The sequence below is a fragment of the Cynocephalus volans genome, chromosome X, assembly GCF_027409185.1.
Source record: "Cynocephalus volans isolate mCynVol1 chromosome X, mCynVol1.pri, whole genome shotgun sequence".
Taxonomy (NCBI): domain Eukaryota; kingdom Metazoa; phylum Chordata; class Mammalia; order Dermoptera; family Cynocephalidae; genus Cynocephalus; species Cynocephalus volans.
Genome location: NC_084478.1, coordinates 147,685,055 through 147,757,143, shown reverse-complemented (window position 1 = coordinate 147,757,143; position 72,089 = coordinate 147,685,055). Strand labels below are relative to the sequence as shown.

Sequence of the window (72,089 nt, the reverse complement as noted above, 5' to 3'; positions counted from 1 at the left end):
GGCGTATAGTTGTTTATAGTAGTCTCGAATGATTCCTTGTATTTCAGATGAATCAGTTGTAATATCGCCTTTTTCATTTCTAATTTTTGTTATTTGAGTCTTCTCTCTTCTTTTTTTTGTTAGCCATGCTAATGGTTTGTCAATTTTATTTATCTTTTCAAAAAACCAACTTTTTGATTCGTTGATCTTTTGAATTGTTTTTTGGTTTTCAATTTCATTCAGTTCTGCTCTGATCTTAATGATTTCTTTCCGTCTGCTAACTTTAGGTTTGGATAGTTCTTGTTTTTCTAGTTCTTTAAGGTGAAGTGTTAGGTTGTTGAATTGCCATCTTTCTATTCTTTTGAAGTGAGCGTTTAATGCAATAAATTTTCCCCTCAATACTGCTTTTGCAGTATCCCACAGGTTTTGGTATGACGTATCATTGTTTTTATTAGTTTCAATAAATTTTTTGATTTCCTGCTTGATTTCTTCCTGGTCCCATATGTCATTAAGTAGAATGCTGTTTAATTTCCATGTGTTTGTATAGTTTCCAGAGTTTCGTTTGTTATTAATTTCTAGTTTTAATCCATTGTGGTCTGAGAAGATACATGGGATAATTCCAATTTTTTTGAATTTATTGAGACTTGATTTGTGACCTAATATGTGATCTATCCTGGAGAGTGATCCATGTGCTGATGAGAAGAATGAATATTTTGAGGTTGTTGGGTGGAATGTTCTGTAGATATCTGCCAATTCCAATTGGTCTAGAGTCTTGTTTAGATCTTGTGTTTCTCTACTGATTCTTTGCCTAGATGATCTGTCTAATATTGACAGTGGGGTGTTCAGGTCCCCTGCTATAATGGTATTAGTGTCTAATTCCTTCTTTAGGTCTAATAGAGTTTGTTTTATAAATCTGGCTGCTCCAACATTGGGTGCGAACATATTTATGATTGTTATGTCTTCTTGATGGATCAGTCCTTTTATCATTAAGTAGTGTCCCTCATTGTCTCTTTTTATGGTTTTTAGTTTAAAGTCTATTTTGTCAGATATAAGAATAGCTACTCCAGCTCGTTTTTCTTTTCTGTTTGCATGGTAAATCTTTTTCCATCCTTTCACTCTTAGTCTGTGTGAATCTTTATGGGTGAGGTGGGTCTCTTGTAGGCAGCATATAGTTGGGTGCTGCTTTTTGATCCAGTCAGCCAGTCTGTGTCTTTTAATTGGGGAATTTAAGCCTTTTACATTAAGAGTTGTTATTGAAAGGTGTTGATTTATTCCTAGCATTTTATTGGTTGTTTGGTTGTCTTAGGTGTCTTTTGTTCCTTGCTTTCTGATTTACTGTTTGGTTTCTTTGTTTGTTGGTGCCTTAGGTTGTCGACAGTGTTTTCATTTGCTTGTTTTCTCTTCATGAATGCCATTTTTATTATACTACTGGGTATTGATTTTTCTTGGGTTTTTATGGCAGTGGTAGTTATTTTTCAGGAACCAAACCCAGTACTCCCTTGAGGATTTCTTTTAAGGGTGGTCATGTGGTAGTGAACTCCCGCAGTTTTTGTTTGTCTGAGAAGTATACTATTTGCCCCTCATTTCGGAAGGATAGCCTTGCAGGGTAGAGTATTCTTGGCTGGCAATCTTTGTCTTTTAGTATTTTGAAAATATCAACCCATTCCTTTCTAGCTTTTAGGGTTTGTGATGAAAAGTCTGATGTTAACCTGATTGGGCTCCCTTATAGGTGATTTGATGCTTCTCTCTTGCAGCTTTTAAGATTCTCTCTTTGTCTCTGAGTTTTGCCAATTTGACTATGACATGTCTTGGAGAAGGTCTTTTTGGGCTGAATACATTTGGAGATCATTGAGCTTCCTGGATCTGAAGAACTGTGATTTTTCCTTTAACTGGGAAGTTTTCTGCCACTATTTTGTTGAATATGTTTTCAATGGAATCTCCATTTTCCTCCCCTTCTGGAATACCCATGACTCGGATATTTGATCGCTTAAGGTTGTCTGATATCTCTCTCAGATTTTCTTCAATGTCCTTGATTCTTTTTTCTTTCTTTTAGTCTGCTTGTGTTATTTCAAACAGCCCATCTTCAAGTTCAGAGGTTCTCTCTTCAACTTCGACAAGCCTGCTGGTTAAACTCTCCGTTGTGTTTTTTATTTCGCTGAATAACTTTTTCAGTTCAGCAAGTTCTGCTACATTTTTTTTCAGGACATTGATTTCCTTGTACATTTCCTCTTTCAGATCCTGTATACTTTTCCTCATTTCATCATGATGTCTAGCTGAGTTTTCTTGTATCTCATTCAGTTTGCTTAGAATTATCACTCGAAATTCCTTGTCAGTTATTTCAAGGGCTTCTTGTTCTATAGGATCTAGAGTTTGAGATTTATTAACTTTTGGTGGTGTACTTTCTTGATTTGTATTTCTGGTATCTTTGTTTTGGTGTTTATTCATTGTGGCAGGGGGTTTCACAGTCCACCGGTTTGAGACTAATGACTAACTAAGATGTTGCTGTGGTTGCCAATTTCGTATGGCTCCTTCCGTGACTGCTCAGTTGGCCTCTAGTGCCTTGTGTGTGTGGTTGCCTCAGGTCTTGGGATTATCTGGGGAGCCACCTTTCTGGTCAGCTTGGACTCTGCTGGGCTGGTGGATCACGTACCACAGGGTGTGTGATCTCTGTTGAGCTTTCACTTCCTGTGCAGGACTTCTCCCCGTTCCGTGTGCTCTGGCCCAGGCTGTTAGATGGTGCAGTGGCGACCCCACCGGGTGCGTGGTTTCTGTCGAGTCTCCGCCTCCCTGGCCGCACGTCTCCCCACTCTGTGCGCACTGTGCTGGGCTGGGGCATGTCTTCTGCACCCTTCGTCTATCAGCTGGGCCTTCAAGACCCTGCTCGGCACCGCCTCGCCCAGGAAGTCTACCAGCTTTCTGCTAGGCACAGACGACCGGTCTCTCTGGGTGCCTTTGTAGCACTATGTAGATCTTTCTTGGGTCTTGTTCACCTTTGTATCCCCCTGGTATAAACCGAGTCTAGCGCCCACCTGCAGCCTGCTCTCCGGCAGGTTCAAGCGGACCTGGGAACTCTCCTACCACACTATTCCCAACCAGAAATTCATTCGGCTTTTTTCCAAACTGGTGGCCGCAGAGATGGTATCTGCCTCCCAGTAACAGGAAGTTTACCGGGGGCCGGAGTCCAGGGTGTGGTGGAGTGACAGTTGGCCCGCCCGTACTTTCTTGCCCTCTCGACACTGGCCAGAGATGCCCCCCGCCACCAGCCCCGCCAGAGAACCGCGGAGGGAGTGGGAGGGGAGGCTGGCCCGCAGGCTCCGGAAAGCCCCGCGCCGGGCCAAGCAAGTGGGAAGGGTCAGTGTTGGAGGAGCCAGGCAGAGCTGCCTGCATCTGGGAAAATGGAGGCAGCACCAGGGCGGTGAGTGGCCTGGTGGTGCAGGCGGGAGCCGGGTGGGCATCCGCCCCCGGAACAGAGCTGGACCAGGGGTCACAGTGCTGTGCCAGGTCGGGTGCTCGCTCTCTGTCTCTGCTTTGTTGCCTTCCCCGTTCTCGGCCGCTGCCGCTTCGGGCTGTTCAGTCGCGGCGTGGCTTGGGCGCTCCCAGGAATCTTCTTTAATGCCGGCCTGAAACCTCGAATCCTGAATAGGGCAGCTGGCCACCTTAAGCGCGACCCCAGCCTCCGGGATCCTGTCTGCATCCACAGCAGCCCTGGCACCGTGTTCCCTGTTTAGAGACTCGCTTTTGCAGCTAAGAAACAGTTCTTTTCCTGCTCCACACTTCAAAGCTGTTGCCTGTAAGTGAGGCAGCCTCTCCTGCCAAGGGCAAAGTGGCGGTCATCCACCACGACTGGCCAGCAGCTGCAGTCCTCCCTTAAGAGATGGCGAGAGGAAAGTCCACAAGTTTCCCGGCTGCCTGAGGCCCAGTGGCTGCCTTTCCACCTCAGCTACTCCGCGGCAGCCGCCGCAGCCACCGCCATCTTGAAAAAACCTATTGAACCTTTTAATAACTAATTTGGAAAGTCAGGGCAATATACAAATGCAAGAGTACTTCAGAAAATTCATGGAAGTATTTGTATTATCTTTTAATTCCATTTTTCCACGAACTTTTCAAAGTACCCTTGTATTGCTTAGAACATTTGTGGTATTCAAGGTCTGGAATTGGCTTTTGAACCAATATATAGGCAGTACAAGAAAATTAGTTATTTTGTGGCAAGGTATTTGACATTTTTAAAGAAATGTGGTATTGCCACAATTGGTCACCCACATGTTAATTAAATGGGTTTTAAATGATATTTGGTTGATTCTAAAAATGAAATTCACTCTCAGAGGATGGAAATTGGACCTACTGTTGACATTCAAAAATCAAAAGTACTATAGTCATGGAGAGAAATACTCTAGACAAATTTTCCAAGTAATTTGAAAGTTAGGGGAGATATCTATGCTGTTTAACTTACAAAGCTGTAAAACTGTTAAGGCATCAACTTGCGTACAATATGCAATTTCTTACATATGCCTGTTTGTGGAAGCACAGACAAAATGTAAATAAAATGAGTCCAAAAGTGGTAGGAAAAGGGATAGGTTTACAATTCAATTTTAAGTCTGAAGCACAAATGAGAATAAGACTTAGGAGCAAACAAGCAAACATTTAATGAGTGGCAGAATCAGGACAAGAAAACCCTTATCTGCTTGCTTTCTGTATAGAATCTTTTCTACTATCTCATAAATCCTTAAGAAATTTTTTTTTCAATCGAATTTCATGAAGAATTTGGACAGTGAAAACTTGGATTAAGTTACAAGAGTAAGACTCTACCCAGGTTATCCTCAGCTCCTTTCAGTAGGTGGGCCTGAGAATTTAGATTCCCCCCACCCCCATGTTTTCACTGGTTGTAATGACCAGTTCTAGGCTTTTTTGCATTTGAAGAAAAAATTGCTTTTTCGATCTTAGTAGAGTCTTCAAAACAAATCTGGTAGAAACTTTATTTGGTAGCACTCCGTATTATATTTATTACATTCACCCTAGGTCCTAAGATTTTATTCTTCTCCAATAGTTCAGATTAGTACACTTTTACTATACACTTCTAAGAATTTAGAGAGAGAGAACATTCTAACATGTGAGACTTTCTTTTGAGCATATCTTTCCGAGGAAGTGGTTGATATGGGCACTGATTTTCAGAATCACACAGGTGCTACGTCTCTACATCTTTTAAACCTAAGTAAAACAAGTATGAATAGAAGGGTCATTTTCTTAGGAGTTCTGTTGACTTTTTAAAAAACTTTTAAAATTCCCCTTGTTATTTTCTGTTAGTGAGTCCAGGAAACCCCTGGAATTACTGTGTAGTTATTATAAGCCTTTGTCTCTGTATCACAATAATGCTCTCTAGGGAAATAGTTCTCAACAGATGGCTCAGATTCTCCAAAAGGATTTGGTAATCTCGACATGACTCTTTCTGAAAGATTCTGAGATTTGGCAGTGACAAAGTAAACGGGATAAGTGGGGAACAAGAAATGAAAAATGGTCTGAAAAGTCTTAACATCCATTTTAAATAAAAGTAAGAGCACAATAAAAGTGCTATTGTGGCTTCCTTGCTATTTTGTTTCCATTTTTCTGTTAATTTATCCTGGAGATAATGGAGATGAACTGTGTATTAGTCCGTTTCTGTTGCTTGTAATGAAACACTTGAAACAGGGTGATTTATAAAGAAAAACGAAATTTATTGCTTACAGTTTCTGAGGCTGGCAAGTCCAAAGTCCTTCTGGTGGTGGCACCAGTGACCAAGGAGTCTCACGTGGCAAGATGGTGGAAGAAGAGAGAAAAAGAAAGAGAGAGAAAGACAGACTCTCTTCTTCTAAAGCCCTCAGAACCATGCCCCTGACCACCATTGTTAGTCCATTCACTACTGCACGATCCTACAATCCAGTCACCTCCCCGAGGCCACACCTTTCAGTTCTCATAGTAGGATTCCCCACCTTTTGAACAGTCACAGTGGGGGCTAAGTTTCTAATATATGAAACTTGGGGGGTGCAATTCAGGCTTCAGTGAGTTTTGGGAGGACATAATTCAATCCCCTGTGACCTAGAAGCCATTTTTCTATTTAATAACTTCTAGCTTCAATGTGTAAGACTGTGGGCAATTTTCTAAAAAATGATCATCATTATCCTGCATTTGGTCATTCCAGATGTTTCTCTCTCTTCCCAAGTTCCAAGTCACCCATACCAAATCTCAAGCTAAAGGACTTGAGAGAGAATGAAGGATTCAACTTCATAAGTCACTACAGTGAAAATGAACTTTGTTTAAGTGTATGTGTTCACAAAGTGCTGCCCTTGAATAGCTTGTACATTTACCTAATGGGGTTTCACATTACAATGGCTTCATAAATGTTGAATCGAATCTGTAGTCAGTAAGAAAAAGTGATCTGATGCTCAACCAGATGTTCCTGCCTGAATTGACAGACAAATAAAGGTCACCAATATTCTTTAAGTCAAATAAGAGGACTATTAATAGAAGGATTTTACTGATGGTAATTTAGCGACATCTTGTGATCCTTCAACAAGGCTCAGTTTCAAGTTTCCAGTCCATGAAAAATAATATACTGTTTAACTTTACCTCTTCAGTACCCCCATCACCAATTCACCAGACATTATTGACAATCAACTTGTTATTAAGCGGATTTATTATGAGTTATTATGCTATATATTTTTTCATATAAGCCTTTTTCCTTCTCATCATACAGATCATAATCCTTTTGACCTTGCTGACTAAAGATCAGTCCAAACTGACCTATAGGAGATCTAAAAATCTTCTGTCTTCGTGCATTCAGGCTGCCATAACAAAATACCATAAACTGGGTAACTCAAAACAACAGAAATTTATTTCTCAAATTTCGGAAGACTGGGAAGTACAAGATCAAGGTGCTGGCAGATTCAGTATCTGGTGAGGTAATGCTTCCTAGTTCTTAGATGACTGTCTTTTCACTGTGTCCTCGTGTTGGGAGGGGCGAGGGTCATCTCTAAGGTCTCCTTTGTTTATAAAGGGCACTAACCCCATTCATGAAGACACTTCCTCGAGACCTAATCACCTCTTAAATCCCCCACGATGCAATACCCTCACATTGGACTTTCCCTTATGTTTTCTTCTAACAGTTTTATAGTTTTAGCTCTTATGCTTTGATCTTTCATCTATTTTGTGTTAATTTTTATATGGGTTAAAGTAAGGGTCCAACTTCGTTCTTTTGCATGTGGATACCCAGTTTTCCTGGCACTGTTTATTGCAGAGACTATCCTTTCTCCCATTGCATGGTCTTGACACTCTTGTGGGATGTAATTTCACCGTAAGGGTTCATTATTTGGCAGTTTATTCGATTCCGTTGGTCTAGATGTCTGTCTTGATGCCTGTACTAAGCTCTAAGGAATAAGCACTTATGGAAATGAGTGAATAAATTAATAAATTACCTAGAGAAGTGAAGTATTATAAGCAAAAGATAGCACAAAGAATGGAAAGGAGAATCAGACTTATCAGACTTCAGATGTTGAAATTATCAGGCGTAAAATATTTTAAAGGACTGGGGATATCAAATGTGAAGAGTAAGAGACAGAGGTTTTAAATAGCCAAATATAGCTCTTAAAAATGAAAATAGTAATAAGTGAAATTAAAACTCAATGGACTAACAGCAGCTTAGACCCAGCAGGAGAGAGAATCAGTGAACTAGACATTAGATGAAAAGTATGATATTTAGGTATGAACAATATGAATGAGGAGTTAAGAAATATGAAGAGTGAAGGTAGAGTTTTGAACATAGGTAATTAGAAGTTCTATATTAAGGAAATAGAACAATGCCACAACAATATTTAAAGATAAAGTTGATGAGAATTGCGTATAACCATTGATTCTATACCAGTCCTTACAACATCATGATAAAAATGGAAAACACCAGAGACAAAGAGAAGATGTTTAAAGCTGCTAGAGAAGAATACTATCCATAAATAAATGATATTTAGATTGAAGGTGATTTCTTAAGCAGAGCAGTGGATGGCAGTAGGTAGTGGAATAATTTCTTCAGACTGCTAAGAGAACATTGCAGTCAATCTAGAATTATAAACCCAGCAAAATTTAACATGACAAAGCATGTCTACTAAAAAAGTAAATTAAATTAGAAAAGATTTAGAGCATTTCTTTTAAAGTCAGGGACAAGCCTAAGACATCTGCCATTATCAGTTATACTTGACATTATACTAAGCACAAGAAATAAATGGTATAAGAACTAGAAAGGAAGAAACCAAACTGTGAAGTCATTATTATACTGCCCTTCATTATTCATGGCAGATATGGTTGTTTATGAAGACAAATTATTAGAATTTTTTCGTAAGAGCTTAACAAGGTTGCTGGGCAGTCAATATATAGAAATCAGTTTCACTGGAAATCAGTTTGCCTAGTGGTTGAGTTGCTCACTGTGGTGCCACACTGTCTGGTTTTGAATTCCACATTCAGCACTTGTCAGCTATGTGTCCTTCGGAGTATTATTTAACTTCCCTGCACATCTGTTTTCTAACTGAAAATAAGCGTATCTCACAAGGATATTTTGAGCATTAAATGAAACAATATATATCTAAAGCACTTAGACATGTGTCTGGTACCTTCCATAAAATTGTTGTGTGAATGTGTTAACCGTTTTTATCATCAACATCAATTTAAAAAGATTCCATTTTAATGTAATAATTAGGAAGTACCTTAGAATAAATACTTTAAAAGATCTGTAAAATCCTCATGGAAAAAAAATATGACTTGAAAAAGCAGAGAAATGTATCATGTTCACAGATAGGAAGACTAATATAACTGTGTTATTTTTCCCCAAATCGATCACTAATTTCAGTGAAATTTCAATTAAAACCAGAACAAGATTCCTTATTAGATGAGTGCAATATAAAAATGTATATGGAAGCATAAAAATGCTATGGAAGAACAAAGATTTTTTTTTTCTTTTCTTTTGGTTTTACCCAAGCGTATATTGAGGTTTATTATAGTATGGGTGGTGGTGCGGGGATGCAGAAAGACACGAGTGAAACAGAACAGAGAGCCCATGTATTTCATGCATGTATGAAAAATAGATTTATGTCAGAGATGGCATTACACATAAATAGGAACAGGAAATGTTAAAATAACAGCTAGTGCTGTTTTATATTCGTATGGAAAAATTGAGCCTTTGTTTCTTACCTTAGACAAAAAATGAATTTCAGGAAGAGTAAAGACTTAAAGGTGAAAGGCAAAACAATAAAAATATTAAATGAGAATGTGTGGAATTATCTTTCTGGCAGGGAAAAGTATTTCTAAAAGTTGATCAAAAGCAAAAATGAAAAGAAAATAGAAAGGAAAAAATTTATAATTTTGACTACATTGAAGTTAAAATTTCTGTTTAAAAATTTAAAAGACAGGTTCAAACGTGGAGGAAATTATTTGCAACAAGTATAATTGGTGAAGAGATAGTAATATTTCATATAAAGATTTCTTGCAGATACATAAACAACCTGATAGATAAGTGGGTAAAAAAAACTTGAATGGGCATTTTATAGATGTAAAAACACAGATGACCAGTAAATATACTCAGTACGGGGTCAGTCTCATCAAAAATTGGGGAAATGCAAACTAACTACAGTGAGATATCACTTGCATCTATCAGGTTGACAAAAAGTAAAGTCAGCTGACATCACATGGTGAGAATATGAAGCAACTGGAATTCATACACTGCTTGTGACAGTGTATAATAAAGATTCAGAAGTTAGAAAAACTTTAATTTTTGTGTAGTCTATGGGAGGAAGATGCTATAAAATTAAAAGGCAAAAATATTGCAATACACATCTGTAGATGGAGTCTTTACAAATCATTAACTGAAAGACCATCTTCCCTCCCTGAAGGAAAAAAAGTGGAGAAAAAGAGGAACAGGCGATTCACAGAAAAAAATAAAATAGCTCAACCTCACTGTTGATGAAAGAAGTGCAAGTTGGAACCACAGGTTCTATTTTTATTTATCAAGTTTGCAAAAGTTTCAAGTATTAAAAAATAAAATTTTTAAGAGAATATTTTTTTCTTATAAGTAAAAATTAATTAAAACAGTAATAAAGGCTAGATAAAGATGAGTTACTAAGAGACTAAGAAAGCACCACCTGAGTAGCAGCTGTAAAATCAGGATTATGAAGTCAGAGAAGTCTGGCAAAGAGTGTATTATTTCAAGAACAGTTTGCTGAAGAGAATCAAAAGTAGAGAGGCCAAGTAAGCTGTGGGCCAGAAATGTGCTTATGGGAGTAAGAGATGGATGCTGAAATCAGTGATGATTCTGAAGATTGCTGTTTCGGTAGAGTAATGTAGGTGGAAATCAAAGTAGTTTGAGGAGGGGGTCGGGGGTGAGCTAGACAAAGACCAATATGACCCCGGTAAGTTTTAAAATCAAGTTCAAGCCTGTTTAAATGCTGTTGGGTAGAAGTCAGAGAAGCAAAGTGGGCAAGGATGAAATTCACAATATGCTAGAGATGACTGAGACATGAAGTGTAAGAGAAGGCTCTGAAATGGAGATGATGAGACCTAGTTTATATTTAGTCCCACCTGTTTGATACGTAAGTTGCTTCATCTGTAACAGGGTCAGCAAACTTTTTCTATGAATAGCTGCGTAGTAAATATTTTAATCTTTGTGGGCCATAGGGCCTGTGCCACACTTAATCAACTATACTGTTTCTTTTTGTTTTGTTTTGTTGGTTGGTTAGCTGGCTAGTCAAAGGATCTCAACCCTTGACCTTGGTGTTATAACACCACGCTCCGACCAACTGAGCTAACCGGCCAGCCTCAGCTATGCTCTTCTAATAGGAAAAGTAGCCAAAGGCAATAGGTAAATGAATGGGTGTGGCTGTGTTCCAGCAAAACTTACAAGGGACACTGAAATTTAATTTTTTTATAATTATTTATGTGACATGAAAATTACTTGACTCTTTTCAATCATTTAAAAACGTAAAAACCATTCTTAGCTTGTAGACCCTACAAAAATAAGTAGTGGGCTGGATATGGCCCACAGGCTATAGTTTGCCAACTTCAGATGTATAAAATGAAAAGTCGGACAAAAGTATATTTTATCTCTACATTGTATAGTCTTAACTAAGGAATTCATCTTGAATTAATCTGACTAAGTATATATGTAGTTGATCATATCTATGATTTATCTTTTTTTTTTTTATTTTGTGCAGCTGGGTGGTACAGGGATCAAACCTTGCACCTTGGTGTGTTATCAGCACCATGTTCTAACCATCTGAGCCAACCAGCCAGCCACTTGATTTGATTTAACCTTATGCTTATCAGAAGTAATTCTGTGTCTCAACCATTTAGAACTCTGCAGAAGAACTCAGAATTTATGTGTTTGTGACTGAAATTCCAAGAATATTATTTATTCATCAGGAATTCTTTCCCAGGGAAATTACAGGGATCATTTTTGCCATGCCTGCATATCATCATTATAATACTTTAATATTTTAAAATCGAATTTTTTTACTAAAGTATATTTTGAGATGGAAAATCAGTATTTGTCACCAAAAAAAGGTAATTGTAAAAATAAGTGAAACAGAACAGTGCTATTTGCGAGAAGACCTTGAAGCTGATGCAATAATTTCTTTTTGTTAAAAAGGGATATTAACAAGGTTCTAGAGATGTTAAAGGTGAACTAACAAGATGCCTTACGTGAAAGTTTGAAAGAGAACAGTAAAAAACCTTTCTCACTAATGCTTTGTTATGTCTACCTTGAGTTGCCTCATATTAAGAAACTTTTTCATGACTGATAGCATTTGAGTCTTATTAAGGGAAATCTAGGACTCTCTAAGTTGTTCACTTGAAACACCAAATTCTGTTATTAAAGACTCTTAGATAGTAATCAGGTAAAAGATTTTGCAGGCTTTTTGTGTGTTTGTTTGTTTTTGATTTTTAAGTAATCCCTTATATGTAACCAGTGGTCTCAATTCAGTTAGTACTGAAGTTTCTAACTTTTAATAATAGTCTTAGGAAACCCAGTATAAATGTTCTCTTAAACAGACCTTGGGAGGATTAAGTCTTTACACTGGCTATTTGAAATAAGGGGTTTATTTCCTTTGCCACTAACTTGTCTTTGAAAGACGTATTACCCTTCCTAATGCACGCAGAGGAAATGCACTGTGGAGGAAAGTAGTGACTTGCCCAAGGTTCCATTGTTGGTTAATTTTAGAGCTAGAATTAGAACCAAAATCAGTTGGCTTGTAACCTATTGATCTTTACAATACTGTGCTTCTTGACACACTCTATAAAGTTGGTTCCATAGCACAGGCTTCAGGATTACATTAACAGGTAATTGTTTGCGGTTGTTGTGTACCAGGTTATGCAACTATATGACATGTAGATATTATTATTACCCTCAGAGAAGTTAGTCATTTTACCCATATTAGCATTGTTAATTCATGGCAGAAGCTAAATTTGACCCATTATGACATATTGCCTTTCAAAATAACATCCGTTTTCAATCGGTCTAGTATTAGGGTCTAGGCTTCCTTTTAGGAACTGAGACTCACTCTCATTGATTCTTAGATATTCCCAAGCCCAAAGAACCCAGTTTCCCTGTTAGATTTTAGCTCCTTTATATCTTTTGTTTCTTGTCTTCTGACCTGATGAGCACGTGCAGTACACTGTTAAAAGGAAAATGTGATAGAGGGTATCCTTATTTTATTCTTAATGTTAAGAGAGTACTTCTGACATTGACCAATTTGATGTAAATGTTCAGTTATGAGTGTTTCTGTCTATTCCCATTTGGTACGATGTTTTTTCATGTTTACATTTATTTTACATTTATTTGTACATATTTGTGGAGTACAGTGTGTTTCAATACATTCATATGCTGTACATTGGTGCACTTAGGGTAGATAGCACAGTTTCATACCCATTAATCCACTACTTCCCTGCTCCCCGCCAACCCCCTAACCTCTGGTAACCATTATTGTGCTCTCTACTTCTATGAGAACCACTTTTTTTTGTTGTTTTTCAGATTCCTCATATGAGTGATATCTTATGCAGTATTTTTCTTTCTGTGCCTGCCTTCACTTACCGTGATGATCTCCAGTTCCATCCATGTTGCTGCAAATGGCAGGATTCCATTCTTTTTTTACAGCTGAATAGTATTCTATTCTGTATATATGCCTTAGTTTTGTAATCCATTCATTTGCTGATGGGCATTTAGGTTGATTCCAACTCTTGGTAATTGTGAATAGTGTTGAAATGAACATGGAGTGTAGATGTCTCTTTGATATATTGTTTTCATTTCCTTTGGGTATGCACCCAGTAATGGGATGGCTGGGTCGTAAAGTAGATATATGTGTAGTTCTCTGAGGAACCTCTATACTATTTCCACAATGGCTGTATCAGTTTACATTCCCACCAGCAATATAGGAGAGTTCCCTTTTTCTCTGCATCCTCACCAGCATTTGTGTTTTCTGTCTTTTTGATAATAGCCACTCTAACCGGAGTGAGATGATCTCTCATTGTGGTTTTAATTTGCATTTCCCTGATAATTAGATGAGCATATTTTTGTGTGTGGATATTAGCCCCTTGTCTGATGTGTAGTTTGCAAATACTTTCTCCCATTCTATAGGTTGTCTCTTCACTTTCTGATTGTATCATGTGCTGTGCAGAAGCTTTTTTTTCTTTGATGAAGTCCCAATTGTCTATTTTTGCTTTAGTTGTCAGTGTCTTGTTCAGAAAAGTGCTGCCCACTCCCATTTCGTGTAACATTTCCCCTGTGTTTTCTTCTAGTAGTTTCATAGTTTAAGGTCTTAGATTTAGGTCTTTACTCTATTTTGAGTTGACTTTTGTATATGGTGAGAGATGGGACTCTTGTTTCAGTCTTCTGCATGTGGATATCTAGTTTTCCTAACACCATTTTTTGAAGAGTCTGTCTTTTTCCCAGTGTATATTTGTGGCACCTTTGTCAAAAATCAGTTGTCTGTAAATGTGCGGGTTTATTTCTGGGCTCTCTGTTCTATTCCATTAGTCAGATTGTCTGTTCTGTTTTTATGCCAGTACAATGCTGTTTTGGTTACTAGAGCTTTATAGTACATTTTGAAGTTAGGTAGTGTGATGCCTCCTACTTTGTTCCTTTGTCTAAGCTTGTGCTTAGTATACCACGTCTTTAGTAGTTCCATGCAGATTTTAAGTTTTTTTCTATTATTGTAAAGAATGCCATCAGTATTTTGATAGGGATTGCACTGAATGTGTAGACAGTGGATAATTTGGACATGTTGATTATATTAATTCTTCCAAACGAACAGGGAATGTCTTTCCATTTATTTGTGTCATCTTCAATTCTTTCACCAAAGTTTTATAGTTTTCTTTGTAGAGGTCTTTCACCTCATTGGATAAATTTACCCCAAGGTATTTCTTTTTTTTTTAGCTGTTGTGAATTGGATTAATTTCTTGCTTTTCTTAGATATATCATCATTGGCATATAGAAACACTATTGACTTTTGTGTGTTGATTTTGTATCTTGCTACTTTATTGAATTCACTAGTAACTTTTTGGTGGAATCTTTAGGGATTTCTATGTATATGATTTTATCATCTATGAATAGCTATAGTTTGACTTCCTCCTTTCCTACCTGGATGCCATTTATTTCTTGTTCTTGCCTTATTGCACTGGCTAGGACTTCCAGTACTATGTTGAATAACAGTGGGGAATGTGGGCATCCTTGTCTTGTTCCAAATCTTAGAGGAAAAGCCTTCAATTTGGGGCCATTCAATATGATATTAACAGTGGGTTTGTCATATATGGCTTTTATTGTGTTGAGGTACATTCTTTCCATACGTAATTTGTGGAGTGTTTTTGTTCTGAAGTGGAGTTGGAGTCTATCTAATGCTTTTTCTACATCTATTGAAATGATCATACAGTTTTTTTCTTCATTTTGTTGATGTGGTATTGATTTGTGTTTGTTGAACCATCCTTGCATCCCTGGGATGAATCCCACTTGATCACGATGAATGATCTTTTTAATGTGTTTTTCATTCACTAGAATTTTGTTGAGTATTTTTGCATCTGTGTTCATTAGGTATATTGGTCTGTAGCTATCTTTTTTTGTTGTATCTTTTTCTGGTTTTGGCATAAAGGTAATTCTGGCCATGTAGAATGACTTTGGAAGTACTCCCTTATCTTCAGTTTTTCCAAAGAGTTTGAGAGCAATTGGTATTAGTTCTTCTTTAAATGTCTGGCAGAATTTGACAGTAAAGCCGTGTGGTCCCTGGGTTTTCTTTGTTGGGAGTATTTTTATTACTATTTCTGTCTCATTCATAATTGGTCTGTTTATGTTTTCAAATGCATCATGATTCAACCTTGGTAAGTTGTGTGTGTCCAGGACTTTATCCATTTCTCTCAGGTTTTCCAGTTTGTTCACATATAGTTGTTTGTAATCATCTCTTAGGATCTTTGTATTTCTGTGGTATCAGTTGTAATGGTTTCTTTTTGATTTCTGGTTTTGTCTGTCTTCTCTTTTTCTTCATTATCCTAACTAAAGGTTTGTTGATTTTGTTTATCTTTCCAAAAATCAATTCTGTTTTTCTTTTTTGACTGCTGGCCAGTTCAACGATTTGAAACATTGACCTTGGTGTTATCAGCACAGTGCTCTACCAAGTGAGCAAACCAGCCAACTCCAAAAAACCAGTTCTTGCTAAGACCTTTTTAATATTCACGAATGAATTTTGAATTCAACTATAGATGCTTTTTCCTGATCTATAGAGATAATCACTTGATTTTTCTCCTTTAATCAAGTTAGGTAGTAAATGAAATGTACATATTTCCTATTGGACAGTCACTCTTGCATTTCCGAGGTGAACGCAGCGTATTTGTGATATGTTATCTTTATTTTCTTTTAGAATCAATTTGTAGCTACCGATTTAGTGTCTTCTTAATAATAATAGGAATATTCATACTTTTTATTTATTCTAAGTTATATTTTTCCAAGAATTTATTATTTTCTGTAAACTTTAAATATATAGGTATGAAATTCTTCACTTTCATAATACACACTCTTAAAACCTATATACATAGATGTTTTAATTATTGCAAAATCCTTCTGTTTTTGATTCGTTAGTTTTTTAGTTCATCGTTTCTTTTGAGTATCTGTTTAGGACCTCCTGGGTGCATTGCACTGCACATTAACAGTTCCTAATTTTTTTAGGAATTTTTTGGTCTACTCTCTATGGCTCACATAGAATAGCCTTGCCATGAATCCCTCGGATTCAAACTTTCTGATTTTATTTCTACATAGATATAAATAAACAATATATGTAAACATGTATGTAATGGCTGATAAGACAATTATAATATAAAACATGACACATTTTGCATATGTATGTAAAAGTAAATAATATAAATGTAATGGTTATGGGTATGTGATATGTGAGCATAAAGAAATGTATGAATTTGTTATCACTTTAGCATGTGTGATTTGTTTGGGTTGAAGTTAAAGGCATATTATTCAATGTTGGAAAAGTAATTGAAAAATTACTGGGTGTGATTTATTTAATAGAGGATATTGAATAGCATTGTACCCTGAATATTCATCTTTCATCAATTTTTAACTTAGCTTTTTGTCGCAATGTAATGTCCTAAGCATTAAGGAAAGAAATCAGTGAATTTCAGAAGTCTTTCATGTATTAGTAAATCCTACTAGAGAAACATTTTGTAAGAAACCGTATAGCTAAAATCATCCAGCTTTCTTGAATATATAACTTAACTGTAGTGGAAAACAGTATTGAGGATTTCTCAGCACTTGTCTGTTAAGTAAATATATTCAACTGATTGTTCTATACATTTATGTGCTGTTGATGTAGATCAAGACAAATTGAAGAGTTTTTCTGTAATTTAAGTCATCCTAAATAAATTATTCTCCCTTCACCCCCTTACTAAACTGCCAGGGAACATGGCAGTCTTGACAGCTATCTCTGGAGCTGGTATATCTTCAGGGTATTCTTTTTAGAAGGCAGCACCTCACTAGTGTCTGTCAGTGTGGCTGGATGAGAGAAGGACTGATTTTTCTTTTCTTCTTTCTAGAGGTCTCTATCAATTCCCTACTCTGATCCATGTTTGATTGGGAGATGCAAGAGCTCCTTTCATAAAGGGCAGAGGAGGAGTGGGGATTGGGAGGGAATCCTTTATTGAACCTCCTATAGAATCTTATCCTTTATGATCTTTCTGTAGAATTTTGGCATCTCTTAATTTGGATTGTGACCTAATGCTTGAACTAAGCAGTTGATACGTATCAGGAGGCCCATGAAACATATTATGAAATGGTATGAAAAATGCCTCCTTATATCGATTTCTCTGCATGAGCTCCATAGCTTTCCTTTGATATCCACTTTGAGTTCTATTGGAGAGGCTAAGAGTCAGTGTTTGTATGTGTATGGGGAGAGGTAAGTTGCAGGTTGGGGAGAGAGAAAATAGAGGAAGGGAGAGCAAGGAAGGGGAGTAATATCTTTGTTACTACTAGGATAAAAGTATATGATGTTGTCTTAGGCATTTCTAGAATGATTCTATAGAACAATAGGCAATGAGCTACAGTTGACCATCAACTGTAGGGTAGTCAGGCAATAGTTGGTTTACAGCTTTCATAAATTTCTCCTAATGCCAGAGATTCTGATTTAAAGAGAATATCATTCTAGTCACAGAAAAATACAGGAAAAATACTTTTAAAAACAGAGTATTTGCAAAAAATTTACCAAATGTTTATAAAAATTGCTATTTCTCAAAGTATTTAAGCTTTTCAGGGACACAGAGGCTTTTTTTACCCAATTACAATTACAGCTTGAGTAATTAACTAATCTGAAAAACAGAAATCCAAAATGGTCCAAATTTTGAAACTTTTTGAACACCAACATGCTGCACAAAGGAAATGTTCACTGGAGCATTTTGGATTTTCGGACTGGGGATGCTGAACTGGTAAGTATAATGCAAATATTCCAAAATCTGAAAGAATTCAAAATCTAAAACACTGTGGTCCCAAGCATTTTGGAAAGGGGATATTCAACCTTTACATAACGTACAAGGAAAACGTCTGTTAGAAACTAAAAAGTAAATACTTCTAATATTGTATAAAAACCAAAGTGAATTCATTTTCTTTTTTGGATAACCTGGCAAGTTGAGATTGAAATCTGTTGACAGTATGACCAAGTATATGTCTTAATTCAATTCCGTTTCAGAACTTTCAAACAATTTTATTACCAACGTCTTTAATGTATTTACCGAACTTTGGCTCAATAACACTTCGTTGATTTTAGGCCACCAACAAAATGGAAATGAAAGAGATTGTCAAACACAAGACACTGTGGAAAATGAGCTCAACCAGTGAACCTTTATTTTTTACTGGTGTAGAAGTCAATCATTTGAAGAAATTCACCATTCCCAAGATCAGGAGGACAGCTGGAAAAGGTAATGTTTCTATAGAAGATGGGATTTTTTCATAGCTAGTACTGTATTTCTCTGGTTTTTACTTTATGTTCATCTTCTGTTTTGACTCTATAATATATAAAATTATGTTAAGTCTGGTCTTTGATTCCTTAAACTCACGTGTTCTTCTGGATCTTCACAAAATGTGATAGGTACATGTCTACTATTTCTTCCACTAAGTAAATCTAAAAACCCTGGACATTATATATGAAACAAATATAAGCAGACTTTCCTTGGTGGAAGGAAGATAACAGACCGGCCAGGGACCATGACATAGCAGTAAGTTCCCTGTGTTTACTTTTTGTTTCTTACATAACTCAGATTGGATACCCACAACCCAGAAATGTCAACTGACACAGACCCCCATCCCCCCCAAAATCCCCAACAAAAGCCTGTTCTCTCTTGCCAAAGGACTGAGAAAGGAGCAGCCTAGAAAGATAGAAATGTATTTTACATTAAACACCCTACTCCTGCATAAAACCCCGAGGCAGGGGACCATTGCCCTTGCACTTTTGTCAGCAAAGGCTAAGTGGAGAGCAGAGACTTGCACCTGTGCCTCTCCCCTTTCCCACTGGGGTGGTGTCAGAGGAGGCCAAGTGAACAACCTGGACTCTGACCCATACCCAGCAGGAGCAAAGTATTCCTCTTTCTCCCTGTGGTGCCAGTGGTGATCAAGTAAGGAGCCAAGACTTTTACTACCACAGAGCAGTAACGTGTTCCCCTCTTTGCCATCCCCTCTTCCTGCAGTGCCAGTGGATTTCCACCTCTGCTCTTTACTGATGAATTGACCCTTCCCACTATGGTTAAAGTCAGTGCACACGAAGTGGAGAGCCTTAGCTTCTACCAAACTCATCAAAAACAAATTATCTGTCCCCTACCACAATATCAGTGGAGGCTTAGTTGAGAGTTTGGACTTCCATCCCTTTTCAGGGGTGACAAGTTACAACCCCCAAGGGTGTCAATGGAGGCCCTGTGGAGAGCCAGGACTTCAACCCTGCCTAGTGGTAGTGTCCTTCCTTCCCAGACAGCAGTTTTCCCTGCCAGCATGGTATTAGTAAAGGCTTGCTAAAATGCAAGATTATATACAATCCAGTCTCATCACAATATCCTGAATGGATAGGATAGAATAAAAACTACTCATCTTACCACCACCGAGGAAAATCTCAACCTGAATGGGAAATGATATTCAACAGATGCCAACATAGAGATGACACAGGTGTTAGAATTATTTGACAAGGCTTTTAAAGTAGCCGTCATAAATATGTCTGAACAAGCAATTAAAGACACTTAAAATAAACAAAAACATAGAAGATTTAGACCTGAAAAATACAATAATCCAAATAAAAATTCAGTGAGGCTAAAACTGATAGAACTACAAAAAGGAGTAGATGAATCTACTGTTACAGTTGGAGACTGCAACAACCCTTTGCTAGAAATGGACATATCCAGCAGACAGGAAATCAGTTAGGGCATAGTTGAACTCATCACCACCATCAATCAACTGGATATAACGAACATCTGTAGACTATGCCATCTAACAATTAGCATAGTACATATTTTTCTCAAGCTCACATGAAACATGCACCAAGATAGATCACATCTGGTCCATAAAACACACATTAAGAAATTTGAAATAATAGAATTCATACAATTTCTGCTCTCAAATCACAATGGAATTGAGCTAGAAATCAATAACAGAGAGATAGCTGGAAAATCTAAACTATTTGGACATTAAACAACACACTTCTTATATAACACATAAATCAAAGAAGAAATCTCAAGATAAATTTAATAGTACCATGAACCGAATGAAAATGAAAACACAAAATTTGTGGGATCCAGCAAAGAAGTGCTAGGAGGAAGTTTACAGCACTGAAATAAGAAAAGATCTAAAATTAATAATTTAAGTTTCCATCTTAGGAAATTAGAAAAAGAAGAGCAAATTAAATCCCAAGCAATCAGAAAAAAGAGAAATAATAACAATTTGGGCATAAATCAATGAAATTGAAAACAAGAAATTAATAGAAAAAATCAACAAAACCAAAATCTGACATTTTTTGTAAAGATCAATAAAATTGACAAGCTTTTAGCCAGGATGACTAAGAAAAAACAGGAGACAAATTACTAACATTAGAAATGAAAAGAAGGGACATCACTACAGATCCCATGGACATTCAAAGTCTAAGGAATACTATGGACAACCTTATGCCTACAAATTTGATCACCTGGATGAAATGCACAAATTCCTTGAAAGACACAATGGACCAAAAGTCCCACAAGAAGAAATAGACAATCTCAATTTGCCTGTATCAGAGAAATTGAATGAATAATTAATAACCTTCCAAAACAGAAACCACCAGACCCCTTATTGATTTGGTGAATGCTACCAAACATCTAAGAAATTATACCAGTTCTCTACAATCTGTTTCAGAAGGTAGAAGCAGAGGGAGTACTTCATAATTCATTCTAAGCCACTGTTACCCTAATACCAAAAAAGGCAAAGACATTATGAGAAAATAAACTACAGATCAGTATCTTTCATAAACATAGATGCAGACATCTTCAATAAAATATTAGCAAATCAAATCCAACAATGTGTAAAAAGAATTTTACACACTGCTACTATACTAGACCATTTGTTTTGCTTATATCAGAATGTCTGGAACTAGGTAATTTATAACGAAATGAAATGTACTTATTACAGCTTGGAGGCTGGAAAGTCCAAGGTCCAGGGAACACATCTGATGAGGTTGTTTTTTTTTGGTGGGGACTCTCCAATTCAATGCAGAGTATCACATGGTGAGAACAGGCTGAGTAAGAGAGAGCTAATCTCCTCACTCGCTCTCCTTTTAAAGCCATCAGAACCATGCTCGTTGCTCCATGAATGGATTGGCCCATTTGCAAGGGAATAGTCCTTTCAAACTAATCCTTTCTTCAAGGCCTCAACTTTCAAATACCATAATCAGATTTCCCACCCTCGTAGCACTATCACAAAGGGGGTTTATGTTTCCAATACATTAACTTTTGTGGGGCACACTTAACCCAAAGCAACGATCAAGTGGTATTTATCCCAGGTATGTAGGGCTGCCTCAACATTTGAAAATCAATTAATGTAATCTATCATATCAACAGACTAAAGAAGAAAAATTATATTATCATGTCAATGGATGTAGAGAAAAACATTTGACAAAATCCAGCACCCGTTCATGATAAAAACTCTCAGTACACTAGGAATAGAGTGGAATCTCCTCAACTTCATAAAAAATATGTACGAAAAGCCCACAGCTAACTTCATACTTAACAGTGAGAAACTCAAAGATGGCACTAAGATCAAGGCAAGGATGTTCCCTCTCACCACTCCTTTTCAAAATCATACTGCAAGTCCTAGTTAATGCTGTAAGACAAGGAAGCAAAAAGTATACAGATGGGGAAGGAGGAAATAAAACTGTCCTTGTTCATAGATAACATGATTGTCTACGTGGAAAATCCAAAAGAATTGACCAAAAAAATCTCCTGGAGCTCATAAGCGATTATGGCAGTTGCAGGATACAAGGTTAATACACAGAAGTCAGTTGTTGTTCTATATACCAGCAATGAACAAGTAGAATTTGAAAGTAAAAGCACAATACCATTTCCATTAGCACCAAAAAATGAAATACTGATGTTCAAATATAACAAAATACGTGTAATATCTATATGAGGAAATCTATAGAACTCTGATGAAAGAAATCAAAGAAAATCCAAATGGAGAGAGGTTCCATGTTCATGAACAGGAAGACCCAATATTGTCAAGATGTCAGTTTTTCTCTAGTTGATTTATAGATTCATTGAAATCCCACTCAGAATCCTAGTAAGTTATTTTGTGGACATCAACAAACTGATCCTAAAACCTTGCTATTCTTTTTCTGGTTTCTTAAAGTGGAAGGTTAGATTACTGACCTGAAACAATTCTACTTTGCTAATGTAAGCTTTTAGTGCTATAAATTGCCTTTTTGACAATGCATTAACTGTATTCCTCACATTTTGATGCATTGCACTTTCATTTTTATTCAGTTCATGTATTTATTTCCTTTGAAATCCCATGAATATTTAAAAATAATTGTCCCTATTTGAAGTAAGCATGATGGTCTGCATAGAAGATCCGAAGGAGTCTACAAAAAAAGAAAAGAAAAACCCATAACTAGTAAGTTCAGCAAGGTCGTTGGAATACAAGATTAAAATAAAGAAAATCAATTTTATTTCTGTATACTAGCAAGGAACACGTGGGAATCCAAATGAAAAAAATAATAGCTCAAAAAATGAAATAGGAGGGTATAAATTTAAGAACACCTACAGGATTTTATGTGTTAAACTACAAAACACTGATGGAAAACAATCAAAGAAAATCTAAATAAATGTACTGTGTTCGTGGATTAGAAGACTCAACATAATAAAGATGTCAGTTGGTCATAAATTCATCAGTAGGTTCATTGCAGTTTCTATCAAAATTCCAGCAAGACGTTTTGTAAATAGATAAGCTTATTCTGCCATTTACACGGGAAGGCAAAGAGAATAGTATAGCTTAAAACAATTCTGAAATTTAAAAAAGTGTGTGGAATTAGTCTACCCAGTATTAAGCCTTAATATATAGCTACAATAATTAGACACTTTGTTATTGACAAATAGATTACTGGAACAAGATAGAAATTTCCAGAAATCAATCCCTGCCAATATGTTCAATTGATAGGCTTTTGATTGATTTTTAACAAAGGTACATTCAGTGGAGGAAAGGTAGTCTTCATCAGATGTTGCTAGGGTAACATAGACATTCATAGACAAAAAAATGAACTTTATCCTAACCTCACACAAAACATAATTCAGAGTGAATCCCGGATTTTAATGTAAAATGTAGGGCTGGCCAGCTAGCTCACTCAGTTAAATTGGGTGCTGGGTCATAGGTTCGGCCACCCATATTGGCCAGCCACCAAAAAAAAAATAAATGTAAAGTGTGAAGCTATAAAACCTTCAGAAGAAAACATGGGAAAACATCTTCAGGATCTGAAGCCACATGAATAGTTCTTAGACATGACACGGCAAGCTCAATGCATGAAAGAGAAAATTCAATAATTTGGGCTTCATCAAAATTAGGAATTGTTGCTCTGTGAAAGACCCTGTTAGGAAGATGAAAAGATAAGCTCAGAATGGGAGAAGACATTTGCAAGTCATATATCTAACCGAGGATTCATCTAGAACATATAAAGCACTTTTATTAGTAAAAAAGAAGAGACAATCAAGTTAGAAAACAGGAAAAAAACATGCACAGAATTTTCACCAGGAAGAATATATGGATGGCAGATAAACACATAAAAAGATGTTCAGCATTATAGCCGTTAGGGAAATGCATATGAAAAGCACAATGAGATATAAGCACATACCTTTTAGAACAATGGTAAAGGAAAAGAATAACAATGCCAAATGCTCATGAGGATGTGGAGTAACCACATCACTCGTATATTGACAGTGGGAATGTGAGATAGCACAGCTACTCTGGAAAACAGTTTGGCAGCTTCTGACTGAACTGTTAAAAACGGAACATGCCAATGCATATGACCCAGCAGTGGTACTCTTGGGCATTCATCCTTGGGTAATGAAAGTGTATGTCCACACAAAAGTCAGTACGTGAATATTCGTGCCACTGTATCAGTCAGCAGCTTACAAAGATGTTCTGGTACTTGTGCAAATTGAAATAACCAGATAGTTTTCTAGTATGTAGGTTGTCTTAACTTTGCTTGGGAAATGCAATAAATACTCATGCACTAACAGTAGGTACCAGGTTTGTGTAATGATGCACATAGAGTCTGTGTACATCTTAAGTTGAAAACGAGTTGCCTGCGTTCTAGAACTATATTATGTCTATACATGTCAAATTTTAAGAATTCCAATAGGTATGTGGAGAAAAACCAGATTCATCTTTTCGTTTTTATCAAGTGTAGGAGGTCCATATTACAGTTGTCGAACCTTTTATTGTTATTATTTTTGGCAGGATGGAAGTTTATTTCTCTAGAAATGGAGGGAGTTGGGGCCAGGCAGGGCAATGTCCTTGAGCTTCTGGTCCAGTGTCTTGAGGTCATCCAGGAAGTGGGTCATAGGAAAGATGTGCAAGAGCCAATAAGCACCTCCCACTTGCCCTCAATGTCCTTTGTCACCTTGTAGGACGCCGAATCTCTGACATGGCCGTGCTGCAAACAATGTACATGATGAGCCATGGCCCGGCCCAAGCATCTACACCTGCCTTGTTCTTGTGCCAGTGGCCAAAGCAGGCACTGACAATGGCCTGGGAGATGGGCGTGGGGGCAATGTCAGCTACAAAAGGGCCACAGCTTTCATTCCAGCCAGTCTTCCATGGCATCCTCCGTCACGTCCTTGACGACCCGAATCCACGGGACATCTGATAAGTGGACTCCATGCACTCCATCCACTCCAGCTGGCTGGAGGTTCCCGAATCCCCAGGGTTGTTAATGGTGCCTCCCAGCTGCTCCGGGTTCCAGATGAGGCTGCTGTGAGCTTGCATACTGGCATGCTGGATCAGCTTGGCCATGTTTTTCTTGCTCACACCAGTGGGAAGAAGGATATAGAGCAACAGGACCCGGACCTTGTCGTAGGCTGGCGCTGTTATGTCAAGCAGCACCAGCAAAATCATCTTCATGGTGTCCTTGACCTTCTTGCCCTCTGTGTTGGATCCCATGGCCAAGGTCTTGCTCCATACTGCACAGTTTCTCCACTGAACCCTCGAAACACTTCATGCATTCATGCACTAAATTCGGGTATGTAGCATACTTGTTCAGCTCCTTCTGGTGCTGCAGCATCTCTTTCAGAATGTGGGACAGGTCTTTGATGTTGGCATTGTCAGTGGTCAGCCTCTTGCCCTCACAGAATGTCTTCAGAAGGTCTGTGACCCTCTTGGTCATGTCCACAATGTGCAGGTGCCATAGCTTCACTCATAGATCATCGTTATCATCCAGCAGCACTGCCTTCTCCCATACCATGCTCAGCCTGGTGGTTATAGCTGTACGTGTCCTGCTTAATGTCCAGCAGATCATAGGCCACGGCCTGGAATGTCAGTTAATGCAGCAATGGTGACATGGGGTCAGCTGCCCAGTCCGTGATTAGCACCTGCAAGCGGATTTTCTCAGGGCCATTGCCCAGACTGGGAGTGTCTGCATTGAAGGCGTTCAGCTTGGCCAGGACAGCATGAGCCAGCTGGGCCATGGGCTTCAGGCCCTTGCAGTAGTGGATGACAGGGTACTCCTGCAGCCTGTTGCACAGTGTAGCAGTCTGCTGGACCAGCATCTCAAGCTGCTGTGCATGTTCCCATGCCCAGAGAGTAGAGGTTGTAGGTGCTACGTGGGCATCCCGGGGAGAACACCTTGACCTCATAGGGGACTAAGGCCAGGTGGATCTCCTTCAACATCTTCACTGCCTTTGCAAATGACAGCAGCCCAGCTTACTAAACGGTGTTTCTGGGCAGTTGTCAGTGAAGACAACATGTGCTACTTTTGTAGGTGAAGATCGGGGTCCCACAGAAGTCTGTGATCAGGGCCTGAACAGACTTCTCTGTGGGGCTCAGCAAATAAATGGCCTCCAAACAGGAGATGAGTTCTCGCTGTTTATTGATATCTTCAACAATGGTGATGCCCTTGGCTGGGATGTCTGACATTTTGCAGCAGGATAACTGGATGCTCATGCTCAGATGATATATGATAATCACCTTCCATTCTTCGTCCTTTTTCATGCTCTGAATGACTCCACTCAGAATTCCCACCCCAGCACCACCCCGAGGGCACCATCTTCCCCCTTGTTGTAGAACCTTAGATATAAATTGTTGCCTTCGGTTAATGAAAATTCCAGGTACTTGGTTATTTTATGTCTTATATCAGATATGCAGTTGTCATTGTACTGATGAGCAGTAATGTTGTTTTAAATACAAATAACTACATTCTCTTTTCTTTATCTTTAGTTTACTTGTCACTTTGTTGCTCCAATACTAGAGAGTACAGGTTCATACATGACACTCTTAACCAGTGCAGGCTTGATGTAAGCCGTGATCTACAGTTGTCATGGCAGTTTGGGAATACAAATCTGGTTCACGATGAGGACCTGGAAAAAAATTTTATTACTAAGAGGTAAGTTATTATGACTTAGATAAGTTCGAGATTTTGTTTTGTTTGTTTTTAATATGGAGTCTTATGCTAATTGATTTCTACCATTTGAGATTTACTAAGGATTACTGAGAAAATAAGTACAGATCATTATTTTGTTACCTTCTCTTAGCCTTTGGTAATATTGAAAAGGTAAGTTTGAGGTCTGATTACTTAGTAAGTTTTACACATTAATGTAGTTAGATTTCAGACATCTCCTTCTAATTTTCTAATCTTGATAAATTTTCCAGAAGCATGGATAAGCATATTTTTATTAAGCTGCCGTTTTGAAGATACCATGAACCTCCTGTGTAATACAAAAGAGCAGTTAAGATAATCAGAAAGTATTTTTTTTTCTCTTGATACAACCCATTGGAAACTTAGTTGAAGTTTTAATTTGCGGGGGATGGAGTCGGGCTGTTTCCACCTGATCCACTAGAACCATCTGTCTGGGCTGACGCCACTGGTTCTGAGGCTCAGTTTTTTAAAGTGTCCCTTCAGCTTTTTGGGAAGGCAGAACACATGATTGTTATTTTGATAAGAAAGAATAAGATCATATGCAAAGTTCTCATTGTAAACATTTTGTATGTATAAGTATTGATGTGGTGTGAGCATAGGTTATTTTAGCATTTTCATTTTCTGAACTCACCTCCTTACCATATTGCCCTCTTTAACTTCAAACCTAACTATGGCTTGGTAGATTCATTTTGGAATGTTTTGGTTTCTTTTTTGCTTTTGTTTTAGAATCCCATTCCTCTTGACTCAAACATGCTGCCCCACTTGACGTCACTTTGGAGATTTGGAATTGGTGGGAATGACAGAATAAGTTGTGGTATATTCTTTTCAATCTAAAAACCACAGCTTTGAGTGAGGATTGAATGGACTGCATATGTCCTGCCGCTTCCAGATACAAAGAACAGATTGACCAAAAAATGAATTCCTGGTATTGTTTCTTGCTTCTGGTTCTTTTAGACATTTAAAATTTTGTCCTTTCAACCAGTTATTTCTCCCTGTTAGTGTTAGAGAAAAGTTAGAACAACTACCCAATGATACAGGACATATTAGAACTTTCTAAATGACCAACAAGTATAGGATTTATTGTTTTCTTTGGTATTTGCCCAATTAGACAAAAACTCATTTGTTTCCCATAGTACTTTATACTCATTTTTATAAGACGTACCACAATATATTGGTTTGCGTCTTGTTCCCGCAATATATTGTGATTTTTATTTTTTTGTGTGTCCATAAATGTGAGTCTGGCAACAAATTGGGTGCTTAAATGTCAAATTAAGTTAAACTTTTATGTCATTTTAAAAAATCAGTGATGCTAAGAAGTACCCTTAAGGAACATTAAGGCACAGGCGGAAATGAAGAATAAAAATAAACAGAGTGGTTAGCAGAAGAGAATAATAAAATGGGGATATGAAGAGAGAAAGTATTGATAACGTTGATGCCTCTGGTTTTTATTTTCATCACTCCCCTTAGAGGAAGTAAGTTTATAAATCTGTAGTATCAGGAAAAGCAGGTGGCTCCAAAAAGATACCAGTCTCCACTTCTTATCTACTTCTTGTCTACTTCTTAAGTGTAAAATCAGCAAAAACAAATAATCTAAACATCTATGTATTTGATCATTCATTAAACATTTGAGTGCCTACTGTGTCAGATATTACATTTGATACTCTCAGGAAAAAAATGAATCAAGTTTTCTCCTCGGCCGTAAAAGGTTCACATTCTATTAGGGAAGACACATAGCTAAATATAATATAATGTTATAATAAAGATACAGGTGTACAGATGAGGGATTGATTATTCTTCCTGAGAGATGTTTCACAGAGTTAAGAAACTTGAGCTGGTCTTAAGAGGAATTAAATGTAGTTTCTCTCTTACCCATTAAGTCTATTGCCCTAAGTGTATCAGTTTGGCCATTTTGGGTTTTGTTTTAAGATAACTTTTAAACATTTCAAATTTATGCGAAAGATTATCATTTTAAACACTGTCAGTACCCAGTCAATGCTGTGATTGAATTTGTACTTAATGTCTCAATTTATATTCCACCGCAGATGTGTAGTCTGAACTCTCCATGGTTAATTTCATCCACTTTATCAATGATTACTTCCAAGGGTGTGTTGAACTAAAACAGTTTGGACCAGGGACACACTGAGGAAACATTGGCTTGGGGTCTCTGGGAAAGAGAGACCAATCTGATGTGAACAAGGAAGCATGTTCTTCCGGCTACTGGTAACAGCATTCCTGGGATAATAATGAGATTAGTGTTAGGGTGACTCTAACGCTAAGGACGGCAGAGCAAAGAGATGAGAAAAACCTGGATCCCCTGAGTCACGGAATCAATCAATCCTGATAAATGTTGCCTGGTTTCTGAACTTCTTGTTATGAGAAGTTAACTTATTTTTAAGCCAGTTTGAATGGGTTTCTGTACTTGAAGTCATGGTATTCCAACTGGAACTGAATTTGGTACTGGTAAAGGGATACTTAACACGTAAGAGATTCTAAAATTAAGGACTTAATTCAAGTGAAGAAGGCAATCAGGACCCCCACTATTCCCATATTGGAGGTTGGTGATACTTTCTACCTTGGGGCAAAGACAGAGTATTTCATGTGCCTGTAGATTTGAGGGAAATTGTCCAAAAAAATAAAGATATTAGAGCACCTTGACTATTTCCTGGTTAGACCCAAGAAAGATCATTTGTTAAAAACCGTAGAAAATGCAGATTTGAGTTTTTTAAAAAATAGGTTCTTTCTGTTTGTGGCCTAGCTTCACACAGTTCAGCTTTGTAAGATTAGCTTGAAGTAGAGAATTCCTCTTTTACGTAGTGCGAATATGGATTTATAAGGAACGAGATTTAATAGGAGATAAGTATGTGTGGCAAAGCACTAATCTGTTGCCTTAAATCTTCCCCAAATACCTCCTTTTCAATATTTTCTACCTGGTCAATTGAACTATTAAAAAATAAATACATATTTTAAATGCCATCTGGGAGGAAGAAACGGATAGTTTCAAATTGAAACCCAGTAATTAAAGGCCGTTGTAGATTCTGGGACTTGTGTGATGAGAAGATCTCAGAGGATTGTTGCCAGGAGATAGAAATTCTTAGTCTCAGCCATTGTCTAAACAAGATCTCTTGCTATGGTTAATCGCCTTTTGAATTTTGAGAGTAAGGAATCCCAGCTACTACTTTTTGCATAGTTATACTTTGTGCTAAGGACCAGTTAAGAGTGACCATTTGTTGTGTCATTCTTCTCTTTTCTGAATTTCATTGTGGTCATCCTGTTTTTTCCACACTAGTGTATTTTGGGTGTAGATAAATTAACTGTTTTAGCCATATGTTCCCTAAATGGATGTTGATTATAGGGATCTATATCGAGATCTGTTAGAAATGAAGGCACATTACTCACATCATGGACTTGGAGTTTGATGTAGTAATTACATGAGACTTTGGGTTGTTCCCTTCTTGGGAGTTGGGATTGAAAGTGCTTTGTGTGGGCATGAGCATTTTTAAAAGGTTTAATGTATTAGAAGAAGGGTGTATATAAAGGGTAGCCAAATGAGTAGACCATAATAGACTGCAGTTTTTTCCTAACAGTTCTGGATCATGTGACATAATTAGTTTAAGCCATTCTTTGCCCCATTCCCCTTGCTTTATTGGGTTCCTGATGCAGAAGCCTAGTCAATATAGTTCCATCGAAGACAGCATGAGTCTTACTTGGAATCCTGGAAAGTGAAGTCTCTGTCTCTCCTGGTGGCTATGAGCAAGAAAGCCAGAAAGCCTAGTTGCAGCCCTCTTACGAGTATGAGGGGAACCAAACATGGATAAAGACAAAACTGTAGACAGTATAGTGGAGAGTCAGGAATAAAAATGTGTTACTATTATCGTTGAAGGACTGAGTAAGTTTGGAATCTGCCTGTGGTAAGCAGCATAATGCTCCCCCGAAGATACCCAAGTCCTAATCCCCAGAATCTATGAATGTTAGTTTACATGGTAAAAAGAGCTTGCAGATATGACTGAGATCACAGACCTTGAGATGGGTGACTATTCTGGGTATCTGGGTGGACCCAGTTTAACCACATAAGCTTTCATAAATAGAAAAGGGAGGCAGAAGAGTGGATCAGAGAAGGAGATGAAAGAAAGAGATTTGAGAGGAACTCAAACTGCCTTTGCAGATGGAAGAAGGGGATTATGAGTGAAGGGATGTGGGTAAATTCTAGAAGCTGAGAGGACCCTCAGCTAACAGCCAGCAAGGAAATGGACCTCAGTCTTACAACTGGTAATAGTTAAATTCTGCCAACGAGGAAAGGGATCCTCCCCTAAGACCTCAAAGGGGAACACAGTCCAGATGACACCTTGAGTTTAGCCCCATGAGACCCGTGTTAGACTTAATACCTGCATGACTGTAAGATAATAAGTATACACTTTTTAATCCACTAAGTTCGTGGTCATTTTTTACAGCAGCAATCGAAAACTAACACACTGCCTCATCTCTGGACTTGTGTGAGTTTGTTGAATCCCAGTTTCTCTTAGTTGTCTATTTTTCGTTTCTTATATTGCACTTTGGGCCAGCTAGTCAATGAGTGCTTACCACTAGCAATCTGCTGGGTTTGAAAACTACTAAGTTCCCTTTCAAGCTCTCCAAAGAATTAGCCTCATTTTCTTTAACTATGTTCTAAAAAACATACTTACTTGAAAACTTTCATTCTTTCCTTTAGTCACCCGCAGTAGCTAAATACCTTGTGTGTACTTTTGTTTCCAATTAAACTTGGAGATGGAATCCTTCCATGCTTCTCAGTGTTTCATTTACTCAACAACAAATTATTGATTACCTACTCTATGCAGGTTATCTAGGAATCTATTCTGGAAGATGTAATTAACTATGACATAAACATTTCATCTGAGTCACTTACAACTTCACTCTGTCATAGTTGGTTTCATTAGGGAGACAGCATAGTAGTGCAGAGTTAATTAAAATTTCAAGTTCTTCAGAGAGAGATACAAGATTCCAATTCTGTTTCTACCTTTGCTCCTTAATTGTGCTATATTAACTTCTATAATTTTCTATCAATATAAGTTTTCTTATCTAAGTCTTTTACATTTATTTACTTAATATTTAATAAAATAGTAATTTAAAAAATAGCCTTCTGCTATATGAGGACACAATGAGAAGGTGCTATGAGGAACAGACACTCAAGAAACGATGCCTTGATTTTGGAATTCCAGCCACCAAAAGAGTGAGAAATAGGTTGCTGTTATTTGTAAGATAAAAAAATAATAACAATAATAATGATGACAAAAATGACAAACCCACAAATAAGAATACAACTACAGATTTTAATATTTGGTTCCTGGGTTCATTTTGAGCTTTCTGTTCCAGAGCTTAAACAATGTGTAAGGTTCAAGTTTGGACAGATTTTGACACCTATTCTTCATTATGTTTTACATCAAAAGATGGGAAAACATTTCTCAAAAATTATTATTAACTCTTATGTTTTTAAAAATATTCAAGATAATATGAATATCCTTTTTAGCATGGAATGTGATGCTTATTAGTGTCTTTTGGTAATAGAGCACCTTGCAAATGCTAGATCTTTATATTATCTGATTACATGTTGTTATACACACAAAAGGCTATTCAGGTTCATTTTACCTCCAGCCTCTGAAATGGAAATCTTGAGACTCAGAGCTTCTCTCATTTAACATTGTGACATAGATCCTGGTGTCTGGTGAATGTTGCAAAGCCAAACTTTTACACAACTTTTTAGAGCCAGAAATAGATCTAAAAGCTAATTTTTAATTGGTCGTTTTTATTATCTAAATCATATTTAGGCCTGAGTTTTTTATCAGTATTATTACCAATACAAAACTCAAGGGAATATTTTCTACTTTAATCTACAGTGGTTTTTGTAGCCCTGAGTCAGACTTTTATTAAGCTATATATTTTTTTCATTCCATGGAATCCCTTTGGATGATATAGTATTTAGCCAGCAAAGTAACTAGGTATAAAACAAAGAATGTGGCACAAAATGTTAGTGGTGCCACTGTTGAAAAACCCTGCTGTCTAGGATTTAATGTTATACATCTTAATTTATCACAATGTATTTTCAAAAAATGTTATGTTTATGTGCAGTGTAAGAACCTTACAACAGCAGTATACTTCGATGTCTTCCCTCTTTCCTGTCTTTTGTGCTATTGTTGTTAGTGTCCCTAAATGGGAATTCCTTGTAGGCATTGCTCAGAAAGTTAATGATTTTCCAAATCCCAATAAAAACAAATTGAGAAATCAGAAAAATGGGGGAAAGCATTATAATTCTCCTGTGAGAAGTAAACCTTAACAGTCAACATCGAGCTCTTAGTGGTTCACAGAATCTACTGACGTCAAGATGAAAGCAAGAGCAGGAAATACGGACATGTGCATTTAAAAGATAAGATTGACATTTCCAGGAACTAGGAGAAAAGTGGTCGTGATCTAATCAGTCAGTTTGGCCTGTAGCTGTTGCCATGTGTTTTGTGATCCTGACTACTGTTAATGATGTCATTCTTGCAAAAAAAATAAATGTTAATATGCTTATGTTCACAGTATACCTTATACAAATTCTGTGAGTTGTGTTCTAAGAAATAAATGTTAGAAGCATGTGGTTTTCAAGAACAGTTTCCTTTTGTGGTATAGATGTTCCTTTGCTAGGTTCTGTAGGTTCCCCATTGCGGACAATCATTTGGAATCACATTTCTGTCCTAGTGTCTGAACCTCTCTGTTGTACTACCTGGTGTGGCACTTGCTGCTGCCGCTTCTACTCCTGAGCAAGCCATGTAGAACACGCTATCTAATCTGCCAGTTTGGGGAAGGGGTATATGTTTTGTATGTTGAAATGGGTCTTGTTATGGAAGTAGTAGAATCAGAAGTATCTGTACTTCAGACTACAATCTTTTCTGAGGATGAGTCATAATTTTCTTACTACTAAGATAGCTTGTTCTTTTCAGCTGTTATCTAGATCTCTGAAGAATGGAGAATATCCTGATAAATGACCGTGTATGGTATGTATTTGGATCAATGTAGATATAGAGATAGAGATATAATTTATAAAATTGATGTTCTTCCCTCCATAACACAATTAGCAAGAACTTGAGCTCTGAAACGTGACAGACGAGAGTTGGCACGTGTAATTCATTCCAACTCTGTCACCTTGCTACTTTGGCAGAGTTTAATTTTCTGAACTCATTTTTTTATTTTCAAAATGCGTGTAACAAGTACAATAATAATAATAATAACAACTTCTCAGGGGAAATGAGAAGGAAAGGACAAAATGCATGAAAAGCTTAAGATTTTGTACTGGATACCTTAGCAGCATTCAAGAAATGTTAGCTCTTAGTATCACTGGCCTGTGCAACATGTGGTTCATAAATCCTGAATAAGTAATCTTGAATTCATTCCTCAGCCTAACTTATCATCATAGGGTAGTGACACCTCTGAATATCGAATATCATCAACATGTTTCTTACTCTCTAACTATGGTAATCTGAAATATTTATCTTCTTGAAAATTGTGTCGGTATTGTTATTTAAATTTACACATTATTTGTTTTGCTTTAGATCAGAGATGCGTGAGAGTGGAAGATGTGGCAGAGAACTTGAAGAGCATTTCTGCTTTTTAGCACTTCCTCACAGTGATGTGGCAGAGATATATCAGAATGGGATAAGCACCAAATCATCTTCATTGAAGATATTAGGAAATCCTCTTCTTGGAATTTATATATATAGACATGTTGATGTTGCCTTGAATTATGCTCATCACTGTCGAAATACCACTGTAGAAAGTATTGTCATTTTTAAGGTAAGTAGCGTACAACAATTACTAAATATATGTACTGTTTTCTTTAAATTGACCTAAATATATTTTTCCCTCAATGTAAATTAGTGTTTTGAAATCGCATTACATAAAATAAATTGCAATAATAATATTTATTATTTTTGTCATCATTATCACTCAAAATTTTCCCCTATTTCTGACTCATGGTAGGAAGAGCAGAACTTCAGGTAAGCAAAAGCAGCTTTCATCATCTTTGTCTTCCCAGTGTATAATATCTTTTTCTGTCTTGATTGACCCTCTTTTCTTTCTCTTTTCTGTTCATGCTGTAAATAATACCATAGTGTTTTAAGTGTCCTCCTCTGAAATATTGTATCACAATAACAGTGGCTTAAGTTAAAGTTGTGAAACTCTTACAGTTTATTTTAGTTAAAAGTATTATACCAATGATAATTTCTTAATTTATATAACTGTGCCACGTTTATGTAGGATGTTAACTTTAGGAAAAGCTGAATACAGGGTATATGAGACCTCGGAACTATTTTTTTGTAGGCGTGTATCAAACCATTATTTACTATAGAAGAAAATAGCTCTTATGTAAATGTCCAACAATAGTGCATAGTGAAGTTATCATATGTCCTCTCTCTGGAATATGATGCATCTGTTGCAGTTAGGTTTACAGAGAGTTTTTAAAGACATGGGAAAACGTTTATGCAATCATGTTAAATTTTTCAAAAAATTAAGTTAAAAAATACTATATAAAGAGCTGGCCTTTTAACTCACTTGGTCAGAGCATGCTGCTGATAACATCAAGGTCCGGGATTTGATCCTTGTACCAGCCAGCAAAAATAGTAACATATATGTGATATCGTCAAAATGATTAAGGAACAACTAGAAAGAAATGCTCTCAGTGGTTATCAGAGATAATCTTTGAATCATGACAATATGGAGTGTTTTCTGTTCTTTCTAGTTTTTCAAATTAATATTTTCCAAATATCTCATAGTAGGTGTGTATTTCTTTGAAATATTTTTATTATGATAAAATGCACATGACAAAATCTACTATCTTACCAGTGTTTAAGTGTACAGTTCATTGGATTGAGTACATTTATATTGTTGTGCAGTCATCAACACCATGCATCTCTATAACTCTTTTCATCTTGCAAACTGAAACTCTATATGCATTAAACAATAACCACCCTTCTCTCCAGCCCCTGGCAGCCACCATCCTACTTCCTGTCTCTATGATTTTGACTACTCTAAGTACCTCATATAAGTGGAATCATACAGTATTTGTCTTTTTGTAACTTGCTTATTTAACTTAGCATAATTCGGTATTCATCCATGTTGTAGAATTTCCTCCTTGAGGCTGAATATTATTCCATTGAACGTGCATACCACATTTTGCTTATCCCTTTATCTGTCAATGGATACTAGGGTGGCTTCCACGTTTTGACCATTGCAAATAATGCTGCCTTGAATATGGGTATACCAAGACTACCATATATCTCTGGGAGACCCTGCATTTAATTCTTTTTAATATACCCAGAAGAGGAATTGCTGGATCATAGGGTAGTTCTATTTTAAAACTTTTAAGGAACTGCCATATATGTTTTTCCACAGCGCCATACCATTTTACATTCCCACCAAGTGTGCGCAGGGGTTTTAATTTCTCCACATCTTTACCAACGCTTGTTTTTATTGTTTTTGTAATGCTGGCCTCTCAGAATCAGTTAGAGAGTACTCCCCACTCTTAAATTTTGGGGAAAAAGTTTGAGAAGAATTATTGTTATTTAAATGTTTGGTAGAATTCTCCAGTGAAGATACTAGTTCAAGGGCTTTTCTTTGTCAGGAGATTTTTGATTAGTGACTCTGTATCCTTACTAGTTATAGGTCTATTCACATTTACTATTTCTTCGTGGTTCAGTCTTGGTAGGTTTTGTGTTTCTAGGAATTTCTCCATTTCATGTAGGTTATCCAATTGTTTGGTATACAGTTGCTCCTAGTACTCTCTTGCAATCCTTTTGATTTCTGTAGAGTCAGTGGTAAAATACTCACTTTCATTTATTTTCTAAGTTGAATCGTCAGTCATTTTCTTAGTCCATTAGCTAAAGATTTGTCAATTTCGTTGGTCTTTTTGAAGAACCAACTTTTCAGTTTTGTTGATTTTTTTTCCCCATTTTCTATTTTGTTTATCTCTGATCTGACGTTTACTATTTCCTTCCTTCTGCTAACTTTGGGTTAAAGTTTATTCTTCTAGTTTCTTGAATTGTAAAGTTAGGTTGTTGATTTGAGATCTTCATTGTTTTTAATGTAAGCATTTATGGATACAAATTTCACCAATAGCACTGCTTTTACTGTGCCCCATAAGCTATGGCATTTTTTTATTCATGTCTAAGTATTTTTTAAATTTCCCTTGTGAGTTCTTCTTTTATCAATTGGTTGCTTAAGAGTGTACTGTTTAATTTCCAAAGATTTGTGAATTTTCCAGTTTTCCTTCTGTTATTGATCTCTGTCTTCATCGCATTGTGGTCAGAGAATATAATTTATATGTTATCTATCTTTTTAAATCTGTTGAGACTCAGTTGGTGGCCAAACTGGTCTATTCTGGAAAATGTCCTATGTGCACTTGAGAAGAATGTGTATGCTGTTGTTAGGTAGAGTGTTGTATATATGTCTGTTAGATCTAGTTGGTTTATTGTATTGTTCAAGTCTTCTCTTTCCTTAGTGATCTTCTGTCTGGTTGTTCTATCCATTATTGATAATGGGGTAATCGAAATCTCTAATTGTTACTGTAGAACTGTTTCTCCCTTCAATTCTATCAATATTTTGCTTTATATATCTTGATCATCTGTTATGAGGTGTGTAAAGGTTTATAGTTGTTATATCTTCTTGCATGTTAAACTTTTATTAATGCATAATGTCCTTCTTCGCTCTTGTTACCATTTTTGATTTAAAGTCTGTTTTGTCTGTGACTAGTATAGCCAACCTTGCTCTCTTTCAGTTACTATTTTACATCCTTTCACTTAAAGCCTCTTTGTGTCTTTGGATCTAAAGTGAGTCTCTTACCATGTTTTATTACTCATTCTGCCAATCTCTGTCTTTTGATTGGAGAGTTTAATCCATTTCCATTTAAAGTAATTACTATTATGGAAGGACTTCTATCTTTTTGCTACTTGTTTTCAATATACTTTATAGCATTTTATCTCTCATTTCCAGTAATGCATCTTCTTTTGTGTTTAATTTTTTTGTAGTGAAGGATTTAAATTCCCTTCTCATTTCCTTTTGTTTATATTCTTCAGCTAATTTCTTTGTGGTTACCATGGGGATTACATTTAACATCCTAAAGCTGTAACACTCAAATTTGAGTTTATACTGTCTTAACTTCAACAACATATAAAAACTCTACCCCTTTAACAGCTCTGCCCCCACTTTTAGTTGTTGATGTCACAAAATTACTTCATTACACATTGTGTCCAGAACCATATACTAATGATTTTTTTAATGTGTCAGTCTCTTAAATCACATAGGAAACAAAATATTAAGTTACAAACCAAAATTACAATATTAGCTTTTAGACTAATAATTTTTTTTAATGTATCGGTCTCCTATATCATGTAGAAACAAGCAGAGTTACACAGCATTGTTACAATAATACAACTTTTATAACTGCCCATATATTTACCTTTACTGAAATTTTTATTTCCTCATAGAATTTCGAGTTACTGTCTAGTGTCCTTTCATTGCAACTGCAGGACACTCTGTGGGAGTGTAGTATATTGGTAACAAACTTTCTTACAGGACACGTGTAGTGATAACAACCTCCCTAAGCTTTTGTTTATCTGGTAATGTTGTAATTTCTCCTTCACTTTTGAAGGATAATTTTGCCAGACATAGGATTCTTGGTTGACATTTTTTTTTTTTTTAATTTTAGCATTTTGAATATATCATCTCACTACCTTCTGGACTCCAAAGTTTCTGATGAGAAATTTGCCCATAATCTTATTGAGGCTCCCTTGTATGTGACAAGTTGCTTCTTTAATGCTTTCAAAATTTTCTCTCTTGGCTTTGGACAGTTTGATTATAATATGTCTGGCTATGAGTCTCTTTGCATTCATCCTGCTTGAAGTTCACTAAGCTTCTTCGATGTTTGTATCTTTCATCAAATTTGGAAAGTTTTCAACCGTTAATTCTTTAAACATTCTCTCGCCTTTTCTCTCCCATTCTTCTTCTTGGACTCCCACAACACGTACGTTGGTCCCCTTGATGTTGCCTCACAAGTCTCTTAGGTTCTGTTCACTTTTTTCCAATATTTTTCTTTCTATTCAAAGACTCAGTATTTCCATTTTCCAGTCTTCACTGATTCTTCCGCCTGCTCAAATCTGTCTTTGAATCCCTCTAGTGTGTCTTTCATTTTGGTTATTGGACTTTTCAGCTACAGGATTTCTTTTTGGTTTCTTTTTAGGTGTTCTGTCTCTTTATTAATATTTCCGTTTTTTTTCATACATTGTTTTCTTGACTTTCTTCATATCTTTAGTTCTTTGAGCATCTTCAAGACAGTTCTTTTAAAGTCTTTATCTAGGAGATCCATCAGTAGGTCTTTTTAGGGACAGTTTCTGTATGTTTATTTTTTTCCTTTGAATGGAACATAATTCTGCCAGTGCAATTATTGTCTACATGGGGAGACAGATTTCTGGAGCTTTCTACTCCACCATCTTCCCAGAATCAACCTCTGAACTACTTTTTCAACCTTTCCGAAAATCTAAAACTATTCAAATTTGAAAAAAAATAAATATCAAAGTATAATTTCAAGCTTCAAAAGACACATTTACTTAAGATTTACTCTTTAGTTAATTGTAGCTTTGCCAGGAAAACTAAAATCACAGTAGTTTGACAGGATTCTTACTTATGTAAGGACAATTTAGGATGATGTGTTTGAGTTTACTTCCACATAAAATCAATGATCCATATGACATAATTCTTTTTTTTTAACCTCAGATATTTTCAAATTCATGGCTTCTGACTCTCCATGGAATTCAACTTGAGTTTTTTACCCTTGGAGCCTCTGTCTGGAAACAGATTTAGCTTTAGGGCTGGAGTGAGACTGTTGCAGTGGGTTACTGTGAACTCTCAGGGAGAAGCAGGAAACACTGAGGCTTAAAACAGGAAACAGTGTTTATTGATATGCTGGCATTGGCCCCGCAGACTGTTTGTTGTCCAGTGGCTGAGCCCCAAATGCAGTCTGGCTGTTATTTTTATAGCATAACATTTCTGGGTTTTTGCAGCAGGGCAAGAGGAGTGATCTTATGATCTTATGTGGCTATGACTCTTTCTCAGGGTGGAAAATTACAGCAAGGAAGAAGCAGAATAGAAAATATTGTTACAGCAGTGTGTGACAACTGCAGTGTGAAACAAGACAGAGCTGCAGCACCAGCTGGGTCTATATATATCTGGGTGGGGGTCTTGATTATAACATTGCAGGGCACAGGATGGGTGCCTAACAGCCACAGACAGGTGGCACACAGCCAGGTCAGTACGAGTGCCTCAAGACCTCCACGTGCAGGCTGTAGGGTGGGGAGAGTGTGAAGTGAGCCCCCCAGGTCTGCATCCCAGGGTCCCAGCTCTCCACTTCTAGCCTGCTTCTGTCCGAAGAGGAACATGCCTCAGTGGCCAGCTCCTTCTAAGGAACTGTAATATATAGACCAAAGTATAAACAGGTTGCTCTTCTAAAATATATATTTTTTTTTTCAATTTTATTAAGCATAATTTATTTTTATATTGAAAAGTAATAGATCCTGATCTAAGAAAATTTGAAAAACACTAAAATACTCTGAAAAGCTCATTAATAGCCACAGTAGGTTTTTTGGGGTTTTTTTTGATAGTCTTTTACTCATTTATACAGATATGAATGTGTAATTGTTAAACTTAAAGTTTGTTCTCACTTTATATACTATGTAACTTGCTTTTCTCACTGATTATAAAGTGAAGATGTTTTTATAGCATTAAATAAATGTTCTTCTGCAGAATCCTTTGAATGGCTGCATAGTATTCCACTATAAATCTGTACCATAAATTTGCCTATAAATTTGGTAATGTGGATTATAAGTTATTTAGTTTTGGATTTGTTTTGTTTTTGCACTCTTAAATACTGCTTCGATCCTCCTTGTAGGTATGTTTTTACTCACATGCATGATTATTTGCTAAGAATTAATTGGTTTATTCAGAGGTGTTAAATTAGGAGTCAAAGCTATGTACATTTTTACAGCTTTTGATATGTAACGCCTAGTTGTATTGAGAAAGTTTGTACTAATTCACATTTCCATCCACAGTGTATGAAAATGACTGTTATCTCACACCCTCATTGTGTACATTACACTTTTTAAATAATCTTCTCCGGTCTAATATGTGATCATTTGTTTCTCCTCATTGGCTCAATTTTCTTCTTTATTATGGTTTCCTGAGGTTAAACTTCATTGTAGATACTTGTTGACTACTTATATTTAGTGAATTGCCTATTAATAGCCTTTGCCAGTTACTCGTTTTTTTTTTCCTTTTTTTTTTGGTGAGTGATTCCATGAGTATTATCAATTGAGTAAAGAGTATCTTGAGAGTTAGGCTTTTTCCCTTTATAATGTTTAATCACTTCATGTTATCTTTTTAGTGAACTTTTATTTTTGAATAATTTTAGATTTACATAAAACTTACCACGCTCTAGTACGAGAGTTCATGTACACAATTTACCCAGCTTTTTCTAATGTTAACATTTTCATAACTGTGGCATGTTTGTCAAAACTGAGAAAGTAACATTGGTACAACTCTTAACTAAACTATGGATTTCATTTAGCTTTTGCCAGTTTTTCTACTCATATTTCTTTTAGTTCCAGGATCTAATCCAGGATACCACATTACACTTAGTATTGTTTTGATTTTTGAAAGAATGTATTAACTTATTTAAAATAATAGTGATAGAATTGCTGACTTTATATAAAATGTGTACCTTTCATGATATTCATTGCACTTTCTTGTATCTCATCTTTTGTCAATTCTATTCATAGTTTTGTTTTTTGTGATTTTATGCTCATTTGCTTTTGATGTACAGAAGTTTTAGCATATTATATAGTGAAATCTATATGTTTTGGTTTCATGATTCTTGGCACATATTCTGAGAAAAGACTCCTCACTTTGAGATTAGATAAATATTTGCTTGTGTTTCTTTCTCTAATATTTCAATGTGTTTTGAATACTTAAGTATTTAACTTGCATGAAATTTATTTCGGTTTATAGATTAAGTAAAAAAATTATTTTTTTTATTTGTTCCATACTGTTTACTGAACAATCTTTTCTTGCTTCACTTATTTCAGATGGTGCCTTTAATAATACACTATATGTTTAGTATATGTGTGGGCTTCTGGGCTTTTTGCATGTGTTCTGTTTTTTGTTTGTTTTTTCCTTTGCCTATTCTTGTGGTAATACGATCCTTTTGAAAATGTTTTAATATCTGGAATTGTGAATCACCTGTCCTGTTCCATTATTCTGTTTCTGACCGATTTTTTTTTAAAATTGGGGGGCTGTTCTTGTTTGTTTAATCTTTCAGGTAAATTTTTAGATTGAAACTTATTTCTAAGAGTAGATTTTCTGCAAATTTTATTGGAATTAGTCTTAGAGTTTAATTTGAGGGGGAATTGGCATAATTACCGTGTTAAGTCAGCCCTTTCATCTGGGACATGGGTTATCTTTCCATTCATATTTCTACTTCTTTAAAAAACATTGTGAGCCTTACTCCTCTGTTTGAAGTTTGAGTGCTTAAAAGTGTTTTGGTGTATTCTTATCGACTTTTTTTTTTTTTCTTTTCTTTTTTAGGTTCTCTTTGGAAGAGTTAAGAAAATTCAGCCTTCCATGGATAAAAACAAAGTTTCTTTGGATCCTTCTCCTAATTTTGACTGCCACATGTCAAGAAGTATACCTTCTCTGAAAGATACCGTTCAGCTACAAGCCTATGGTTCAGTGGTATGTCAACATTATGGTAGATTTGATTACTTGAAAATCAACCATTCTATGATTAGGGTGTGGTATTTATAACACCGTTTTCAAGAGTTCAGATCCCCATACCTGTCAGCTGCCAGAAGAAAAAATTGATGTGTAAGTGAGGTGATGGGTATATTAATTAATTTCATTTAATCCTTCCACATTGTATGTATACATGAGAACAGCACATTGTATCCCACAAATATACACAATTACTATTTATCAATTAAAAATATTAATGTTTAAAAATCAGGCTATTTTGAAACATTATTGATCCTTTGTACTTTGCAAAAAGAGAAAAATAGAAAAGGTTACATTAAGTGAAATAGTAATCTTTTATCATATTCTGCTTAGACAGTTTGTGGAACTTTAATTTTCTATACAGGATAGATTATACATAAATATATTATATATAATCATATATTTGATAAAAAGATAAATCTTCTATATAGAAGTATATACATGATCCCACATGTAAAATGTATTAAGCTATTGTTATTTTTCTAATTATTTTGGTGCCAAATAAAATAACAATATAATGGCTCAGAGCATATGCAAAATATTTGAACTTTTAATGGAAAAATACTCTTTCTTTTAAAACACATTGTGTCTGCTTCTGCTGACATTGGTAGCCTATGAATTAAAAAACACGTAGTGGGGAAAAAAAGGAACTTTATAAATCTTCAAAAAAGCTAGGGTTGTAGATGGCAGGGGGAGGATGTATGTAGAAGTAGATAAATAAATAAACAACACGTAGTTATATAGACTTTTAAAAAATATGATCTTGCTCAAGTCTGACTGCCAAGATTAATCAGCATAAACTTATTATTTTTCTTCTTATTTGTCTTTCAGGTATACTTCTATGAATACAACATCTTTTCAAAACCAGTAGATAAACCGAGACAGTGTCTTCCATATGCAGTTGTAACAGTAAAATTGATGGGTCAAAAAGTGTGTAATGGGCGTTTTATGACATCCTTGAGAATCCTCTCAACAGGATTTCCTAAGAGGGCTGGTAAGATACATATATTATTCTACATCACTATCATTTGTGCTGATATTGAAATTTCTGAATATTATTTCTAACACACAGTGCATTTCTAAGAAAAATCGTTGTGCTTTACCTATTTTCCATTCTGTATAACTAGAATCATACGGAAGGTGTTTTTGTGACTTCTTTTGCTTATGTTCATGTGACTCTTCATGTTGATATGTAGAACTGTGGTTTATTTATTTTCATAGATAGATAGCTACATGAAGGGAGGGAAGAATAGTCCACTGAGTGATTATACACTATTCTCCTGGGGATATTTGGGCAATTTTTAGTTTTCTTTTCATTCCAAATATTGCTATTTTAAACATTGACATAAATGTCTTGGTGCATATGTGCAAGAGTTTTTCTAAAGAGTTTATATGTAGACAAGGAATGTGCAACTTAAACCCAAAGGTGATTGATGTCAAATGGTTTTCCAAAGTGGTTGCATTGAGTTGCATAATCACTCTATGTCCTTTACAACACATAGTATACTTTTTTAAACATTTTTATTTCTGCCAGTTTAATGAGTGTGATATGTTATCTTATTGTGGTTTTAATTTGCATTTCCCTTTTTTTTTTTTTTTTTGTCTTTTTTCGTGACCGGCACACAGCCAGTGAGTGCACCGGCCAGTCCTATATAGGATCCGAACCCACGGCGGGAGCGTCGCCGCGCTCCCAGCGCCGCACTCTCCCGAGTGCGCCACGGGCTCGGCCCTGCATTTCCCTAATTTTTAATGAAGTTGAGGATCTTTGCATCCTCAACAATACTTAGTGCTGTCAGACTTTTTAGTCCGTATTGTTTGATGAACAGGCATTCTTCTTATAAGTGCTATTACATGTGTGTTGTGTAAGAATGCTTTCCCCAGGACACGAAGATATTTCCCCATGTTATCTTTGAAAAATATTATAGTTCTGTTGTCCCATTTTTGTCTTATCTACTTGGAAATGACTTCGGTTTATAACATAAGCTCCCAACTTATTTTATTTTACATATGCATACCTAGTTGTCTCAGTACAATTTATTGGAGATTCCAATTTTTCCACTGATCTGCAGCACCACCTTTGTGATATATCAGTTGGCCACAGGTGCTGCAAAGATCTCTTACTGGTCTCTCTATTCCATTCCATTTGTCTCTTTGCCTATCCTTTTGCTATCTGCACCTTGCCTTAATTACTGTAACCATTAAAAATGCTGATACCTACATATCTGGTCCTCCATCTTTATTCAAAGAATTTTTTGCCATTCATATAAATTTTAGAATCAGCTTATTAATGTCTGTCACCAAATATATTAGAATTTTGATTGGGATTGATTGAATCTAGAGATTAATTTGTGGGAAATTAACATCTTTCTTATATTGAGTCTTCTGTTAACATTGTATTTATCTTCATTTCAGTTATCCCTAATGTATTTCAGTTTTATAATTTTCTCTATAAGTTCTTACATGTCTTGTTTTATGTATTTTTAAAGATTTGGTATTTTACGCAATTTTTAAAATGTCTCTTTTAAGTTTTGTGTTCTTTTTATTGTTGGTTATATCAATTTTATTTAAAAGTGTACAACTTAATGATTTTTAGTACATTCACAAAAATATGTGCAACCATCACCACAGTCCGTTTCAGAACTCTAAAGAGTTTTAAAGACTTTGAAAGCTGTCGCATCCCTTTCCTCTCACGCTCCACCCACCATCCCAAGCCCTAAGCAACCAACCAATGATCTATTTATTTGCCTATTTTGGGCATTTCATGAAGGTGGAATCATAGATAATTGTTGTCCTTTTGTGGCTGGTGTCTTTCACTTAATGTTTTCAAGGTTCATTCATGTGGAAGCATGTATCAGGACTTCATTTCTTTTTATGGAGTGATAGTCCATTGTATAGATACACTGCACTGTGTTTATCCATTTATCAGGTGATGGACATTTGGGTTGTTTTCACCTTTTGGCAATTACGAAAATTCTGCTTTGAATGTTTGTGTACGAGTTTTCAAATGGACATTTGTTACCATTTCTCTTGGTATAATATACCAGGGAGTGGAATTGCTGGGTCCTATGTTAACTCTGTGTTAACCAAGGAACAACTGCCAGACTGTTTTCCGAAGTTGCTGTACCACTTGCATTCACACCCACAGCGTCTGAGGGTGAGGATGTCTCCACAGGCTGTCAACACTTAATTATTATCCAACTTTTTTGTTGAACCCATCCTAGTGGGTGTGAAGTGTCGCTCTCAGGGTACGTTTTGCACTTCTTTTGTTAAATTTATTCCTAAGTATTTTACTTTTTGTGTGCTTTTGTGTACTGTTCATTGCAAGTGTATAGAAATACGATTGATTTGGGGATATTGATCTTATATCCTGCAACTTGCTCTGAATGTATTATTCGTTCTGAAAGTTTTGTAGTGGATTCCTTGGTATTTTCTATATACAAGATTATGTCATCTGCAAATGCAGATACTTTTACTTTTTCCTTTCGATCTTTTCATTTTACTTATTTATTTCTTTTCTGCCTAATTGCCCTGGCTGGTAGCTCAAGTAGAATGTGTGAGAGAAGTGGTGAACAGAGACATCTCTGTGTCTTGTTCCCAAACTTAGGGAGAAAGCATCCACTGTTTCACCAATAAATATGATGTCAGTTGTGGGGCTTTTGTAGAAGCCCTTTATCATGTTGAGGAGATTCTATTCCTAGTTTATTGAGTGTTTTTACCATGAAAGGATATTGGATTTTGTCAGAAGCTTTTTCTGCAGCTATTGAGATGATCATCTGGTGGGTTTTGGTTTTTATTTTATTACATTAATTAATTTTCAGATGTTAAGCAAACGTTACATTCCTGGGGTAAATCTCATTTGACCATAGTATATGCTTCATTTAAAACGTTGCCAGAATCAGCGTGCTGCTATTTTGTTGAGGATTTTTGTGTCCATATTCATAAGAGATACTTATCTCTACATTTCTTGTGATATTTTTTTCTGATTTTAGTGTCGGGGTAATATTGGTCTCAGAACAAGTTGGGAAATGTTCTCTCCTCTACTATTTTTTTGTGGAGTTCGTGAAGAATTGGTATTAATTCTTCTTTAAACATTTGGTAGACTTCACTAGTGAAGCCAGCTGGGCTTGGGTTTTTCTGTTCAGGTAGTATTTGGATTAATAATTCAATTTCCTTTTGTAAAAAAATAAAAAAACAATTTTATTTATATTGGCATCAAGAAGAAAGAAATATTCAAAAAAATACTGAACAAAATAATTGAGAATTTTACACTAAATTTTTTTCAATATAATAGAGCTATTCAATCTAATTTTTAAAAGATTAACTGAAAACAATTAGATTAATGTCCAATATTAGGCTTGTGCTGTTCAGATTTTTTTTGGCCGAAAGACAAGTCTTAATACACTTAAAATGACTAAGAGCATAGAAAATACGTTTTCTGACCAAAATAACAGAAGGAAATTTGGAAAATTCACGACTGTGTGGAAACTAAACAACACTCTCCCTAAATAAGCAATGGATAAAAAGAAAAATCACAGAGAAATTAGAGAGTACTTTGAGATAAATATCATAGCGTACCATATCAAAATTTAAAGGATGCAGGGCTCATGCAGTGCTAGAGGAAAATTTATACTTGTAAACACCTATATTAAAAATAAGAAAAAGCTCAGATCAGTAATGGAAACTTCCACCTTAAGAAAATAGGAAAAGAAGAGCAAACTAAATCAAAAGCAAATATAAGTTGGAAATAACAAAGATTATAACAGAAATATACGAAATAGGAAATTAAAAAACGATAGAGAAAATCAACAAAACCAAAAGTTGACTGTTTAAAAAGATCAACAACGTTTGCAAACTTTTATCTAGACTGACTAAGAAAAAAATAGAGAAGAATGAAATTGCTAAAATCAGAAATTAAAGCAGGGACATGGTCGAGCAGTTTCTACTTCTGTTACTTTGGAGCGGACTTTGAGAAGAGAAACGTCCTCTTCTTTTTCCAGTCTCTACTGGTGACTCTTCTTGTGTCAATGCAGACTCTTCTTGTGTCATTGCAGTCTGACGGGCCACCCGCACAGTTGGCTATGGTGTCGAGCCACTTTTGCAGCAGTTGTGACTGTGGCACTGGCTGTGGCAGGCCACCCATGTGAAAAGGGTGTTTTCAGTGTGTTCCTTGCCTGCTTACAAGTGCAGAGGGCTGCCCTCAGCGCCTGCCTAGGACCCCGGGCATACTTCGTTTCCTGCCTGCTTTCTGACTGCTAATTCAGTTTCTCCCCTGATTGTGGGTCTATACAGATCTTCTGTTTCTTCTTGCATTGGTTTCAGTAGTCTCTGTCTTTGTAGGAATTTCGCCATTTCATTTTACTTTCATAATTTATTGTCATACAGTGTTTATAGATTTCCTTTATAGTCTTTTTTTTATTTCTGTAAGGTCATTAGTAATGTGCTCTCTTTCATTTCCTAGTCTATTATTTTGAGTCTTCCCTTTTTTCTTTGGGTAAAGGTTTGTCGATTTTGTTAATTTTTTTTCAAAGAACCAGTGTTTGGTTTCATTTTTTTCCTGATTCTTCTATATTTCATTGATTTCCTCATTAAATTTTTATTTCTTTTTTTCTGTTTGCTTTTAGATTTAGTTTGCATTTTTTTTTTCTGGTGTCTTAAGGTGGAAGGATTAGGTTCTTAATTTGAGATCTTTACTTAATATTATAGTCTCCAGTTACATCCATGTTACTGCAAATGATAGGATTTCTTTTTTATATAGCTAAATAGTATTCCATTGTGCATATATACCACAGTTTTTTAATCTATTCACCCACAGATGGGCATTTAGGTTGATTCCATCTTTTGGCTATTGGGTACAGTGTCGCAGTGAACATGGGAATGCAGGTGTCTCTTTGATATATTGATTTAGTTTCCTTTGGGCATATACCCTGTAGTGGGATTGCTGGGTCATAATAGTATTTCGACTTTCAATTCTCTGAAGAACCTCCATACTATTTGCCACAGTGACTGTACCAGTTAAACACATTCCCACCACCAATGTAGGAGAGCTCCCTTTTCTCCACATCCTTACCAGTACTTGTTATTTTCTTTCTTTTTGATAATAGCCATTCTAACTAGAGTAAGATGAACTCTCACTGTGGTTTTAATTTGCATTTCCCTGATGATTAGTGATGTCGAGCATGTTTTCATGTCTATTGGCCATTTGCTTGTCCTCTTTTGAGAAATGTCTGTTCAGGTCCTTTGTCCAATTTGAAATTGTGCATTTTTCTGTTCAGTTGGTTGAGTTCCTCATATATTCTGGATATTATCCCTTTGTCTGATACGTAGATTGCAAATACTTTCTCCCATTCTGTAGGTTGCCTCTCCACTTTGTTGACTTTGTTCTTTGCATTTTGGCCTATTAAAATATTTAATTTATATGTAATCAACATCATCTTTTCCTTTTGTGTTTTCAGTTGGGCTAAAAAGTAATTTCCTACTCCAAGATTATAAAAACGTTCATGTTTTCTTCTAGTCCTTTGACGATTATTTTTTTCAATGAATTGCATTTTGGTATGAGGAGGTGTAGGGATCTACCTTTCCATTTATCTTTCCATTATACTCTCACTCTTAAGAACTACCTTTCATTATCAGTGGTCATATTTTCCCTCTAGCTTACTGTAATTAACAAGATACAATCACAAATGATTATAAAATTTAGAGATTTTACATTTGAAAAATAATATTGTGGTGCTTCTTGGTGATATGATTATGACTTCATATATCTTATAAATAATTTTTCATCATTAATTTCTGTTTTAATAAAAGAATTTTTATGGTGTTACTTAGCTGTGAATGTTTTGTGAACATTTTAAGAGAAATTATTTACTTGTTAAATATGCATTTTTATAAGTTCCTTTACTATTTTTTTTTTTTTTTTAAATTTTATTTTGTCGATATACATTGTAGCTGATTAATGCTCCCCATCACCAAACCCTCCCTCCCTTCTCCCTCCCCCCTCCCCCCAACAATGTCCTTTCTGTTTGCTTGTCGTATCAACTTCAAATAATTGTGGTTGTTATATCTTCTTACCCCCCCCCCGTTTGTGTGTGTATGTGTGTATGTGTGTGTGTGAATTTATATATTAATTGTTAGCTCCCACCAATAAGTGAGAACATGTGGTATTTCTCTTTCTGTGCCTGACTTGTTTCACTTAATATAATTCTCTCGAGGTCCATCCATGTTGTTGCAAATGGCAGTATTTCATTCGTTTTTATAGCTGAGTAGTATTCCATTGTGTAGATGTACCACATTTTCCGTATCCACTCATCTGATGATGGGCATTTGGGCTGGTTCCAACTCTTGGCTATTGTAAAGAGTGCTGCGATGAACATTGGGGAACAGGTATACCTTCGACTTGATGATTTCCATTCCTCTGGGTATATTCCCAACAGTGGGATGGCTGGGTCGTATGGTAGATCTATTTGCAATTGTTTAAGGAACCTCCATACCATTTTCCATAGAGGCTGCACCATTTTGCAGTCCCACCAACAATGTATGAGAGTTCCTTTTTCTCCGCAGCCTCGCCAGCATTTATCGTTCATAGTCTTTTGGATTTTAGCCATCCTAACTGGGGTTAGATGGTATCTCAATGTGGTTTTGATTTGCATTTCCCGGATGCTGAGTGATGTTGAGCATTTTTTCATATGTCTGTTGGCCATTTGGATATCTTCCTTAGAGAAATGCCTACTTAGCTCTTTTGCCCATTTTTTAATTGGGTTGCTTGTTTTCTTCTTGTAAAGTTGTTTGAGTTCCTTATATATTCTGGATATTAATCCTTTGTCAGATGTATATTTTGCAAATATTTTCTCCCACTCTGTTGGTTGTCTTTTAACTCTTTTAATTGTTTCTTTTGCTGTGCAGAAGCTTTTTAGTTTGATATAATCCCATTTGTTTATTTTTCCTTTGGTTGCCCGTGCTTTTGGGGTCGTATTCATGAAGTCTGTGCCCAGTCCTATTTCCTGAAGTGTTTCCCCTATGTTTTCTTTAAGAAGTTTTATTGTCTCAGGGTGTATATTTAAATCCTTAATCCATTTTGAGTTGATTTTAGTATATGGTGAGAGGTATGGATCTAGTTTCATTCTCCTGCATAACGATATCCAGTTATCCCAGCACCACTTGCTGAAGAGGCAGTCCCTTCCCCAGTGAATAGGCTTGGTGCCTTTGTCAAAGATCAGATGGCAGTAAGTGTGAGGGTTGATTTCTGGATTCTCTATTCTATTCCATTGGTCAGTGTGTCTGTTTTTATGCCAGTACCATACTGTTTTGGTTATTATAGCTTTGTAGTATAGCTTAAAGTCAGGTAGTGTTATGCCTCCAGCTTTATTTTTTTTGCTGAGCATTGCTTTGGCTATTCGTGGTCTTTTATTGTTCCATATAAATGTCTGAATAGTTTTTTCCATTTCTGAGAGAAATGTCTTTGGAATTTTGATGGGGATTGCATTGAATTTGTATATCACTTTGGGTAGTATGGACATTTTCACTATGTTGATTCTTCCAATCCAAGAGCATGGGATATCTTTCCATCTTCTTGTATCCTCTCTAATTTCTCTCAGCAGTGGTTTGTAGTTCTCATTATAGAGATTTTTCACCTCCTTGGTTAACTCAATTCCTAAGTATTTTATTTTTTTGGTGGCTATTGTAAATGGGCAGGCTTTCTTGATTTCTCCTTCTGCATGTTCACTATTGGAGAAAAGAAATGCTACTGATTTTTGTGTGTTGATTTTGTATCCTGCTACTGTGCTGAAATCATTTATCAATTCCAACAGTTTTTTTGTAGAGGTTTTAGGCTGTTCGATATATAGGATCATGTCATCTGCAAACAGGGACAGTTTGACTTCATCTTTTCCAATCTGGATGCCCTTTATTTCCTTCTCTTCTCTGATTGCTCTGGCTAGTACTTCCAACACTATGTTGAATAGGAGTGGTGAGAGTGGGCATCCTTGTCTAGTTCCTGTTCTTAAAGGAAAAGCTTTCAGCTTTTCCCCATTCAGGATGATATTGGCAGTGGGTTTGGCATATATGGCTTTAATTATGTTGAGATACTTTCCCTCTATACCTAACTTATAGAGGGTCTTTGTCATGAATGAGTGCTGAACTTTATCAAATGCTTTTTCAGCATCTATAGAGATGATCATATGGTCCTTGTGTTTGAGTTTATTAATATGGTGTATCACATTTATTGATTTGCGTATGTTGAACCAACCTTGCATCCCTGGGATGAATCCCACTTGATCGTGATGAATAATTTTTCGTATGTGTTGCTGTATTCTGTTTGCTAGTATTTTAGTGAGGATTTTTGCATCTATATTCATCAAGGATATCGGCCTGTAGTTTTCTTTTTTGGTTATATCTTTACCTGGTTTTGGTATCAGGATGATGTTTGCTTCATAGAATGAGTTTGGGAGATTTCCGTCCGTTTCAATCTTTTGGAATAGTTTGTAAAGAATCGGTGTCAATTCCTCTTTGAATGTTTGGTAAAATTCTGCTGTGAATCCATCTGGTCCTGGGCTTTTCTTTGTTGGGAGCCTTCTGATAACAGCTTCAATCTCCTTTATTGTTATTGGTCTGTTCAAATTTTCTACGTCTTCACGGTTCAGTTTTGGGAGCTTCTGTGTGTCCAGAAATTTATCCATTTCCTCCAGATTTTCAAATTTGTTGGCGTATAGTTGTTTATAGTAGTCTCGAATGATTCCTTGTATTTCAGATGAATCAGTTGTAATATCGCCTTTTTCATTTCTAATTTTTGTTATTTGAGTCTTCTCTCTTCTTTTTTTTGTTAGCCATGCTAATGGTTTGTCAATTTTATTTATCTTTTCAAAAAACCAACTTTTTGATTCGTTGATCTTTTGAATTGTTTTTTGGTTTTCAATTTCATTCAGTTCTGCTCTGATCTTAATGATTTCTTTCCGTCTGCTAACTTTAGGATTGGATTGTTCTTGTTTTTCTAGTTCTTTAAGGTGAAGTGTTAGGTTGTTCACTTGCCATCTTTCCATTCTTCTGAAGTGAGCATTTAATGCAATAAATTTTCCCCTCAATACTGCTTTTGCAGTATCCCACAGGTTTTGGTATGATGTATCATTGTTTTCATTAGTTTCAATAAACTTTTTGATTTCCTGCTTGATTTCTTCTTGGACCCATATGTCATTAAGTAGAATGCTGTTTAATTTCCATGTGTTTGTATAGTTTCCAGAGTTTTGTTTGTTATTAATTTCTAGTTTTAATCCATTGTGGTCTGAGAAGATACATGGGATAATTCCAATTTTTTTGAATTTATTGAGACTTGATTTGTGACCTAATATGTGATCTATCTTGGAGAATGATCCATGTGCTGATGAGAAGAATGAATATTCTGAGGTTGTTGGGTGGAATGTTCTGTAGATATCTGCCAATTCCAATTGGTCTAGAGTCTTGTTTAGATCTTGTGTTTCTCTACTGATTCTTTGCCTAGATGATCTGTCTAATATTGACAGTGGAGTGTTCAGGTCCCCTGCTATTATGGTATTAGTGTCTATTTCCTTCTTTAGGTCTAATAGAGTTTGTTTTATAAATCTGGCTGCTCCAACATTGGGTGCGTACATATTTATGATTGTTATGTCTTCTTGATGGATCAGTCCTTTTATCATTAAGTAGTGTCCCTCATTGTCTCTTTTTATGGTTTTTAGTTTAAAGTCTATTTTGTCAGATATAAGAATAGCCACTCCAGCTCATTTTTCTTTTCTGTTTGCATGGTAAATCTTTTTCCATCCTTTTACTCTTAGTCTGTGTGAATCTTTATGGGTGAGGTGGGTCTCTTGTAGGCAGCATATAGTTGGGTCCTGCTTTTTGATCCAGTCAGCCAGTCTGTGTCTTTTAATTGGGGAATTTAAGCCTTTAACATTAAGAGTTGTTATTGAAAGGTGTTGATTTATTCCTAGCATTTTATTGGTTGTTTGGTTGTCTTAGGTGTCTTTTGTTCCTTGCTTTCTGATTTACTGTTTGGTTTCTTTGTTTGTTGGTTCCTTAGGTTGTAGATAGTGTTTTTGTTAGCTTGTTTTCTCTTCATGAATGCCATTTTTATTGTACTAGCAGGTTTAGATTTTTCTTAGGTTTTTATGGCAGTGGTAGTTATTTTTCAGGAACCAAACCCAGTACTCCCTTGAGGATTTCTTGTAAGGGTGGTCTTGTGGTAGTGAACTCCCGCAGTTTTTGTTTGTCTGAGAAATATACTATTTGCCCCTCATTTCGGAAGGATAGCCTTGCAGGGTAGAGTATTCTTGGCTGGCAATCTTTGTCTTTTAGTATTTTGAAAATATCATCCCATTCCTTTCTAGCTTTTAGGGTTTGTGATGAAAAGTCTGATGTTAACCTGATTGGGGCTCCCTTATAGGTGATTTGACGCTTCTCTCTTGCAGCTTTTAAGATTCTCTCTTTGTCTCTGAGTTTTGCCAATTTGACTATGACATGTCTTGGAGAAGGCCTTTTTGGGTTGAATACGTTTGGAGATCGTTGAGCTTCCTGGATCTGAAGATCTGTGATTTTTCCTATACCTGGGAAGTTTTCTGCCACTATTTTGTTGAATATGTTTTCAATGGAATCTCCATTTTCCTCCCCTTCTGGAATACCCATGACTCGGATATTTGAGCGCTTGAGGTTGTCTGATATCTCTCTCAGATTTTCTTCCATGTCCTTGATTCTTTTTTCTTTCTTTTTGTCTGCTTGTGTTATTTCAAACAGCCCATCTTCAAGTTCAGAGGTTCTCTCTTCAACTTCGACAAGCCTGCTGGTTAAACTCTCCGTTGTGTTTTTTATTTCGCTGAATAACTTCTTCAGTTCAGCAAGTTCTGCTACATTTTTTTTCAGGACATTGATTTCCTTGTATATTTCCTCTTTCAGATCCTGTATACTTTTCCTCATTTCATCATGATGTCTAGCTGAGTTTTCTTGTATCTCATTCAGTTTCCTTAGAATTATCACTCGAAATTCCTTATCAGTTATTTCAAGGGCTTCTTGTTCTATAGGATCTAGAGTATGAGATTTATTAACTTTGGGTGGTGTACTTTCTTGATTTTTTGTATTTCTGGTGTCTTTTTTTTGGTGTTTATTCATTGTGGCAGGGGGTTTCACAGTCCACCGGTTTAAGACTAATGACTAACTAGGATGTTGCTGTGGTTGCCAATTTGGTATGGCTCCCGCTGTGGCTGCTCAGTTGGCCTCTAGTGTCTTGTGTGTGTGGTTGCCTCGGGTCTTGGGCTTCTCCGGGGATCCACCTTTCTGGTCAGCTTGTACTCTGCTGGGCTGGTGGATCACGTACCACAGGGTGTGTGATCTCTGTTGAGCTTTCACTTTCTGTACAGGACTTCTCCCCGTTCAGTGTGCTCTGGCCCAGGCTGTTAGATCGTGCAGTGGCGACCCCACCGGGTGTGTGGTTTCTGTCCAGTCTCCGCCTCCCTGGCCGCACGTCTCCCCTCTCTGTGCACACTGTGCTGGGTTGGGGTGTGTCTTCTGCACCCCTCCTCTATCAGCTGGGCCTTCAAGATCCTGCTCAGCACCGCCTCGCCCAGGAAGTCTACCAGGTTTCTGCTAGGCACAGACGACCAGTCTCTCTGGGTGCCTTTGTAGCACTGTGTAGATCTTTCTCGGGTCTTGTTCACCTTTGTATCCCCCCGGTATAAACCGAGTCTAGTGCCCGCCTGCAGCCTGCTCTCCGGCAGGTTCAAGCAGACCTGGGAACTCTCCTACCACACTATTCCCAACCAGAAATTCGTTAGGCTTTTTTCCAAACTGGTGGTCGCAGAGATGGTATCTGCCTCCCAGTAACAGGAAGTTTACCGGGGCCGGAGTCCAGGGTGTGGTGGAGTGACAGTCGGCCCGCCCGTACTTCCTAGCCCTCCCAAAACTGGTCGGGACGCCCCACACCCCCAGCCCTGCCAGAGAACCGTGGAGGGAGTGGGAGAGGAGGTCGGCCCGCAGGGTCCGGAAAGCCCCGCGCCAGGCCAAGCAAATGGGCTCAGTGATGGCCGAGCAGGGCGGAGCTGCCCGCACCTGGGAAAATGGAGGCAGCACCGGGGCAATGAGTGGCCTGGTGGTGCAGGCGGGGAGCCGCGTGGGCATCCACCCCCCGAACAGAGCTTTGCCAGGGATCACTCACAGTGCTGTGCCAGGTCGGGAGCTCGCTCTGTCTCTGGTTTGTTGCCTTCCGTGTTCTCGGCGCTGCCGCCTCGGGCTGTTCAGTCGCGGCGCCGCTCGGGCGCTCCCAGGAGTCTTCTTTAATGCCGGCCTGAAACCTCGAATCCTGGGTAGGGCAGCTGGCCGCCTTCAATGCGGCCCCAGCCTCCGGGATCCTGGCTGCATCCACAGCAGCCCTGGCGCCGTGTTCCCTGTTTCAAGACTCGCTTTTGCAGCTAAGAATCAGTTCTTTTCCTGCTCCACACTTCAAAGCTGTTGCCTGTAAATGAGGCAGCCTCTCCTGCCGGGGGCAAAGTGGCGTTGAGCCCCCACGACCGGCCAGCAGCAGCAGTCCTCCCTTAAGAGATGGCCAGAGAAAGGTCCACAAGTTTCCCGGCTGCCTGAGGCCCAGTGGCCACCTTTTCCACCTCAGCTACTCCGCGCCAGCCGCCGCAGCCGCCGCCATCTTGAAACTCCAACTCACCTAAGTTCCTTTACTATTACCTGAGTTTCCTTATGAAATTTTAGGAATACATTTCTATAAGTTATGAAGGAAAATATGCTTTCATTTTCCAGGTTTTTATGTACTTAAACCATTATTGGGAATACGTATTTCACAATTGAGGGGGTGGGGTAGTGATTTGCTTTGCTTCCTGGAAAGGATTTTGTGGAATTGTTTTGGTTTTTCCCCCCTACTTCTCCACCTCATTCTCCTTTCCTTTCCTTTTTTGTTGTCCTGTGATAGAAGGGGGGAAAGCAAGGTAACAGTAAATGGAGGTAATTTTGCCTAGATGTTGTTGAATGTTGGAAATTAATATAAGAAAGGCTTAGTCTGTGAGAAAAACGTTCTTATTCCTATTTAATTTTTGTATTTCTTGTCAGAATTCAGTTTTCTCATAGCAAATACTATTTTTTAGAAACTTTTCTAGACTAGGAAAGAGTTTCATGCCACATCATTTGTACAGTATCGGTTTCTTACTCATTCTCTTCTCTTTTTGCTTTTTCTGTTGAGAAAGCATTTTAACATTAAGTTATTAAACTTTCAGTTAAAATCAATCATAACGCAGTTTGCTTGTATTAATAGAGTTTTCTATAGAAACAATTTTTTGTTACTTTTTTTTTTACTGTCTTATTATTTCCACAGAAAGAATATGTTCACTGAATAACTGTATAGTAGCCAAAAGAATTGGAAAAGGAGAAGATGGTACAGTCGTCTTTGAGCATTTCAGGAAACCTATAAATCCATTTGTTCAGGAAAATTTTTCATACAAGGCACCAAGTGCAGAAAATAATACTTCCAACTCAAATACTTCTAATTCCTATGGAAATGTGCAAAATGGAAACATTCCTATACTTGAAACATGCAGTGGACAGACAGAGCACAATTTAGCAGAAATTAGAGACACTTCTCAAGCACATGATTCGGGTCTTTCATTTATGCCCAGTAATACCAAAGAAAGTGTTAATGATGACAGTTTGTTAAACTTGACATATCTTAAAAATGTTTTAAGTGATCTTTCTGCTGCTATTCCCTTTTACAACAATAGTGTCTCAAGCACAGTGATTACTTCAAAACTTATCAAAGACCCAAGACTGATTAGGAGAGGAAAAGCCATGGAAAAGCAGAATAATACCACAGGTTTGTATGAGATTTTGCCATTTGAGAAAAGTTCAGGTTATGTTAATTCAGAAATAAACCTGTCATCCATGCCAACTACTTCTTCCTCTTCACCTGAAGTGGTTCCTGATAATCAGGCTATTCTTACTAATTGTTTGGATGCCCCTCGCTTCAAAATGTCTTCTGATGATTCACAATCTCAGGCCCACAGCATGGACTCTATGGACTACGATTGTACACCTTCCAATAAAATGACGTTAACAGGACAATATAAGGACCAAGACAATTTTTCCTTGCCAATTCCTTTGTCAAATGTAGTTTCAGAAGTTGAGAGCCAAAAACACAGTGAGGAAAAAGCCCAGAGAGGCCAACAGAGAAGCAACATCCCACTTGTAATTAAACAAAGCAGTGAGACACGTAACTCTTATGGATCAGTGAATACTTGTACAAAAGAATACAGTAGTCACTCCTCTCAGAAATTACAGTCTTCTAATTTAAAAACTGTGTATCAAACTGGTCACCAAATGTCTGCAGTTTTTCCACTCCAAAAGAAAGAACACATAGATGAGTACATTCAAAATATTGGAAAGATGAGAAACTTCACTGACCCAGAAAACAATTCCCAATACAAAAAGAAGCAAACTTTATGGAAAGAAACTGAAAATTATTTTCCTAATGAAACAAAAGTCAGTCCACTAGATAATTATATTTCATTGCACCAAGAATACAAAAAGGGTGAGAATCTTAATTCTTTGGGGAAAAACTCTGATAAAACATTAAATACTCGAGATTTTGGAATACCAGAATCTTTCACATCTGCCACAAAGGATAAGGATGAACTAGATCATCTAGCATTGGAATTACAAAATAATCTTACTCCAAGTATGGAGAACCTTTCACAAAAGCATGCTCAACACTCTTTGCAGTGTGAAGATAACTTTCATACAGGTTTTGCTATTGCTCAAAAGCTAGTGGAACTGAAATTGGAAAAAACAAATCAGAATTATGTTAGCATCATGAGTGATGCTTTCCACGAAGCAAAAGACATTCCCCAGGCCAAAGAACTGCTCACTGATACGGTTATTTCATCTCATGACAATTCGAACTGCAGCATAACTAGAGAACATGTGTGTGTCCATAGGAAAAATGAAAATGAGCCAGTGCCATCGGAGAACAATCAACGAGACTGCCGAGGAATTCCTCACACTGAAGATGAAGGTCAAGATGACAGTCTGTTCTGTAATACACACTTGAACAGTGATATATGCCTGAATATTAATTTCAGAGAACAAGGAGATAAGGATAAAGAAAACCACAAGGAAGCTAAAGAGGAAAATGGTGCTTTGTCTTCCGAAAACAACGGAGAATTCATATACGGAGACGAGAAGCAGGATTTTCATACAAACAAAAATTTCACCAGTGTAGATGAAAGAAAGAGGAAAAACTACAGCAATGTAGGAATTCTGAGTTCTGAAGAATTTTCTACTACGTTTAACTCGATGTGGGGAGAAAAATACGTATTAACAGAAACTTCATTATTAGAGAGTGAAGATAGTGGTGTAAAACAAAAAGATACTCAAATTACTGCAGGAGGTGTAGAGCATGTGGCTTCCACAACATTTCCCCAAATTGCAGGTTCATCGGTGTGTTTAGCTTCAAATGCTGCAGTACAGATAACTGGTACTACTATACCTGCATTAAGCACGAATCATGAAGATCACCAAAGATACCACTTAAAAGAAACTTGTTCTTCTGAGAGTCCAGATTTTGATTTGTTAGCAAAACATAGGGCTTCTGATTGTGAAATTAATATGGATAAAAATAAATTACAAGACTCTTTTCATCTATCAATAAATGAGAAATCAGTTCTTCAGAATTTGGAATTGGAAAATGAGATTGAAGTAGGATCAGAACAATGTGATGATGCTTTTCTATTTCAACAAGATGCACATGGCCATGGGAATGTACTTTATGAGGTATCTGGGGCCTCATATGAGGCTCTAAAGCCTCGTATAGATTGGGAAGATCTATTAGGAAGCAATTGTGGAGAGAAGGAAGTTTCGAATAACCCCAAAAGAAGGAAGAATAGTGATCAACATTCCTGTAAGGAAAGTAATTTTTATTCATCCACACAAAAAAACAAAACAGAGCTCCTCAACCCAATTTTACTCCCAGATCTACCAGTGATAATGACTAATATATTCCAGCCAGGATTCTGCCCCACTGCTGACTCCCTCGAGTTGAAAGATAATTCTGGCAAATGTGTAACTGAAGCCCTAGAACCAGAAATAAATAAGAAAGAGGGGAAAGCTCCAGGATTTGAAATTTATTCCCAGCCTTCTGGTGAAAATTCAGGCTATCCATATGAAGATAAGTTTGGTAATAAAAGGCAAGAATCAGTACTAGTGAGTAAATCTGAATACTCCCATTCTTTTGACTTGAGTCATAATACACGTGTGAATCATATGTCTGAAAAAGAAAACAGTGAATTGTTGTTTACTAAACCTTCTAATGTCACAACAATAAATGAAGAAAGCAGATGTTTCTCTTTGAAACCAAAAACTGACTGTAATGATACTAGAAGTAAAAATGATGTGGAATCAAGAATTAGCAAAAGAAAGCTATGTACAACATTTGAAGATCAAAACATATCAGATAAAGGTTTAAGACAATATCAAATTTGTGAGAAGAAGAAGAGGCTAACCAGGCAAGACTCATTTGCGTGTTTTGCTTCATTGTCCCAAGGACAAAATAAAACATTTTCACGGTCAGAGAAGCACATTAGGAATGTCCTGGATATTCTAAATAATGAAGCATCTTCATGCAAAAGCAAAAGTATTTCCAATAGTCTTGAGAGATCTGTCTTTCACTTAAAAAAGGCTCATAGATTACTTCACACCTCTTTGCAGCTTATAGCTAAAGTGGGAGAAAAAAGAAAGGGCACGTTACCAAGATCACATGCAAAAATATGCAATAATTTCTGGGAAACTCGTGAACTTCAAGGTTATAGTCCTGTGTCTGAAAGAAAATATTCCAGTTTGCACGTTTTATCAAGGAAGGTTAAAATATAATGCATTCTGTGAGTTGCAGAATTATCGTGATCAATTAATTGAATTGTTTGAAGACACAAAAAGGAAAAATAATTCATACTATGCATTCTTAAAATACAAACGACAGATTAATGAATGTGAAGCTGTAATGAAACATTGTTCTGATTGCTTTGACTTTTCTCTTTCTGTTCCATTTACCTGTGGCGTTAACTTTGGAAATAGTTTAGGAGACCTAGAAACCTTAAGAAAAAGTACATTAAAGCTTATCAGTGTATATAGGGAATCTCCTAAAGCTCATTCATATCCAGGAAAAGAAGACCATCTGTGGGTTATCATAGAAATTATCTCCTCAAAAGTTAATTTTATCAAGAGCAACGAGACAGTGAGTATTAAAATATCTCTTTATGGTCTGGAACATATCTGTTTTGATGCTACAAAAAATCTTGTTTGGAAAAAGAGAAGACAATCTTTCAGCAAAGAATTCTCAAGGAAAAAGAAGAATGAAGTGCTACTCAAAATGAATCAATGCGCTTTTTCTCAGTTGCAGAAGATATATGATACTTTGGCTAAAGATCTGAATGATGAACCAATTTCCAGTATTGGGCTTGAGGAAGATTCTCTGATTGCTTCCAGAAAGTCAGATGGTCTAATAAACAAAGCAACGATTAGCATAGAAAACTGTAGGTTTAGCGGTACTTTGCTTTCATACCCAGATATTTGTTTTATTAGCGAAATATTAGATCAAGCTGAACTTGCAGACATTAAGAAACTACAGGAGCTCACTTTGAGATGTACAGATCACTTAGAAATTTTTTAAAAAATACTTTCAGGTGCTGCAAGAAGATAAAATAGATAATGTTTTTATAACAGAAGACAATGCTTTAGATATGGTGAAAAAACACAAGCAAGGGGCTATAATGTTAAAATCTGCAGCCATTGAAACATACATTGAAATTGTCATGGTTTCAGAAACAGTTCACTTTCTTAAAAATGTAATGGCAAAGAAACTAGACAGACAGAGGTTTCGAGGTATGCTTTGGTTTGATTTGTCACTTCTTCCTGAGCTAATTCACTGCCAAGAAAAAATGGCTGCTTTTTCATTTCTTAAAGATAACTCAGCAGATTGCACTTGGAAAGAGATAGAGACTGCTATTGCTGAACTTAAGGAAGATCTGGCTATTATCTACAAAGATAGTGAAGCTGTTAATTGCTCATATGCTCTTCATTTGCTCTCAAGAGAACTTGAGGAACTTTCAGAAATAAAAAAACTTCTAAAGAAGTCTAAGTATTCCTTTTCCACATATATTGACTTTGTGCCATTTACAGCATCCATAAATTATGGAAGCACTGTGACAGAGTTAGAATACAACTATTGTCAGTTTTCTACACTGCTCGAAAATGTAATGGCTGCCCTTCGCAAAGATTTAGGAAAAATGGCCCATATTGTGAAAGTCATGAAAACAATCGAAATTATGAAGATTACATGCGCTAAAAATTCTAAATTAACCATTTCCTTTATCTTATGTCAAATGCAATGGAACAGAAGGAAGACTTTACAACTGAAGAGAAAAGAAAAGATGAATATTCATGTTATAAAACATGGAGAAAATGTCAAAAAATTCGTTACTTCTGTGAAGGCACCCTCAGTTTCAGAGTGCATAATGAAAAACATTTCAAATTCCTCTAAAAAACGACCTATCACTGTAGACAAATGTGAAAACTATCAGGAACAAGAGAAAAATACTATTTCCACTTGTAAAAAGCCAAAGGTATGACTGTTTTAAAATGAAACCTGTGTTAAGTATTTTTTTGAGAACAAATCTACTCTTTAAGCAAACAAGTAGTTCGCAAATTTATAAAAGTAGAGAATGCTTTAAATAATGCCTTGCAAAATGAATTTACTAACTAAAGTATTGGATATTTTTTAAATATAAAAATTATTGTATTTAGAAAACATTTCTTGGAAGCACATGAATTTTAATAGCTTCTTAAGGGAACTCCAGTATTATGAATACTATGAATGTGAGTTAAATGAGTGACCAAGTGCTTACTGAGTAGCATCTGTAAAACATGTCCAATGTTGTTAAAATTAAAAACTGGCTAGAGAAGCCTGTCTATTTGACTATTATCATCCAGATGGGAAATAGGATAGATATTTTTAAATAGATGATTACCAAAGAGTTAGAAGAATTCCTGTTTAAGTGCATATTAATACACTTTATTTAGCATTTATTATGTTCCTGGCACTGTTCTAAGAATTGTATAAATATTAACTCATTTTTCTTCACAAAAACCTTATGATGTATGCTACGCACTATTATTATCTTATTTAAAAGTGAGGAACTGAGGCATAGAAAGATGAAATAACTTTCCCAAGATCACAGAGTTAGAAAATAGGAGAGCCCAGATCTTAAACCAGGCAGTGAAGTCCCAGAGCCCATACTAACAGTTGCCCTTGCTCTACACTCAGAGGCTTCTCTCGCAGCCTTTCAAGAATTTCTTAGTTCAGAAGTACAGAAACAGAGCCCTATATGCAAAATGAAAAGTAGGATTTTTTTCCTCTGCTTGCTCTGACTGTATTTGTTAAACTGGTTCTAAAGACTATGAATCTAATCACCGTCGATCACACTACATTTATAAGAAAACACCTAGTAAACAACTGGCATATAGACATACTTCAAAAACACAAGAAAACGGTGTGTACTCCCCATCAAGAGTAAAGTGAGGGTGGTTCTCAAAAAAGTGTAGGTATTGAGAAGAAAAGCAAAAAAAAAAAAAAAAAGAAAGCTTGGATTGATAGAGAAGTTTTATTTATTGTATGGAAGAACACAGACCAAAGCTTTCCCTTAAGGAAAAAAATGTTACCAAATGAAAGTAAAAATGAAGAGGGTATTTAAGTTATAGGAAATAATGTGAGCAAAGACACAGGACACAATGCTTATTGACATCATTCGAGAAATGAGTTTAGAATTGGAACAATTTAATAGAGTGGGCAAGAGTACACTAAGGATGGAGAAAAAGGAGGTTTCACATTAGCCTTAAGTATAGGCCTAAGGAGTTTGAACTTCACTCTGTATATTTGAAGTCTAATGCCATGTGAAATGTGTTTTCTCAGTGGTTTAAAGGGTAAGAAGATTCGGAGTATAGTTAGAAGTAGTAAGTCAGCCATGGCTTACAGAATAAAAAAGAAAATTCGTATTTGACAGACATTGCTTAAAGAATTGATGGGGCTTAGTGACTGGTTTACTAAAAAGTATACAAAAAAGGGAGCAGTCATAAATAGACTCCACTCAGTTTTAAGATGTGAGGATAAGAAGAATGTTGCAAATTTCTTTTAAAAAAAGAAAGTCGTTCCAAACATGTGCAAAATATGGGAAGTCCAGCCGAGTCACTGTTTTGGGGGGGGTTGGAGGGATCATTAATGAGTTTAATCTTAGATGATGGCAGAAAAAAAAATTGCAAATATCTGATGTTAAAATAATAAATATTTATGTTATAGTTTGTCATCACCAATGTAGATTTTCTTTGTATCTTTTAAACATAGGTTAACATGAAAAACATCACAAAAATCAACAGAGAAAAGGCAACATTCAAGCACCTAAGGTAGGAGTTGGCATCAGCCATATCAGAAGAAAATCTAAAAAAAATTGGGCAAATTTTAAGGAACAAGAATAAAATAATTATTTATATAATTATATAGGATCATACATGTAACTTAGGGAATACGAGGAAGCTAAGGAAGGAGAGGAAATTTGTTTCAGGTTATACGGTGCCTTTATTAGGCCTAAGGAGTTTGAACTTCATTCCGTAAGTAATGAAAGGTAACGTCATGGAAGATGTGTTTTTTCAGTGATTTAAAGGATAAGAAGATTCTGAGTACATTTAGAAGTAAGTTAGCCAAGGCTTAGGAAAAGGGTGGATTGTTTTACAGAATAGGGAAAGTTTGTATTTGACAGACATTGTTTAAAGAACTGATGGGGCTTAGGAACTGGTTTATCTTAAAAGGAAATATGAGGACGTATGATCAGATTACCTTTTTTTAAAATTTGTGTATATGACACATCAGCCAAATTTCAAAATTACGTAAAGAGATATGAATTGCCAGCGTACGTAACTAACTGGGAACATTAAAATGAATAGTGTGTGTGTGTGTGTCATGGACACACACACACATATTATAAATATAGTACTATTTTATAAAATGATGTTTTAAGACCATAAAATTTCAAAGGCTAGTTCTTTAAAGTGAATAAATTATTTTTATGAAAAACTCACTGCATTTAGTTATGTGCTTCTCATTTTGACATGAAGTGACACCACTGGATTGATCAACATCTCTGGTTTTATTCAACTCTGAGATTTTCAATTTGTGACTGGCTTCATTTTTTTCCATTTTGTGAAGGATAATGAGTAATATAAAAAGGAGAAATAAGCAACCTCATTTCTGTGTTACTTGGTTTTGCTTCTTTAAATAAAACATTTCATTTACTGCATTTCTAGAATTTTTTTCCTAGCATATATGACTCTCTAAATAGTTGTATAGTGACATAAAAACAAATAGGCTATTAGAGGGATAACATAAACTAGTTTTGTAATCATCTTAGCTTTGTTAACTAAGTATAAGTGGTATTCGCTTCTCAAAGAATCAAGCTGTGACTCACATAGCAGAAAAAATGAATTCTAATAAAAGATTAATATAGGGTGCTAGTATCATGGAAATGACTATCTTCTAAGGAAATACACAAAGGGACAGATAGTCCAGGCAACTACCAATATATAAAGTCAAGACATCGCCGAAGCATCCCTGGAAATGTGATAAAGTCAAATTATACGTTCGGGGAACTCGAAGTATTATATGGAGTTGGATGATGTTTTAGATGATTATTGAAATACCTTTGGAGGAGGCTGGATTCAGTAAACTATGAGACTTCTAGTTTCCTGAGGTGGATATACAAATTCCAGGCCAAAGATGAAATTCTCTCAACTCTAAAGAAGTAGCACTTTTTCCCCCTTTTCAACATACTCTTTCCCACATATAATTCAAAGACTTTTATAGAGCACCAAAAAATATAATTATCTTGGGGACCTGTATTAACTCTCTGGCTCTAGACATTGCCATAATGGATGCTTCTCTCAGCCTGCTCGAGACTGTCTAAATTTAGTTAAGAATGTCAAGGATATTAAATTGGCAAGAAATTTTGGAGATCTGCTTTGCCCGTTCTCAAAGATGGACCAGCAAAAAAAAAAAAAAAAAAAATTAGTTTGTTATAACGGGGAAAAGATCATTTGGATGGGTGTGGAGGAGGTGTGCACAGCTGGTGGTTTCACAAGTTCTATATAGCTAGTTGAAAGTAATGAACATTGTGAACGGGTTGGAGACATATGACTTAGCAACTACACTGAACAACTGAATAATGATAGTTTCCTACTTTTAAAAGCCTCTATCAGGAAATATCCAAAGCACAAAATAGTTTATTACAATATTGGAAATATATTTGAAATGTGGAGTATGTCATCTTCAGCAGGAAAAAGTATCTAAATTCAAACCAAGGGAGTGAAACTGGTAAAATATGTTACTCGTATGCTGCCAATAGAATGAGAAAATATAAATTGTGAGAACTGTTCTCCTGAATAATAATTTCAAATGTGTTTCTTTTAAAATTTTGTGACTCTGTATATATAAAGTTGTTGTATGTATGTGTTACACTTCATAGGAATACAGGATCTCGTCCCCAAAGTGGAGATGAAATAGGATCAGGTTCATCTGACAAGCTGAAAAGAAACCATGCATCTCCAAAAAAGACTGAAATGCAAAGATCACTACCTGGCTCACTTTTACCTTTAAAGAACCTGAAAGACACTTGCACATCAAAGTCAGAAAACAAAATAGATACAACTGAAATTTTGTCTGATACATCAGAACACTTCACCGGACAACAGGGAAAGTTAAATAGCATGAAGAAAAGAAATGTGAATTCTAGTGCTGCTGAAACAGAATGTGATAAAGACTGTAGTTCCTTTGCGATTTGTGACCAGAAAGGTGTAGATGACACCTTTTCCAAAGACCATGAAGCACTTTACATAAATTTCCTAAAAATTCCCCAGATCCTGGACAGAAATCTTGTCTTTCAAACATAAAACCAGGAACCGATATTTCTCTTGAGCTTAGTGCATCAGTGTGTTCAAAGCCTATTTTCTGTTCTGTGAGGGATGTCCATACCAATCTAGAAATGAATGGCACAGTCCTTGAACTTCAAGATAACGAAACAGTAAATTCATCTATTAAAAATTCCACATTCATCAATTCTCCAGAACCCATAGTTATCCAAAATAAAATTCCTGTGCTGCAAATAAATAAAGCACAGCTTGCAAAAACTGAGTCTGAGGAAAAACATAAGAAGGATGCATTGGATTCCAGTACTATATCTTTTGGAGCATCTGGAAGCACAACATTTAATGTGAATCAAACAGCACAGTACTCTTTTTCTGAACAGCAGGATCATGAAACTTCCAAATTTCTAACTCAGAATGCTGCCACATAATGGAATGACCAGGCACAGTCTGCATGCACCCCAATATATAATTCTTTTGAGCATTCATTTGGAACTTCATATCCATACTATGCTTGGTGTGTTTATCATTACAGCAACAGCAGCAGCAATGCCATAACCCGGACATGCCAAGGGATGACATTGCATGAAATGCAGCCACCTTCTGGGATGCTGACTACAGTTGCAAGTACTGTCCAGAACACACCTTCCAATCTTCCACACACTCAGTGTTTTGGTTACACTTCTGGGGAGCCACAAGCAAATGACTTTGTGCCAGTGAATGGGTATTTTCAATCTCAGATCCCTATTTCTTATAATTATCAGCAGCCAATTTTTTCACATTATGAATCTCCTGAATCATTACTGCAAGCTACATACTCTTACCCTCCTAATCCAGGTGTGTTGCCAGAAGTTCCTCAGATGTATGGTGAGTTTCACAAGTTTTAATGCTTGCTTCACTGAGTCTTTACATTTAAATTTGTACATTTATATAAATGGAAATCACAGTAAGTGAATTACTTGTAATATAAGTGATATATGACAGTCATTTTTCTGTGCAGATTTGTAGAATTGTTCATATATCAAGTAGAGTTGAATTGTGTTGTCAGGTGGAAATCTAGTCAGAAATTAAATTAAAAGAACTCTGACATCACTAATATGTCCTTCAGTAAAATCCAACTTTAATGAATAGTGAAGTAAATTATAGCAATCCAGTGAAAAGTGATGCAACTATTAAAGGGTTTATAAAAGTTTTTAATGGCATGACAGTTTTTAAAACTATAAATTTACCTACGTAAAGACATGCATAGAAATACTGAAATGAAATACACCAACATTTTAACTTGTCTACCTCCAGGTCATAAAATTTGGGGTATGTAGCGTGTTTTTCTAGATTTCCTACTGTGAAACATACATTATTTCGATAATTGGAGGAAGAGTAAAAAACCAAGGTGGAAAATGAAACTTGAATCATATAAAGCAACCTTTCTCTTTCACTATTCTAATAGGATAACTTGGTGTAAGTGAATGGAGTTAATTGAAATGTAGTGGCAGAAGAACTTGGTAGTTTACCTCAGAACTTGAAAATTTTTCTCCTTTAAACACAATTCTATTTGTAAAATATCATGATTAAAATAGGTTTTTCATTAAATTGAAATGTACATTTACTAGAGTTAAAGCAAAATTGAAAAACAAATGTTAATTCTGCACTTAATTGAAACCATAGTTATACATTAATACCCAAATGTTCCACCATTGGAGAGAAAATGTACATTAAATAAAGTTAGTCATCTCTTAATATCTTAAACAGAAATGCAAGAGAATTTTGTTTAAAATATTGTTCCAAACCTGGACAATCTTAGAAATTAATACGTAGAAAAAATTAAGAGGCCATTTGTCTGAGTTGGACAGGCAGCAGCCTACTGACATAGTTCAGTTTCTTTTTTTTTTTTTTAATTCATTTTATTTATTGAATCAAAATAGATTATACATATTTTGGGGGTTCAACATTGAGATATGTTGATCAAATCAATATTACTAGCATATATATTGTTACAAATCGTAATTATTCTTTATGCTCCTTGTCCAATCTCTCCCCGCCCCCACTCCCTCCTCCTCCCCCCTCTAATTACCCTAGATTTTTTCTCTCCTTCTGAAAGAATAATGTTTACTCTCTTAATTTGTTGCCTAGATGATCTGTCCAATGCTGAGAGGTGTGATCAGATCCCTCAATATTATCATACAGCAGATGCTTCTTCTGTCTCTCTGAAGTGGGCTTTGTGGAGAGAGACATCCTCTTCTCTTTATCTCTGCTGGTGACTCTCCTTGTGTCAAAGCTCTCTAGTGGTTGGCAGACCATCTGCATGGTGGTTGTGGCATCTAGCCACTTTTGAGGCAGCCATGGTTTTTCGGTGGTTGTGGTGGGCCACCCATATGGAGGTGATGTTTTTGGCATGTTCCTTGGTGCTGGTGGTGTGCCTGGTTGTGGGGTGTGTCTGGTCCCCTTCTTCATGCACCAGGTCCCTGGGCAGCCCCTGAGGCACTGGCGCGGTGTGCCTGGATGTGGGAGTGCGCTCTGGTCCCTGGCTCCAAGCCTCCAGTTCCCAGGCAGGCCCCAAGGTGCTGGTGGTGTGCCTGGGCTAGAACTAATTTTTTGTCCTTTGCTTACTTCTAAAACGGCAGAACTTCCTGTGGGAACCGGTACTTGAGCTGTGTGGTTGAGCAAATTCCTGCTTTGCTGCTGTTTCCCTAGGGAAGGCTTTTTGTGCAGCTCAGGGTTTAATGGTTGACCTTATAGGTACTTCTGGCTCTCCAGAGACCTGGTGGATCAGTGTTGTGTAGAAACTCTGATCTGGGCCTGAGTTTTTTCATCAAACTGCACCCCTTGCAATTCCGTATTCCCAACCAGTCCTCTCTGAGTGGTCTTGCACTGATTGGGAGGCAGATCGTCTGCGCTTGCTGTGTCCCAGTGTTCTTCAGTTGGGCCCTTCTCCCCCACTGCCTATGCTCCAAACACTTCCCGTGGGATGGACCCTGCGCCAGTCCCTTGAGATGACTCAATGGCCTCTGAATGGCTTCATTTATTCAGTTGTTCTGTATCCTCACACCTGCGTGGGTCCACGGGAGCCCTATTAGTGGTCTTGCAGTCCTGGGAGCCACCACGGCCCTCTTCTTGCCTGCTGCCTCCGGGTAACTCCATCTGAAGGGCACAGCTGCTGCTTCTGCCGGCTCCTGCTCCATGCACTCAGCAGTTACAGCATTAAAGTGGCTGTGGCCTGAAACACTCAGAGCAGTTCTTTCTTTCTCTCATCATGGTTCCTCCCACCTTCATGAACTCCGTGGGTCTCTCCTCCTCTTCCCCTGTGCTCCAGCAGCCTCAGCTTGGGTTGATGTTGCATTTTGATAGTTATAACTTGGTTGATTTGTGGGAGAGAGAGACGCTGGGGACCGTCTATTCCTCCATCTTGACCGGAACTCCCCATTGTTCAGTTTCTAAGACATCTGAACATGTCAGCACCTCTACATTGGAGTTACCACTGATTCACTATAACCTATTGGATAAAATTCAAATATTTTAGCTTGCAATGTGGAGCCCCTCACCATCCTGTACATCCATCCTCATCTCCCCCCACTTTCACCTACTTATTCTGTCATATGACAATCCCCCTGGTACTTCTCTAGTACTTTTTGCACGCTTTTCTCACATGATAAGGCATGTAAGTGTTAGGTTAGGTGTTGTAATAATCTGTGTATCTTTTCCTTCCCTCCCTGCCCCACCAAATGAATTTAAAGGGGACTAGAAATGTTTTTATCTTGGAATCTGAGAAAAGCTATAAAGTAGGGGAGAAAGAAGAGAGGGAGAAAGAATGAGAGCTCTTCAAAAAGTTCATGGAAAGACACATTATCTTTTAGTTGTATTTTTCCATGAACTTTTTGAAATGCCCACATATGACCTTGCTTTTTCCTTTCTGATTAATTTGATATTATCGCTGATGCTGTAATAATGAACTCCAAGCATTGTAGATGCGGCAAACCTGTGAATTAAAGTAGACACTTTAATTTCTGAAATAGGAAATCTTGATTGTAATTGTTTCATAAAGGTTCTTATAGTCTGGGATTTCTTGTGTTCTTAATAGTTAAGCTGTTTTTGATGTTCAAAAAGATAGCTCTAGAATCAAGTTCAGCTATGACTCAAAAATCTTCATTGTTTCCTCCTTGAATAATATTAGACCAATGAAAATGAAAAAGAAAGTTATTTACAAGGGTACTTTAAAAAGGTCATGGAAAAATATAATTAAAAGATAATACTAATCTTTCCATGAATTTTTTTGAAGTACCCCTGTACTTACTATACTATCTAAAAGTCGCTCTAAAAAAAGATCAGGAGGCACTTGCAATGTTATAAACACATCTTAAAAGTCTTCATGAGTGCAAAGGATCCATAGAGATCACCTCTGGCACAGGCACTGCATCTTTTAAAAGACGTGAAAATCGTTTTGACCTATTTATCAGTGTTTTGCTCATGATGCTTGTATTCACCACCAGAAGATGAAACTAAAGGAAAGTGCTTACGTGAGCCCTGTGTGCAGGTTACATTCTTTATTACATTTAATTCTCACAGGATACCTGAGAGAGATGTAGAGATACGGTTCTTTTACAGAGTAGGAAAGTACCCCTCGGAGAGCCTTAAAAAACTGTCCTCAGATCCTAAGGCTAATAAAGGACAGATGTGCAATTTGAACTCTGAGTTCATTGGCTCTAACTTAAACTCAGGTTCTTTCCACTGTTCTCTCCACTATTAACCACGAATCTACATCATTTAACTTACCTAAATCTTTGTGTGTTTTTTTTTCTCCAGCTCCATGGCAGCAAGAAGCCTTTCAGCCATGGCATTGAAAATAGTCTTCTGTGTACTGAAGTAAAGGAGATTTAACAAGTTTGTCCAACTATATTTTACTTAAATATATTTTAATTTTAACATTTAATATTTTTAAATGCATGTAAGTGTGATAGTAAATAAAAATCATATAGTCATTTATAAAAGATATAAATGCAACAGTTTATCACAAAAGGTGACAGGAAATCCATTTCGAACATCTGAAATACCAAAAGTATTTCCATGCATCTGTAAGGGGAGTTAATACAACATTGAATACGATAAAGGTTAAGCACTAGTGGTAAAATCTTTAAAACTAGATTTGTGTTTCTGATGCTTTTTAATATTGTTTATGGCATTGTGACATTTGATTGAGGTGACCAGTAATTTCATAATTCTTGACACTTTATTCATATAATTTACAATTCTACTATGTCTGGTGTGGTGAATTCTTTAATTTCAATGTTTTTTACTTGTTAAATATTTTTAATAGAACAATCGGTTTGCATATATTGAGCGTTTCCTTGAGGAGAGGGTTTTTTAAAAAAATTTTATATTGGAAGCCGTTTTAGATCATTATACTGGAATTAAAGCACTTTTAAAGACTTTTTCCACAATAGCCAGAGTCCTTTCTACAAGATTGTTTCTTTCGTATTTGTATTTCACAATTTAAATGGTTCTTCTAATGATTTTGTATCAAATAATGTGGAATAACATCTATGCTCAAGCAGTTTAGACTGATTGCAGTAATTTAAATAATGCAGCACTAGTACAAGTATTTTCATGCTCTGGTTATATATATTTTTTTCTTTTTGGACGTGC

The 72,089-nt window shown here is 36.5% G+C and overlaps 2 pseudogenes; one reads left to right on the top strand and one right to left on the bottom strand.

Annotated features, from left to right (window-relative positions):
* The first annotated feature begins 18,299 nt into the window (after positions 1 to 18,299).
* On the top strand, positions 18,300 to 71,287 carry LOC134368451 (testis-expressed protein 15-like; annotated as a pseudogene).
* Positions 24,496 to 26,387, bottom strand: LOC134367087 (syntaxin-binding protein 2-like; annotated as a pseudogene).
* Positions 71,288 to 72,089: the final 802 nt, after the last annotated feature.